Here is a 70,419-nt window from a genome sequence, read left to right on the forward strand (position 1 = left end):
CATGCAATGAGGTAGGGAAGGATGTTTCTACAATAGACTTCATCAATGGCATGACATACACAAGTGATCTCTTGATTTTTCACAAGCTACTGTCCCTCACTGGCGCGCATCTTCGCCACTCATTTCAAGGATATTATGCGTCCTTATCTGATAGGTTTTTTAGACAGACACCTCACTTCTGGTCCCTGTGACCCTGTATTGTCTGTCATCTGAAGGAAGCAGGGCAAGATGTTTGAAAAAAAGAACAGCAGCATATGCATCTGCTGGGGGATGAGTTACGTGAATGGCAAGACAAACCCATGTGATTTCTTGATTTGAAACAAGCTAGTGTCCCTCATTGCTGCCAATGTTAACCACTCATTTCAAGTAGCAGATGATCTTCCACACACCCTTTCTTCATCTATATATACATACACAAATCAATCACCAGGAACTCAACTCCTCTCATTCATCAAACATCAAAGCTTTCTCTCTTTCCCAGATCCTTTCGAGTCTTTTTATTGTTTATCCACTTGGGAATATAGAAGCCATGGGTTTCCGGCTGCCTGGAATTGTTAGCCCCAAGAGAAGTCTTACCCGATCTTCATCTAATGCAAACAAGACTGCTTCAAAGCCCTTAGATATCCCAAAAGGCTATTTTGCAGTCTATGTCGGAGAGAGCCAGAAGAAGCGATTTGTGATTCCAATATCATACTTGAACCAACCTTCATTCATGGATTTGCTGAGTCAAGCTGAAGAAGAATTTGGATACGATCATCCCATGGGCGGTATCACAATCCCTTGCAGTGAAGTCACCTTCCTTGATCTCACTTCCAGCTTGAGTGTGTGACTGAAAGATGAGATGAAAATAGGATCCAACTTGATATTCAAAAAGCAACCGAATTTCGGACATGCTGCGGGGGCATGATTCATCATCAACTGAATCGGCATACCTCTTTTGCTGAGGGGGAGCTTCTGTGACTTTAAAGCTGCAATGGAGCTGAACTGAAAGATACAAAAGTAAAGAAGCAGACAAATGGCAGTATTGTATGAATCTTGTACAACAATTTCTGTAAAAATCTCAGTTCCAAGTTTGAACCGAAAGTATCAAATTTTGGCTTAACGTATAATGTATACAGCCTCTTACAGCCTATAGTATCAAATTATGGCTTAACGTATACCTGCATAAAGGGATTTACTTTTTAACATCCAAATCATCCAAAATTAACAATGCGGAATACTTCCTCCTTAACATATATCTGCATAAAAGGGTTTTACTTTTTAGGCTGATTGCCTGCGCAGCATTCAAGACCGAACTTGTGTGCATTACAGTGGCATCCCATGTAATATGCAAAACCCAAAAAAGAGGACTACTTGCAGGTTTTACAATATGAAGAGGAAGAGTATAAATGCAACAAGTTGAGCTAACCTTTAAACCCAGGAATATGTGGGCATGTATAAAGCAGCAAGAACAAATAGTCATGTTGTTCAAGAATTACACAAAATGTAAAGGAATATATATTGAGAGTTCAAGTAAGCATAAGAAAGAGAAGAGGTTGTCAGACGCATTTCATCAAACAGGTGGGGAGCAACAGTTTCAGTTTGTCATTTGCATTCATATATAGCAAAGGACTGAATCACTGATTGTTCAAGGTCACAAAAACCAATCACTGATAATTCAAAGTCACAAAAAGCGAATAGAATCGAAGAAAAACGAAGACCCAGAAAGCAAAAGGCAGGCTACCTGGAATCAAAAGACCCAAAAAAATTTGGACCATTTCTCGATTTATGCGTGTCATCCTTGCGCAGGGGCCATGCTAATCTTCTCTGTATCGTTCCAATTTTATCGGATGTCCCCGAAGGGACGAGCTATCCTGCAAGGTTTTCTCATATGAACAGTCTTGCTTTGCCTCTGTTCATCGATGTGGGATGCATGACACAATAGTTTCAACTTTCAAAAGATAGTACGTGCGCCTCACGTGTCCCGCCTCACGAGTAAAGGTTTAAAACAAACAAATTTTGGCGGCTTATGGCACCTATCTATGTTATTATTTTTTTAATAATCTTTATACGAACTTGAAGATCATGTTACAAGGTTTTATTTCCTGGTATCAGATGTATTGGCAGCATACTTTTATGAATTAAAATTGTGGTTGAATTGAGACAGTTAAAAGGGATTTACATAGATGATAATATCATTTTAGAACAAACTGAAAATACTAATAGTCAATTTAGAGCTCCTATACTTTGACCCAATCTTTGGAGTGGCGCCTCTCATGTCTTGCAGTTGCTTCTTATATACACTAGTATCCTAACATACTAGTTTTCAGTACAATTTTTGCAATCAAAAATAAAAAAAAGTTCTGTGTGCGCGCTTTCTTATATCATCATTTTCTTTTAATATCATTGTGAATAACTAATTTTTCTAGTCTCCAATTGTGGTCAATTAATCAAAATTTCTAAATTGACCGAACCAATTGTATGCATTGTTCTTTTAGCTTGTTGAGCCTAGAGACCATACAAGCACCAAAGCTGCACAATATTTCTCAAGCACCACCAAGTTTTGTTTGTAAAATGTAGAATAATCAATGATGATATATTTCCATAGCACATTAGTAATAGAAAACATTGAGCAATTTTCCAACGTTACTGTAAAAACTATCTCTTCACTTAATAACATGTTGATGAAGGTGCCTAAGGCACCGATTTTGTTTAGAAGCAGCTTTAATTTCTTCTTCTTCTTCTCTTAGCAGGATACATAAATTGGCACCACCGGATAATCACAGTAAACGGCCATGCCATTTACCTCCCTCACTTATCAATTTCGATAAATTGCACAATATGTTTACCAATTTCTTCCATTTTATTTCCTGAATGTCAGTTTCAAGTAATTTATCTAAATTTTCAGTTAAGATTACGGTACGTGATAAAACATGATTTTTGACGTATTTTCATATGCCCATTAAATATTGGGATCTTGACCAAAAGCCCCAAAATGAGCCAAAGTTATCCCACTTACCCCAGCAACAGATTTTTATTCCCACATACACAATTTAATAGAAAATGACCATTTTGCCCTCAGCCCAATTAAACAATTACAACCATTGCCACTCAACACCAATCTCTCACACATCCCGATCTCTCTCTCCTCTCTCTATGCCCCTCCCTCTCTCCCTACTGACCTCCGGCTCCCGCGCACGACCCAGGCTCTCTCTCCCCTCCGGCGCTGGACCCAGGCCGTCTCCCTTTCCTCCAGACTCGGGCCGCCCACCACGGCTTCGTCACCGGAGGAATCGACCTCGACGACTCTGTCCAGATTGGAGTCGACCTCGACGACTGGCTGGTCCTAGTCCAGCACCACTTCACCGTCGATCATAGTAACGACCACAACGCCGAATTCAAAGTCGACAATTTCTCCGTCGACGACGACGGCGGTTCCACTCCCAAGTCCTCCTCTGCCGTGGCGATTCGTCGAACACCTCGAGCTACAGGTCCACCAGTAGCATCCGGAAACTCGATCTCATCCCACTCCAAAGCGGTGACTGACCTCGGTGGATCGGCTGGTCCAGGTGACGTAGAAGAGGTGAGTGAGTGAGTGACGTCGGTCAACGACGAGAGCTTGGCCTTGGAGTCCTAGGCGTTGGAAACGTCGCACTGGATGTACTCAACGGAGGAGAAGAAGAGGAGCGAAGGAGGAAGATAAGGAGTGGAGAGAGTGAGGGGCTGAGAAAGGCCGGTAGATGAGATGAGGGGAATAGTAGGTGTTTTGAATCTTTTGATTTCTGAGCAGCCATCTTTTTTTTCTCCTTTTCTTTTTATTTTTCCTTAATTATCTATTGTATGGACTTGCAACAACTAGTATTAGAGAATCTTTGAAGATTGGAGCCTACTCATACTGCATATAGTCCATACCTTGACTTGTTTTTTTATGATTGAGCTGCAACCCTCTTGCTTTTTTTATTTTTTTACTTTTTTGGTAAAATAGGGGGCAGAAGGTCGAAAAGGAAAGAAAAAAAAAGGAAAACACAAGTTTTATTGAGGGACAATAGACGTCTATTGGGGGGCAATAGACGTCTATTGCGGGGCAATAGATATTTTAAATTAATGTAATCTCCTCTTTTTTTTCTTTAATTAAAGTTATATTTGTGTAATTTTAGAAAAATTAGTTCTCATTTCGGTAATCGAAACGTCTATTGGGGGGCAATAGACGTCTATTGGGAGGCAATAGACGTTTTAAAATTGATATAATTTCTTCGTTTTTTTCTTTAATCAAAGTTTTATCTGTCAAATTTTAGGAAGATTAGTTCCTATTTCGGCTACCGAAAGTTCTATTGGGGGGCAATAGACGTCTATTGGGGGGCAATACATGGCTGATAGTCGTCTATTGGGGGGCAATAGACGTCTATTAGGGGGCAATAGACTATCGGGGCAATAGACGTCTATTGGGGGGCAATAGGAGGCAATAGAGGTCTATTGGGGGGCAATAGATGTCTATTGGGGGCCAAAAAACCTTTCCGGTGAGATTTTCAACAAATTCCGATGACCGGAATCCGGTGATCGGAATCCGGCGAAAGTTGGCCGGAATCTGGCGGCCGGTGACCGGTGTAATAACCTAGTTTTTTTTAATCAAACAATTTGGTGGCAAACACCGGTTCCGTGATTTAAGGTTAGTGGACAATTGCATAATTTGAAGGCTGGTGCTTTAACATGATTATGCATGAGTGGAAGAACGAATCAATTAATCTAAGAAACGAATTTTCTCTCTCACGGCCGAACCAAACCCAAAACAGAGCAAGTTTCACTAGCCAATCTCTTCCACCTCAGGCCACCTCACGACGTCGGACCACCTCCCTTAGCTTCACCTTGACCTTGCGCAGCTGCCAGTGGCAGCCTTGCACCGTAAGACGGCCAGCAGCGGCAGCGGAGGAGTCGGTTCCTGTTTGAACTCGTTTTGGTTCAATCTCAATATCTTGAGCTACAGGCTACCATTTCTCTTGATTCTTGTCTCATTGGATTCGCCTCAACCTTCTTATCAAAACCCAAGAAGGGCCGGACTCGAGTTGATCTTTTTCACGTTCGTCGGAGCTCAACCTTTCAAGATTGAAAATTTAACTATTGATTCGGATATTTCGAGTTACAGGCCACTATTCTTTATGATTCTTGGCTTGATGAACTCGGCTTGAAGTTCAGAACAATTCTCCAGAAGGTATTGAAGCGATTTGTTGAAGTTTTTATGTGGATCGGAGCTCCTGCCGGATTCTGGAATTTTTCCGACCACCGAAGCTTTCGATCGATATATCTCGAGCTCCAGACCATATTTTTCTGTGATTCTTGAACTAGTGCGTTCGCCTTGAGTTTCTTAACAACTCTCCAGAAGGGATCGAAGCCTGAAATTGAATTTTTGACGTCGAAATCGAGCCTTGCCGGATTCTGCAAATTTTGCCGGATTCTGGAAATTTTCCGGCCACCTCGACTGTTTTAGGTAATTTCGACCACTTCCGGTCATTTTCAGCTTACATGGTAGTTATGAAAGTTGTTAAGCATGATGAGAGGAAGAAGAGCAGCCCGGCCCCGACACCATTGGCGGTGGTCGGCGGCGGCTCTGTCACTAACTCCGGCGGCCCTTTTCCGGCTACCTCCGGGGGTCAAAAATATAGTTTCTGTGCATTTTTAGATTCTATATTTCAATACGATCATTTCGATATATTATACGCAATTTTCGGATATCGTATGATTTAGTTATGAATTTTTAAGTTTCGATCGATTTCGATCGTTAGATTTGTGATCTGTGAAATTAGGACCGTCAGATGGACTTATAGTTTTGATATGTTGATCTTATGACTGTCCCAGTGGCTTTGTGTGGTCATGGGCAAAGATCCGACCGTTGGATCTTCGTATAAATGCAAAACAGTGATTAGGGAGGCGATTCGTGAGAATCCGTCCGTCGGATTTTCGTATAAATTTGTGAAGATGTTAGTAAGGACGATTCAGGAAGATCTGACCATTGGATCTTCGTGATGATTTTTGGAGGGTGATCCTAAGGGCGATCCGTGAGGATCCGACCGTTGGATCATCATTTAATTTCGATCCGACCGTTGGATTGTCGTTTGAGTATGTTTTTGAGCTATTGGCTAAGATAAGGTCATGTGTGATTAGGTGATTGACGGTCTCCCTTGGGTGAACGATTTCGGTGTGTGTTGTGTTGAATTGATGACGCAGCGGGAATATCGAGGTGAGTAAATCGCACATGGTTCATTCACGAACCGAAATTCGGTGATTTTATTTAATTGGGAAATTGTGGAAATTGTTTTATGAAAATAAATATTTGTTTTAAATTATATGGACTTGATCGACTACGGTCCATAGGTAAGTAAAATGTATTTAAACTATAAAAATGAATTTCCTGATTTTAATGCATGTGAACTATAGTTGGTATTAGTGGTCATTCTTGTGTGGGTGACTACGTATATATATATTTACGTGGAATATATATTGGATGTGTGGTATTTGGTGAAGTGTGGAATTGATGCGATTGATTTACAATTCGAGCATTACTCTCTAGAAGATATAATTTATCTTATAGGTTGAGTTGAGTGTGATAAAGAGTAATTGAGTAAAGTGCTATAGTTGAGTCGTTGAGATGAGTTAAATGAGGAGTCGAGTGATTTGAGGCAAATATTTTCGTAAGGGTGAACCTTGGCCAAGGTGACACTCTACGATTCAGTTAGAGCTCTAGTCTGTCTGCCTTTGTACTGCTTGGGGGATAACCTTGAGTTATCGTATGCCCTTGAGTACACTATACTGCTAGGGGGATAACCTTGAGTTATCGTATGCCCTTGAGTACATCATACTGCTTGGGGGATAAACGAGTTATCATATGCCCTTGGGTATGACATACTGAATGGGGTGATTAATATAATTAATCATAAGCCTGTAAGTATGATATACTGAATGGGGTGATTAATATAATTAATCATAAGCCTGTAAGTATAATATACTGCATGGGATGATTTATATAAATAAATCATAAGCCTGTGAGTATATATTGAGTAAGAAGTTGTTTGTTTTTGAGTAGTCATTGTGAGATGTGAGTTTATTGATGCTTGAAGTGACGTTGTACACTTCAATTATGATGCAAAGAAAATACTTGAGTTGAATTTATGCTTGAGTTGATTTGGTTACTTTAAATCGTGCAATCCTTTCATTTACTCATACGAGCTTTGCAAAAAGCTTACCGGGTTTTGTGTTGTTGCAATTCCCGGTACACTATTCAAACGGTGTAGCGGGTAATCCTACAGGACAGGAGAATCAGGAAGGTGATCGAGCTGTGTAGAGTAGCTGCTTGTGATACTCTGATTTTATGTTGTGAGGTTCGTTATGCTCGTTTAGAGCTTTACAATTTTACTTTGTAAGAGGGAGTTGTAATAATTAACTCGAGGTTTTCGAGATTTGAATATTGAGAAGCGTGAAGAGTGGTTGTTTGTGAGAAAAAAATTTAGGACATTTATTCTATTAAGTTGTATAATTCATGCTTCGGATTTGAATTTATTTATTCAAAATCCGGGGCGTGACAACCGGAATCCGGCGACCGGTGACCGGATTCCGGCGACCGGTGACGGGCTCCGGCGAAGTCTCCTATGGTTTCTCTCTCTTCTATTTTCTCTCTCTCTGTAAGTAAATAAGGGGTGAGGGGTAAAATGGTATTAAAAAAAATTAAAAACAAAAAAAAAATCTTAATGGGGTATTAGGGAAGACTCCCTTAGAGTGTATTGGGTAAGAGGGAATTAAAAAAACTCAATGGGGTTAGTGGGAAAAAAATCCCTAGAAATGGGGTAAATGGACAAAAACCCTTAAATATTCTAGAAACATGTACGTCCAATAAGTAACAGATTTGTGGTGGATAATACAAAGATAGTAGAACGAGCCTAGGGTGTGAGGTGAGTCTCAGACAGAAAGTTTGGATGAAATTGTTGAAAATTAAAAGCAAAATCAACGACATGAGGTAAATTGATAAAAATTAAAAAGTTGCGGTACAATTTATCAATAGAAAAGTGTGTGTGCGTATTGTTTTGTGCGTGTGTGTGTTGTTGGGGGGGGGGGGGCGTTGTTTGGAGTTGTAAATTAATCGAAACTTTTAATCTAATTATTTAACAACTAATTTAGTAATTAGTAATTCACCTTTGTCTTTTAACAACTTCAATTCGTGATCACTTCCTAATTTAGGAGTCAATTTTCTTTGAGAAATTTAACTGTGTTTCCTCTTCCTAGTTGGATTACATTATCGCTCCTAGTTTCAACTTACTTTGCTACATACCATCAATATGAATATGGCATGAAATATTGACATCGAGAAGTTTACTGTATTGCTTGTTGTCTCATCAATTCAAAAAGCAGGAGATCTAGATGGCTTTTACTAAGCAAATTGCTTGCCAGTCAACTGGAAAAAATTAAAGGCTCCAGGGAAGCATCTGGCTACCAAGTTGGCTCGAAAGTCTGACCCAACCACCACAGAGGTGTTAAGAAGCCTCAAAGAATTCGCCCTGGTACTGTTGCTCTTCGTCAAATCCTTAAGCACCAGAAGAGTAGAGAGTTCCAGATACGTAAACGGCAATTCAAGAGACTTGTTCGCGAATATTGCCCACCGCAACTTCTTTCCAGAGCAAAGCGTTGTTGGCATTGCAGGAGGCTGCGGAGGCTTATCTAGCTTGTGAGTCTCTGTGAGGACACAAATCTATCAGCCATTATAAGTGGTATTAAATTGCACGTATTGGTACTTGTTGTAGTGAATAATGGTCTAATAGCCACAACTCCAGGAAAGATGTATAGGATTTTGATTCAGTTAATGGCATTGGCGTAACTATATTCCCATTGATTATGAAAACTGATTGTTTCGTAATGAGTTGCAATATTGCATGCCCCCTGTTAGTTGAAATTAACGTATAAAAGCATTTTCCTTACTTCTAATCCTTCGAAATGCAAATAAACGAAATCATTAATTAAAAACTCCTATAAAGCCAGAAATCATGCGCGACTCAACCAACCAAATAACCACACACACACACACACACAAAAGGGACAACCATCAACTCTTCTCTATTAACCCTAGAAGCGAAACAATTCAATTTCTAAAAATAAAATAAAATAAGAAAAAACCCTAGAAGCAAAAGCGATCGAATCTTCTTCCTCAAAAGCTCTCTGCTTCACTCAAATGCCCATTGGTTCTCCTTCCGAATCTCCTCTTCTTCCTCAGGAGTGAAGTCATTCTTGATGTTGAAAGTTTTGCGAATCTCCTCCGGAGTCTTTCCCTTGATCATGTCCGCCGCTTGCTGGCAAGCCAAGTCCAGCAGCCCTTTTATATTCAGATAGTTGGCTGCCAATATGAGATCAAAGAGTACGTTCTGGTCGACGTCGATGTACTCACGGTCCCAAGTCTTGAGCTCGGCGGTCCGCTCCTCTACGTGCTTCTTGCAATACTCAATAACCTTGGCTAGAATGACACCTGTCACATTCGGCAGAGGGACGCCATTGTCGACGCAGTCATCCTCCACCATGTGCTTAATTGTTTGCGATTCAAGGGCCACCACCTCTTCAATATCAAAAGCCTCTCCATCGGAGCTCTGCAGGGTTATAATCTTCTTCTTCGATGATGTGGTTGCAGCAGGGTTTTCGGTGTTTGATGACATGGTTTCTGCAGGGTTGTCAATTTTTGACGACATGGTTTCAGAGAGTTTTGGGAGATTTGGGTTTCAGAGTATGCGGCAACTTGCTTTGAAGAACTCGAGAGGAACTGTAACACCCTCTCTATCGTGTATTTTTATAATGAAGCGAGGAGGAAGTTGAGGCGTCCAAGAAAAGGAGATCGAATTTTGGTTTTTTTTTTTTTTTAATTAATAAACATGAGGATAATTAGAAGGACAAAAGTATAGCTAGGATTCAAGTGGGTCTCAATGAGAAGAAGTATCTTATGTCATGTAAGAAAAATATAGGGGAAATGATCATTTACCCAATTTCAGCTTAAAAATTGTCCACTTGCACAACGAAGAGTTTAAAAACCTCATTTACCCAAAACACTCTAAGGGATTATTTCCCATTTACCCAATTAATTCTTTTTTTATTCTTTTTATTTATTTTTGGGACTTTTTTGCCCTCTCCTTCTTTCTCACTTATAGAGAGAAGTCATCCTCCACCTTGCTAAGCTCCGATGACCAGTGGTAGCCGCGGACTCCGGTGACCGGACTCCGGCGACCGGTGACCGGATTCCGGCAACCGATCACTGGAATCCGGAAACTGGTCGCCGAAATCTCGAATCCGGCTACCGGACTGGTGACCGGATTCCGGCGTCTGAATTTATTGCCCCCTAATAATGCCCAGTAACTATATTATTGCCCCCCAGTAATCATATTATTGCCCCCCAATACTCATATTATTGCTTTCCAATAATCATATTATTGCTTTCCAATAATCATATTATTGCCTCCAATAATCATATTATTGTCGTCCAGTGAATTGTATAAACTCCCCAAACCAAAATTAATACCCTACAGACACAATTGATCAATTTATATGCATATTATTGCCCCCCAGTAATATGAGTATTGTCCCCCAGTAATCATATTATTGTCTCCCAATAAACATATTATTGCCCCCAATGCTCATATTATTACCCTCTAATAATCATATTATTGCCCTCAAGTGAATTTCGTAAACTCTCAAAAACCAAAATGAATACAATATAGACACAATTGATCAATGAAACCAATATGTTCAGTTGTGCATATTTTTTCCTCCCCCATTCTCGGAGCTCTTCCCATCGAATCAGAAACAAAAAAAACCATCGAAATCAGGAAAAAAAAAAAAACCATCGAAATCAGGAAAAAAGAAAAAAAAAAAATACTCCGGCCACCCATGCTTCCCTTCTGGACACCCACGCTCCTCCAGCCCGATTCCGGAACGATTCCGGCCGGATCGCCTTCGTCTTCTCCACGTCATGCACCCCATGCCTTCTTCTTCTTCTTCTTCCTCATGCTCCTCTTCTCTCTTCACTATCCAATCCGTCACAAAATTAAAAGGAAATGGATGGGCTCGAAATGGTGCTCCTCGTCGGACATGGCTGGGCTCCGATCTTTGAGAGAAAGAAAGAGAAATGGAATTTATCAAAGGATGAGAGACGAGCAGCGTCAGAGGAAGGGATTGCAGCGGTTTGATTCGCTGATGTCCTGAGTTGTAGATCTGAGTCAAGGAGTGGGCAAATCGGTCGTGGGATTCTTCGAGGCAGTTGCAGTCGCAGAGAGCGTGGATGACGCTGCTGAGGTTGAGCGGGTCGGGGCGGTAGCCACAGAGGCGGAGGTGGTAGAGGAGGTGGAGGGCTTGGTCGACATTGCGGTGGCAGGTGCAGAAGAAGAAGAAGATTGAGAGGTGATCGGTGGTGGGAGAAGGAAACGTAGGTGGGAGGGCTGGCGAGATCCAGTTGAGAGAGTGAGTCTGAGAGAGAGAGATGAATGGAATTTATTAAGTAAAACGAGGGTAATACTGTCAAACACTGTTGATTTGGGTAAATGAGGTTAAAAAACTCTTGCTGGAGTAAGTGGCAATTTTTAGCCTAAAATCGGGTAAGTGATCACGGCCCCAAAAATATAAATTTTATTTTTAATTCCACGTAATATATATTGTCACATCATAATAATGAATTTAATTAGGTGACAGAAAAAAATCTAGTGAATAATTTATTATTAGATTCACTCTTAACTCTTTTTTATTATGTTTTTTTTCATCGTTTATTAAAAGACTTTAATATTACTTCAATTATCAAATTATATGAATTGAAATTACAATTTTAATATATTGCCTTTCCAATTTTGTGGATCTAATTTAATTTTTGACTTTTTTAATTAGGGTTTTTGCCATTTTGTTTCAGTCGTCTGAATGCCCCAAAAGAGTTCAACACAGTTTGGGCTTATATAAGCAATTGTAAAGACACGACGTAAATCTACCATTTCCGATCAAGTGGCTTATACTTCCTTGAAACACGAAATGTAAATATTTTAAGATTTCACAAAGTGAACCACATGAAATCGCTCAAGTTGTGCCTCTTTGGAGAGATGCTGGCATGCTGAACACCATTTAGACATCATATAAATCTATGCAAACATTGGATTTACCATCCAAAGCTAAAAAGAAAATATCATTATAACAAAAGACCAAGACCATATCCAGCAGGAATGACATATTATCGAAAGCCATTATGTACAATCCCTGGAATTTTTTGTTTGCCCCATATCTATTTAAAAAGTCCTAGAAGAGTTTTTCTGCAACAATAATTTAATTTTAAAATCAAGTTTGAGCATTAGGCTATGACCATGGGCTCTGTCTTGACCTTCTTTGCACCCCCTTTTTTCTTCTCCGCAGTCTTTTTCTTATCCTTCCTCTCCCGCTTCTTTAGAGCAGTCATGTGAGCCTTAAGGACAGTTGCATAAGAAGCTTGAAATCGCTGATGTTCCTTTGCTCCAACCTTTCCAATCAAATTCCGAATAAGATTGTTAGTCAACTACTTTAACTTATAGTCCCAAGATCAATTATACAAAAGAACGACTAGAATTAAAAATAAATAGCAGTGGCAAACCACATTTGACACCTACTTTGGCTAGTAATCTCAGGTTTTACTATCTCATACCGATCCAGCAGGACAACAACACAAGGGCATGAATTAAACTCAGAGCCGTACCCAACATTAGCAACTAAGAACAATTTCACTACCCAACTAGACCAAAACCACTAAACTTCAAGCGAATACAAGCCTGATACTTAGCAGTCTTTTGCGTACATCACACAACCAATACCAGAATGGATGGCACACAAACAAAAAATAAAAGGACCTATAACCCTATTTCAAAGCATGGCTGGGTCCATGTTTCATGACAAAAAAAAAGCACAACAGTATCCTAAACACATGAAGAGACAGAAATACATACCGAAGTAGAAATTGTCTTGTTCCCATATGTTGCACGGATAAGGCATCTGTAGTCAATTGCTTGACCAGCAGTTTTCATTTTATTCCTCTGTACCTTGGACTTCAAAGATGCTGAAATAACAAGATCAAAAAGCAATTAGCCATTGGAATAATACTACCCAAATACTATCAAACTAAAGATCATCTGAACACTGAAAGGAGGAAACCCATTCGAACACTATGCACATACATCTTTTGAAGGTAACCCAAACAGACCCCTTCTCAGTGCTTTTCTCAAACATGCTGGTAAGTTCATTAAGGAACGGATCTGGCTGTAAAAGAACCTGAAACCAGAGAAAGGAATGTTATTTCATCCATCAACTATAACGAAACAAAAACATATAAACTAGCACTATTAATCCGTTACATCTTAAAATTGCAAGAACACACTATAACTCTGATTTCCCCCATCAACTTCATTATACTTGTCACCATCGAATCATATGCGGTCTCAGTGATCCATGCTAAATGTCATTAATTCACACCAGATACAAAGTCACTGAATCTTGAAACCCAACCACAACAACAAAAACAAATACCAATATACTGAAAACAGAATCGCATGACCGGCACGAAAACACCAACAAAGTTCAAAATTTCTAAATCGCCTAAACAATACACCCATACTCCAATCCCCCGATGCTTAGATAAGAGATATACAGGCCTCTTATCAATGGGTATCTTATCAATGCGCATACAAGATTACCGGGATGAAAACCTAGGTTAAGTATTCCGATCGCAAATTATCACATTCATTATACAATCAGATTCAGATTCAGATGTTAGATTGAAAGATTTGCACTATTCAAGCCTTCCATTCTCCCAATTTTATCACTAAACCTAAACAAACAAACCCTAAATTCCCAATTATGCAAAGAATCAGATACAGCAAGACGAATTCAAAAGATTAAAGTGAAGCCCAACGCTAACGAGTGTAAGAGAAAGAGACAGAGAGCGTACCATGGCTACGTTTGCGTCGAAGAAAGAAGACTGAGACGGTGATTGATCGAAGACTAGGGGAAGCAGAAACGCAGACTTGGGTTTGATAGAGAGAAGAGAGCACAATGGGAGAGAAGGAGCAGGGTTTATATAGGAAGAGGGATTTCCTTCGGGATTACTAGTCGGTTTATTTCGGGGTTTTCCTAATTTGTTTAGGTTTTTTTCTTTTTTTAATCGAGATCATATGGCATTCTTAAAAACTTACTAGGCTCGTAAGCTAATATGTTCTCGAGGGGACATGTCAAAATGCTTCCTTTCCCTGATCACCAATAATAAATTGAGATTTAAACTCCAATCAGTGTCAGCGATATTCGAACCTGAATAGGTGCGTAGTGGTTTTGTTTAGGGTTAATTTCATAGCTGGAGGGTCTTATTTAATTACAAGATGGGTTTGCCCTTTAACTTGGGTCTATGGTGACTAACTTGTGATTAACGAATTTTTATTTAGGCTGCACTTGATTTGGTTTTGGTTAGAGTTCAAACAGTTTGTGTACTCAAATTTAAGTAAAACTGTAAATAGACTTGAACCGAACCGAACCGAATTGGCCTAATTATAGTAAGGTAATATGGCTCCGTGAGTTTCTCAGTTTGTGGGTCTACGTATAACTTTTTTTTTTTTTTTTTGATGCAGAAATAACAACACGAAACCTCTCAGAACGCCCCTGCCCAGCTGATTCAAATAACGCTGGGGACACAAACAGGGGAAGGCAGAAAAACCAAACAGAAGAACTGGGCATTGTGAGCCAAATCAGCAAGCCTATCTGCCACAAAATTAGCTTCTCGATAGATGTGTCGAAACGGAATGAAATTGAGCAACAAGCCTGTTGATATCTTGAACTTGAGCCTTAATCCTCCATGGGATAGCAGTCCTCAAGTGAATGCAATCCAAGAGAAGTTTAGAATCACCTTCCACAATGACATTTTGATACTTATGTAACTTTTGAGGTAATTTATTATGTAATTTTTAAATATTCAATCCCATATGTATAAGGATTGCATGCTACTACACCAATTCTTGCTCGGAAGCTTAATTTATGCCTCCAAGTAATCGCAAATTTCTCATTCAATATATGTTACTTTGGTTCGGTTAACTGTGATTTCCAATGGAAAACCATACTACACTGATTACGAAACAATGTGATTCATATAAAAGGAAATAAGAACGAAACAATAACTTTCGTTTTTTGTTTCAGTCGATGTGAACAATCTTTTGCAGACAAACAATCTTTTGAACAATTTTTCTATTAACCTTCATATCCTGTGCTCACTGATATTGTCAATTTCTTAAATACTCGATGATGAAATTAAATTTTCATATAGGTTGTCAAATAACGTCCTAGTTCGCTAGCGCAAGTTAACACATCAACATGTATTTGAAGCAAGGCAAACCCCAGCTTCAGCTGCCGTTTTATTTGAAACCAAACTTTACACTCATCATCACCATACATTTTTATTTCCCAATAAAAAGAATAAATATAAACTTTACAATACTGATGAGCAACTATAATTCCGGATACATGTGATCCGAATCCAGCGACTCTGCTGCATAAACTTATGATCATGTAACAGTGAGGTTTGATCTATATGGATGGAAGGATTTGGATGATCGAGTTGTGGCTTTCAGTAATATGGCAGCTGTGTTTTACTATCCTGGTGTGTGTTGTTTGCAACCCTTCGGTCCATAATGCTGAGAGCTTCGCCTCACGGTCTCTTTGCATAAGTAGCAAAAGTGGTGTTGGCATGCCCAGCAAGATATATGATTGTTATTGTTAAACTGATGGACAAAAAGCAAAAATATATCAGCCATATGGACACAATTGCAAATATCTTCAAAAAAGAGAAGGATGCTTACCATACTAGTCAATAAAAAAGAAGAGAAAACCAATAAATTCCCATTATCTGTCCTGAGACATGCCCAGTCTTAACTCACCTTTGCATTAAACTGACCACAACTGGGACATAATTGTCCGTGTACAGCTACCTGCTGGGCAACCAGTTCAGCGACCTGTTGAGCATGTATCTGACCCAAATTCTGGCGAAAATTCATCTGTGCCTGCCAGTTCTGAATTGTTTCTTGGGGGAACAGTTCACATTGCCCATCCCTTCAATTAATACAAGCTAATTAGTTCTACACCATACAGATACAAATAAAGCATGGGAAGTTAGGAAGAGGCTCAAATAATTGAATCAATGCAGAAACCTGAAATGATCATATCCAGTTATTCCGCTTCCACAGTTGTAGCAGAAGTACTGCCCACAATTTTCACACACCATCTTGTTGCAACCTTCAACTCGGGATATTGCCATGTTGCAAGCCGGGCATTGCTTTGCATCGCTAAGTATTTCTCTCACACTGAGGATCTCATTGATCATTTCTTTTTCTCTCCGCTTTTGCTCATCGCCTGACTGACTGAAGTTTTGACGTTCCTGCAGAGCAAATTGGTGTGTTTTTTATTTTAAGTATGAGAGCAAAAACATGAAGTGTCCAATAGACAAGAGAAAAACTGGGGAAAAAAAAAACAATAAATATTAACTTTTAATAACACCATTTTACATCTAGAGAACTGAGAAAATTCCTAGCAAAATCAACGGAGGTTGATGTGCTCACTGCGTACCACTAAACATTTACATTAAAAAATAGTGTGTGTATTACATTTCAAGTGAAACTGAGTTTTAGTGGTGCAAACAGCTTCACGTTGTAAAGTTAAGACAGAGAAAGTATATAGAATCTAAGAAATCTGAATGACGCTAGTTTGGCCTGGCAGAAAATATCGAAGGTGAGAGACAGTTTGAGATTGCATATATGCATTCTTTTGGAATTTTGCTACCACTAGACAAATACAGTGAGGGAATATTGTTAGGTATGATGTGATTAGGAGAGAAAGATGGAACCATATGGAGGTATAAACCGTTGGCGAATGAAATTAACAATTCTATCAAAACACGAGCCCACAATCATGATTGCATTTATCAGGTACTAAAATGGGTTACAGATACTGGAATATAAACTGCTTCGAACCTTGTTAGAACTACACTTCCAAGAGTTACATGGTATAACCATACATGATTTTATCCTTTTGCTAGCTATGGAAATTAGAATGTATATGAGGGAGTTGTTATAAAGTAGAGTTATTGACTATAATTAATGTGACTGATCTACATGCCTTATCAAAATAGAGAAATACTTTTTCTTTGGTTATTATTTCTCAAGAAAGTTATATGCAGTGGTGTCGGTAAATGGAAAGAGACACTACAAAAGGCAGAAGAAGAAAAAAAGAAAAAAAAGAGGGCTTCTAAATAAACTAAAGAAAGCTAGCTTTGCTGCAATCATCTTTCACATTGGGATTTTTTGCAACAGGATGTCATCTCTGCCTAACGAAAGTTGAATTAAGTAAAAATCCTATTTTGATGAAATGATAGGCATGTTTAAGATGAAATGATTTGAAGTGAAAAGAATAACTTCACCTGGAGGATACGGAGCTTCATTTCTGGTGTCATACATTGAACACCCACATGGCGCCGCTCCAAGCAAAGTGTACAGAAGCTAAAGAAGCACTTTGAGCATTGCGCATGATCATCTTCATCTTCTATGCAGGGTGTTTTACATCTTGGACAAGACACAATATCAGACATTGACTGGAGTGTTTTTTCTAACATCAAGGACTCCCAACGTTCAAACTCTTCATCGCCAAGCAATCGTTTTAGCAAACCTGGCGGGATCATACCCTGACATTTTGCATCAGGACAGTTCAATTTGGTGATGGTACCTTCCTTGACATGCATGTCAGAATAAGTCTTCATGCATTTCCAACAGAAGAAATGCTTGCAAGGCAGCCTGACAAACTCAGCGCCTAAAATGATAAATCAAGTAGAGGAAATTAAGATACAGATTTTTAATTGAGGATAACTTCTCATAGTACATGGATTAAAAGTTACACACAGAGGTATGGATGTATAGAAAGCATATAGAAAAAAAAAAGGTACACGTCTCAAAAAAGGATAGTTTCTGTTTTCGTAAAACCAACTGAAGAAGAGAATTTCCACAATGAAGATAAAAGGGAGCAACAGGGAGGTAGGATATCATATTACATTTCAAAAAACAATATGTGAGTTTTCTTCCAAAGAGATGCAATTTCTTTCGTCTGAGCATGTATATAACTGTAAACACCACACCTTTCACAAGGTAAGAGAGAAAATAATAAATAAAACCAAGTAGGACACAATAGTTAATGAAAAAAAACTTCCTATTTCATAGTACATTGAGTCAAAAGTATATACATGATTCGTGAGTCTAGTCATTCCAGTCAAATTTTATTCGGTTACCAATGTTCCCAAGAGCTCAAGCAGCTCAAGCTGTTGGAAAAAAGAGAAAACAAGTGGACCTCATCAATCTCTAGAGGGCCCAAGATGTGGAATACAACTTAATTGAGATATTATAGCGGCAAATATTAGAAAGAAGTGGAATGACTGTGATATCAAACTGGGTTGTGATACCATGTTCAATTTTATTGCTTTACTGCTCTAAAGGCTTAAACTATCAGAGGTTGGTCAACAATAGTTTTACATTCTAATAATGATAATGCTATGTGCTAGCCCATATAAAAATAAACCGTTCCGAAGTAGTTACTCGAATGTATGGTAAGCTTTTCCGTTAATATAGACTATATTGCTAAGCTGAACTAGACATAATTGAGTTCTTAGGATGTCATCCTACATCACCCTCGTGCTCACAATAATCTATGCATTACTCAAATTAATCAACAGTGAACAAGCTGAGACTGAAGAACTTCCAAACATAACATGCCAACCACCAAAATGCATATAAACCATTAGAGTGTACTAGATAGTCCATACTCTTGGCAGCACCTTGCTTTGCCCCTTTTTGTAAATTTCTGTCAGATGTTGCTATTGTTTGTATGAGTACTTTCAAAAGTAGCAGACAAGGTGTTTCTCAAAGATACAATGACTCGCATGATTCATGAACTTATTGACCTAATGAGCTTACTGCCGATACTATTTGACTGAAACCCCCTGACAGTCTCTTGCCTTCTGTACAAATATTATCCAACTTCAGTTTTGCCAAAAAGAATTATGGTCCCCTAAGCATATCAAAAGACAGTCTAGTGCAGAGTGTATTCAGTATAGTAACTCAGAAGAAAAACTAGTCTAACTAAACCAAGTGGATAAAAGAAAATAAAATAAAATAAAAAGTTAAAATTAAGACAGGATAAGGCAGATCACTGGTGTTTAAAATGATAAATTCAAAAGAAACAGGGTCAAGAAAAGGTTGACATTACCTGCATACTCAGTAAAACAGATGCAGCATTCCTGCAAACTATTGCGGAAGTTCTCATGGAGTCTATCATTATTGTAACTTCGAAGAAAAGGAATATCTGCATCCGGGGATACACTTCCTGTGAGTGCACGTCTATCTCCAGCATCTCTAATACCATAAGGACCAAGCATTATTTCCTTATTAAACCCAAGATGAGAAAGAGAAGAACTTTGTAGCCATTCCACCCATTGGTATATAACCTCCTGTCCTTGTTGGTCCATCCATAATGAGTCCAGCATGGAACACAAATTGGAAATTTTAACAGAATCCAACCATTGAACAGATAGTGTGAAATAAGGTGGTTGGTGGCTTGGGTATGATTTGGGTAACGCACATGTCAACATAATTGGTGGAAGATGCTGGACTGTGAAGGAGTATGAGAAGTCATCAGAACTACTACTTGTGGACTTAAGGTCACTAGATGAATTCAACTTAGTAGAAACAGCAATTTCACCAGGAGCTTCATTGTGTATATGAATCTGCATTGACACAGGTCGATATTTACATTTATCCTTTCACTCATTAATGGTTAAAAGAAGCTCTAAGCCCTGCTATTTCCAAACCTGAAAACATCGAAGGCCTCGTTGTCTTTCAAGGATGAAAACGTTGTCTCCGAAAATGGACTCCATAGCAAGCAACTGTCAAAAACTTAATGGATGAGAAACGGTTGGAAAGCAGAGGACTTCACTAAAAGACAAAAGAGCATGTTGATGATGCTCCTACCTCTGATCACCATAGTCAAAGGTTTACAAATATAAAACAGAGTCCCATTCCTTTCCTATCTATTTGTCCCCCCTCCCTAAATAATTTCATTCCTCTCATACAAGAAACTACAACCTATCAATATAGTCACTTCTGCTAATCCCTCACTTATCCCCCCATTCATAAAGTAAACTGCTTGCAAGAATTAACAACAGCCATATCATGGGTTCTCGAGTAGAGAAAAAAACAACTTTGTCATTATAAATAGACAAGATTAGATTTGCAACGATTATAGCAGCTCTCCACTCCCAAGATTGTTTAGAATTCAAGCCACACCAGTTGAAATATAAAAACTATCATATCAACTCAAGCTAGCATCACAACACCTTTCTTTCTGTAACTTACCGCATGTCACTTATCAGCTATGCAATGAATCTATCATGTCAAAAAGATCGTTTCTTTCTTCTGAATATACTAATTCCTAAAGCAATACCTTTCCATGTTACAGTTAAACATTAGTAAGTCTACAACCTAAAATCCAAAAGAAACAGCATAATAATTAAGCTTTTAAAGCATGTATATAACAGCCTCTACTTTTTATAAACTTGAAGTTGATTGAATGAATATTACCTCATCCTCCTGAGCTTGATCATTGATCCTCAGCTGCTCTTCTGACAACTCCGGCTCTTCGACACCGCGCTGCAGCTCTTCCAATCTTGTCACAGCATCATCATCCTCCCCTTTCCCACACTCAGACACCTCAGCAGCATTCTCTACACTAGCCACAACTCTCTTTTCTTCATGTTTTTCTTCTTCTTGTTTCGCTTGCTGCCCACTTTCTCCTTCACCAATACTCAGAGACCCCACCTCATCATTCAAAGAACCCACTTGCTGTTGCTCATTCGAAGAAGAAGAACCCAGTTGGCCATTCGAAGAAGAAGAAGAACCCAACTCAGATTTCTTGACAAACCGAGGTTTGAATACATGGGCACCTCGATTCCTGGATGCCGACCTCGGATTTCTGTGGTTTCTGGGTGTGGAAGTGGTGGTGGGTTCATGAGTCTGAGGCTGACAAGTCAAAGGTGACTGAAGATCGTTGAGTTTTAATGCATCGTCGATTTGGAGAGAAGGGTGGTGTTGTTCCCGTACTCCTCCTCCTCCTCCTCTTCCTCCGCGTCCTCTTCTGGTCTTTCTCACCGGAGACTCGTCCGCCTGGTTATTACGTCCGTCGTTCATGCTGCTACAGACGCAACAAACAGCACACCACGCAGACCAAACCGAAGGTTAAGGTTATAAATACACATTAACTTTTGTCTTATTTGTTTGTTTTGACTTTACGCACTATTACAAGTCAGCATGTATATTGAGGCCACAGATCTTAATAAATCTCATTAAGGCCCTATCATTGTCCAATACGAGTCTCTGAGTCTCTAGAAGGTCGCATACGAGTCTATGACCTATCAAGCATATAATCAAACAATATATATATATATATATATATATATATATATTTTGGTTTGAAATAGACTCTTCTGCCATCCTTATTGGGTTGCACATGTCGATTTGCATCCTCTTGACTCTCTTGTTGCCTGCTGTTTAAGAGTCATGTCAGCGTTTAACAATGTTATGATATTGATGAAGTTTCAAAGACCTAGAAGATCTCGGTTCGTTTGTTAGTCTTTTCTTGTTTTTAGACCTTCTAACCTCATCATGAACTTGCTATATCAAAATTTCAAAAAATGACACTGAACTCACTGTGTTTAAACGGATCTAGATTTAGGTCAATCCGCTTAAATCTGAACCATTAGATTGTGTGAATTCCGATTCTGCTACGCAGTTGTGAAGGTGAATACACCAGGTAACCGACACTTTGCATTCAGTTACATTGGATTACTAGCATTTTTATCGGCCTACATTTAGCTATCTTCACAAAACTTGCCTGTCAAACCTAGCATTTACTTTACCCCCCATAATATATATATATATATATATATATATATATATATATATATATATATATATATATATATACAAACAACTATGATTTATATTTAACAATAGCAACAGCAACCGCTGTTTCAATCCTTCTATTATTTTCATGTAATAGTTTAAGCTGCAAGAACGAGGACCTTAATGGTTCCCTGACTGTTAGCAGTTAGCATTGTAGGGCTATCACTCTTCCAACATACAGCACTGATGAAGTAAGACCCTGCATCATCTTCGGTGTCTTCCATATCAGGTGACCCAAATCTGTGCCAAGTCACAGGTTTAGAAATTTCCTGCAAATCATACCCCAAAAGTTTTAGCTAATCACAAGGTAACAAGTGTAGAGTTGACTTAATTTGAATGTCACTAACCTTATGATACACGAACACTTCATTTGTTTCACTGCCACATGCGATGTATTCACTGTTTACCGTAAGACCTACGAAGTTCTTCTCATTTGTGTGACCTTTAAAAGTACGAACCTTTGACCATACACAGACAGAAGATTCAACTTAGTTACACCTTAAAATAAATATTAATAGCATAGCAATAACAGTTCCATTTTTTCTACACTTTCTCTTTTGATTTTGACATTGCTAATATATATAGCATGAAGTAACTTGACCCCGCGCTTTCCCTTAAAAAAGGGGGAAAAAATTTGCTGATAGAAAGTGTAATATCTATACTAACATAACATGAACATATTACTTACTGGAATATTATCCTTCACATTCCATAACCGCAACGTGCTATCAGTAGATGCAGACGCAAGCTCATAGTTTGACAAGAATTTCACATAGGAAACTGCTTTCCTGTGCCCAGTAAACACATGCAGTGGTTGACTCACATTTCTTAAATCATAATAGTGAATGTGATGATCTGCCGAACCAACCTGAAAAGGGCAGAGGAGCAAAAGATTGAGGCTTCATCATTTGACGGAAAACATTATATAACGGAAAATTAGTATTCATATTTCAAAATAATCATCTTCTAGACTTCTATGCATGGGTCAAGATTGCATAATTTCCATCCCAAGCTCACTAATGGTCATGCTGACATTGTTGTAAAGGAACCCCTTTTGATTTTTGAAAAATTAAAAATATAAGAACAAAGTACTGTGACTTTAAACTCTGGTGACAAATGTCAACAGAAATGTCCATGAACAAAACTAAACAGTCCATAGTAATGCGCACACACACATGACTATATATTGGCATGTTAATCTGGTGTATCGACCCATAAGAAAAAATTTCTCAGGCATAATGAATAATATCTTCTGTATTAACTGATGAAAGCAACAGTGCCACTCAAATCATCGAGTGCTAGACTATGTTCAAATAGGTCCAAATGAAGACTGACTCCATAACTTTTCTCCAATACTGGGAACAAAAGGACAATACCGCAATGCAGTTGCTAGATCCAGGATTATACTTCACGCAACATATGTTTGCTTTCATGTCAATGTTAAGAACACTAGCTTCCTGCCTTGTGCACCAAACCTTTACCTGCTTATTGTACAGAGAATAGAGTACAGCATAGTTAGTTTATAATGATCCATTCCTTGAAAGTCATAAAGCTAAAAAGAGAAGGAACCATGAGGTATCGAAACAATCCACTCAAACAGATCGGCAGTTGGTAAACTGTGATCACAAGGGCTAATAAAACCTCAAAAGTATATAAGAACACATATAATATTGCTCCCCAGTTCATTAATCTTATCAAAACAGGAAACTTTTTGTATTGCTCTTGCTAAAATATGCCAATTGAACTATTGCTCCTGTGCACGTAACACAGCAAATTATCCTCTAGACATGGATACAGTTCATTTACCAGATACAAGCATCCCACCAGACAGTTTGTTAGCCTAAAACAGGCTATTAAATAAGCACACAAAATAACTGTTACAATGTTTAATCATATCACTTATTCACAATAAGAATCAGTGCTAATTGCAAGTAGTTGATTGTCGCATCTTACCCTTTAGGTTTTTCTCATAACTACCCAATTACTCATCTATAAATAAACTGTGCACAACTTGAAACTGAATGTATACTACATTTTAGATCGCCTAAGGGTAAATGCAAGAGTGAGCTGAAGAATATCACGATTTTGAAAGTACCTTACAATCATCACTACCGGATACAAGCATCGAGGGTTCTGTGCATGAAAAATCAACACTCCAAGCACGTTTTTCATGCTCTTCATATTCCATGACACTCTGCCAAAAAAAGTTTAGGCATGTTCAACAAAACTAGAAGGTGAGAGAATATTTTATTTGAGGAGAAACCAGATCGTAATAATAAGAATACATAAGTATCACCACCCAATTAAAAACCATGGTGATTTTAATCATTACCTGCCGAGTATCTACGTCCCAGACAGTTACTATTCCCTCATAATCAGTACTAGCTATATGGTTTTTAGTAAACTTGTTCCAGCTCAAGCAACTTAGCTTTGATCGTGTAGGCATCTCAACAACAGCAGTGTGCATATCAGCTGGATCATTCACAACCTGGAAATTAATATCATTAAATCATCATGAACAAATTAATAAATGCCCAAAAAACAGTGGACAACAAACAAGGCCTGTGTTAGATAGATTAACCCAACTATATCAAATCTTGTGTACTCAAAGGCCGCAAAACTTAAGTAGTCAATAAACATGTCCCCACATGCAGCAACAGTACAGCACATAGCTGGATCTACAATCTAGCCATGCCATATTAAGTTCGCGGTTATATGAACCATCTCATAGGTTAATTATTCAGACTGGCAAAGTACATACAGATTTGTGTCAATCCCTGCAATATTTCATGGCTTCAGTGCTTTAAGTTTACTAAACTTAAAAGTACAGAACGGGGAAAAAACTGATCTCATTTCACTAGTACCTTGATGCCACCTCAAGTAATTTTGAAGTACATTTGGATGTGTTCAAGGACATAAAACATATTGCAGGTCCGGTTATAAGGTGAGTATACTAAGTTTTTTTGTTTGTTTTGGTAGGATACAAACAATACAATGGACAACTGGACAAGAAGTCCCCCGGCAAGAACTAGAGAACCGCAGCTATGAGCTACCTAAAGCAAAACAATTTAACAGAGGCTAAAGTTGCTAAACCACAACAATCCAATCATGAGACTGCATGGAAAGAATAACCAATTAAACTCAGAAGATACAAATGCCCACCAAGGGGTTAGTAGGAATGGTCAAACCCCATATAGTGTGTGGTTGAAGTAATAATCCTTAAGCCAAAACACAATTCCAATCATAAGAGATTGCATCAAGATAATAATCCTTTAAACGCAGAAGATACTTGATGCCCACCAACGCATGGTTAGCAGGAATGATCATCAGGCCCATGGTTTACTACCATGTGGTCTGAGCCACTGGGATTCGAATCCCCTCACAGTACCTACATAGCATAATCTCTCTACCCTCTCTTTCAGTAGTACACTACAATGAATGCATCGTACACTATAATGAATGCATCCATTTTCTAATAGAAAACCATTATTATTGAAAGTAAATGTAAAACACCTTCAAATCAAGATCATACCGAGGAAAAGTCAAAAACTTTTATGCACTTTGAAACTCCAGCAGTGGCGAACAACTCATAATCACGGTCAAATTCGATGCTGCAAGATAAGTTGGCAATTCTATGAGGTTCACGACGAAATAAGCAGATAAATGAGCAGATGCTCAAGTCTTAGCATATATAAAAACAACAACAACTGTACAACTGAATGTATGACTGTTAGAGACGGTAACAACAATTTAAGATATATGAGAAAAAGTGAGGCCTATTTGGTACTATTTTCAAGGTCTCTGATGAAAGGAATTCATCAGAATAATTAGTATCACTTGCAATGTTTCTCCAGTATAGAAATCATTTATGATGTATCAAAATATTCAATTCTGAAAAATTATACAGGATATGCAATATAATATGATACCTTGATACTATATTGGCCGAGTGAAATAGATCCTCATGCCTAAGTTCAGCAATGACCCTCATTCGACTGTTTAATAAGAATATAACAAATTAAAATGCAGATGAAACATGGTGATATAGTCAATTCGCATAGTATATTTGAGTGAAGAAATGTGATATCAGATGATCATACCTGTAGCGCGTTAACGTAGTAAGCACTGACTGAAAATCGGCAAGACCTGTACTATAACCTTCTCTGGGTATTACAGTTCTGTCCCGTTCTAGCTGGGAATATGGTTGGTTCATCTGACGTCGCTTTTGCAGGTAACACTCTTGTAGCTCATCGAACTGCAGCCATAGTTGGAATGAGAATAAATCAAGAGAACGATGAAAACAAATGAGGATCTGACTTACCTTCAAACCTTTTTTTTTTTTTTATAACGAAAAGAATTTGAAACAAGTAGGAATAGATACTATCGTAAAACTCAACAAAAGTCCAGACAATAAAAATTCCTAGTTAGGTTTTGGATAGCCCTATCCAAAACCTAGTTACAATAAAAATTCCAATTTGATGCCAAGTTGATAGAAAGGTATCTTTAAGTTTGGTAGAGTAGAGGAGGAAATAAAAGTTTAGGTTTTGGATTAGAGTAGGTTTAACATAGGATTAAAACAGACACTTTGCGCAATGCATATGAAATGACTTTCACTTACCAATGCATGGACCCGCTTTTTCCTGGCAACAGCAAGTCCTGATTGATTCACATACTGGGAGTCTGATGCACTTAAAGCATCATTTCTCTGCAGTCCTCGTCCCTGAATATTCCAAGAGGACGTTCCTCCTCGTACTCTGAGAGCACTGGTGTTGTTGTCTATAGAGGAAGGCCTTGAATTTCTTGCACCATTGACAGAATCATCCCCTCCAAGCATCCGCTGCCTCACAGAGTACCTATCCCTGGCACGGTACAAGTCCATTCTGCGTCTCTCAACTACACTTACGTCCTCTTTGAGAAATTGAAGATGGGACTGTACCTACAATAGGAAAAAAAAATGATATGCAGGGTGATAATTCAGTTCAATCAGAAATATTTATCTTCAGGGCATAACACAGTGAGAAACACGAATAAACCTCATTAAGCTCTTGAACTTTCTGCTTCCTTAGGCAATTCAAGAAGTCAAGCAATATTTGCATATTTCTCTCGGCTTCTTCTTGTTCCATTTTCCTCTTCTTCTCTGCAAGGAGTGCCAATAGGGTGTCTAGCTCCTTGATGGACACTTCACAGCCCTATCAAAGCAAAGTACCACAATCAAAATACAACACACAAACCACAGTTTAGAAATTGGTTACTTGATTCAGACAGTCAGATTCACCTGCTGCAATGCCTGACGAAAATGTTCCACAGGGGATGCGCTTTTTGAAATCTGTTGAGCTGAAGTCTTCTTCAGAAGCTACAATATATGTGGTGAAACAGTAAGCAGCAGTTCCAAGTAATCATATTCATATTTACAGTGGGAAATTGATAGGCTACCTTGTCCAGTAAGAAATTGGGGAATAGTTGGTTTTTGCTGAGAGATTGGGCACAGCAAGGGCAGTCACTCTTGTTGCTAAGGTGGGTGATGATGCACATATAGCAGAAGCTATGGCCGCACGCTGTGAGGAATGCGTCCTTTACAATCTGCATGCAAATTGGACACAGCAAATCCTTGTCCACCTCTGACATTCCTTTCTCCTCCATCAGACGACCCAAGTCACTGCTGCATGGATCCACCGAACCCCCGATGCTTGATAGAATTGGTTCCACTTTCACTGCCGGGACTAGAGCCCCAGTTGAACACTCCTCCATTCTTTGTATGTACCCTCTTTCCGATTGAGCCCAATTGATTTACTAGAAACCAAACCTCATTGATGCACATCCAGATGTAGTCATCTATAATTGAGAGAGAGAGAGAGAGAGAGAGAGAACAAATATATCAGACATTGACAAAAGCAATAATATTTCACTAGAATGAAAATCCAAATCAAAATTAAAAGAGTGTGAGATATGACAACAAAGCCTATTGAGAATGAGACATAACACCAGTAACAGAACACACAAATCAAACATAATTTACATTCAATTAATAACAACTTCTTATATTCAGTACAAGTTCTTGTGGGAATCATTTTCTTATTATCAAGCAACTAAAGGTGTACAGAAAGAGCAAAAAACTACCAAGTGTATAAGATGTGTTGAGGACCAGAAAGGGTGCAAGGAGTTTGCAGTCTTCACTTAATCTATCTACCACGCATCTTTCCCATGCATCTTTTGATGAACAGGGCTTTGGTATTCCATCCCCTGTCATGGACAATGGAACTTCAACAAAAAGGTATTGGTTTTAGCCTTTCAAATATTCTCAATTAAATACTTCTGAGAAGTCGTTTAGCACTACTTAAATTATATTTAAGCTAAGCTTAACGCTGCTCCCTATGCCTATCTTCCCATACAGTTTTGAACCTTTGCTGACTGTTGAAACCACTCCTGCATGTCTTATTTTCTCTAGGAGGTAGTGTTTGTATTAGAATTCAGAGGGTAAAACAGGGAAAACATTCCTACTCTAAAATAAACTAGGTGAAATACAATAAGAGTTGACAAAGGACGACATATATGCAACAGGAAATAAACATAAATATAATAAAAATTTTGTCCAGTTCCATAATGGCTTTGAAACCAGTCATTTCTCATGAGATCCTATCAACTGTGAGAGGAATAAGGGCATATTAGGTGCCCCTTAGACCATAGTCTAAAAGAAAGAGCTCCTCTTTGTGTCTTAATCCAATCATATATTCATATACATTTAAATTTGATTCGGCACCACGAATACAAACTGAACAGTAACACCAACGAACCAGACTTCCAAAGACAAAAGCAAGGGACTAAAACTTGTAAACTACTGTCTACATTAACTCTTAAAAGGTAAGAACACTAGGACTCATGACCATCAGATTCATCTAATTCCAAAAACTAGCAATAAGTCCACAATTCTCCCTCACACCAAGTAAACCATCCCAGTTTGCTAATAAGAACACATTCAAAATACCCAATTCTACAAATGCAAGCATGTGATGTTGCAAAATCAAAATTGGAAAGGATAGGACATAGTAGGAGGAAAAGTACCTCTAGGAATTAGGAGGGCAGCTGTGAGCTGAGCTCCAAGGCCTTGTTGTTTGCTTTAATGGGTTGCTTTCTTCCACAACTGAGAACATAAACACTACTCAAATCAGTCAAATCCTCAGAACCCATTAACAGATATGGAGAGAAAGATGAAAAGATAGTTACTTTTATGGAAAGTCCTGGAATTGTTGACTAGGCAACACCATGGGTGGTCTGAAATTGAGAGAGAAATGAGAAACAGAGCCAAAGAAGGAAGATTGGGAATTGGGTTCTTTCTGTTTTGGTGGGTGTGTGATTGTGGTCTGAAGAAACTGAGATGAGGAGTAGAGGAGGAGGTGGAGGAGGAGCCGAGGAGGGCCACAACCGAATTGAACGACGAGTCGTTGGCGGTTTTGTACTGGATGATGAGCCCCACCTGTTGCTTCACTGGTGGGTGAGGGACAAACCGCCGAATTTGCACAGGGTCTAAAATTGTGGTTGTGATTTTCAGGCTGGCTTTGCTTTCATTTCACTTCGTGCACGTGTGATTGGTGAACAGTGAACACCCACTTTTTTTTTATTATTATTATCTTCTTCTTTTTTAATTTATGTTTAGGGAATTCTATTCATTCCTAAAAAATACCTCCTATGATTTTTGAATAATTTATTCCAACTGCGTCCTCTCTGGACTTCATATTCTGAGACTGTTGGGGCCATGGCATAAACGAAGGGTTTATAACCACCAATTGGAATCTTCCTCACTTGGTTTTAGAGCTTATTGAGAAGTCACGGGCTCTAGAATAATGAAGGCATATCTTGCATGCTTTTTAATTACGATGTGGTGCTCCAAACACAAATTGATTTGTTTAACCAAGAATAAGATTTTCTCCTTGCATGATTTACAACCCGGTTCGTGTTTTTTTGCATGAATAATATAATTTGAGAGTGATGCAGTCATGTATACAAAATTTTTATAGAATTTACAGAAGTGCCTTGAATGAATATGTTGGGAGTTGACAACGGAGGGCAATGACATGGTGCGGAAGGTGATACTACTTGGAAATGATCGGGCTTGTAAGAGAATCAAGAGGTACGATGTGGAAGTGGAGGGTGAGTGATGTAGATCGAGGTGTAAGAAGAGAAGGGAGGTCAAAAAAGGGCAAAATTGGATGTTTCATGTGAAATATTGATAGAAGAGATCTAAATACCATTTTTGGACGTATGAAGAGAAGCACTATTTAAAAATAATAATAAATATAAAAAAAAACTTATATTATCATTTAGGAAAAATATCACAAATGATCACTGAGTTATAACTCATTCAACACTTAACTCACTGTATTTTCAACAATATCATTTATATTCGTCTTTCACTTAACTCATTGTCGTTAATACTACCATTAAAAGCCCTTTAAATTGAGGGTATATTTGTCTAAACACTAAAAAAATGCATTTCTAACTTGAATTTTTTTTTCTAAAGACAAATGACAAATATTTTTTTCAAATTATATTTCAATTTAAAAAATCCTTTTTTATTAGAAATTTCAGAAATACAAAAAATTTTAAAAAATATCTAATAAATTTAGAATTTTTTTTAAGTTGAAAATGTATTTTTAAGTGTTTTGACAAATATACCCTCAATTTTAACGGCCTATAACGGAAAATTTAACGACAGTGAGTTAGGTGTAAGATAATGTTAAATGTGAGTGAGTTAAGTGATATTTTTGAAATGTCAGTGAATTAAGTATTGAATAGGTCAAAACTCAGTGACTATTAGTGATTTTTTGCCTATCATGTAAGCCATCATATGTTTTTATCCCTCATAAAACCACCAAATATGAGAAATATCAATATTTATGTAAATATCACCGCATTTTTATTTTTCATTATTTGTGAAAATGCTACTGCATCCAAACAACTATTGTTATCAATTAAAAAGTTACTACCAACAAACAAAAGAGCTACTATCAATGAACCGGAAAGTTATTGTCAATTAATTGAAAATCTACTGTCATTCTTCAAAAAAAATACTATCAGTTAGGTGACAATAACTTTTTAAATATGGTAGTGACTTTTCTAACGAATGACGATAAATTTTCTGAAAATTGACATTAGCTTTTCGGTTCGTCAATAGTGACTTTTTGGTTATTCGACAATTACTTTTTTTCTTCGTTTGAAGTAGTTTTTTGTTCATTGACAGTAGCTTTTCAATTAATGATAGTAGCTGTTTTGAGTTTAGGGTTAATTTGATTTTACCTTCTTGACATTTACACATTAAATCCGTTATGTCCTCGCATTTCTAGTTTCATCACAGTTCGTGAATTGGGTTGCTGTTGATGATAGCTTTTTATATCTAGGATGAATGGAAAAAAGGTGGTTCTAGTTAGACCTCCACATTTACTATTTGGACCTCCTCTTCAATATTTTTCCCTTAATCTTCTAGTTTTGTCCCTTTATATTTTATTTGATTCTTGTCGACCTCCACACCACTTCTTTGGGTTCTGGCTATATCCTACAATTACATTTGCTGCCTTAGCTACATCCTTATAGCCTATTGATTAATCGTTTGGAGGAAGGACATATAGTACTATATTCCAAGAATCCAAGCTTAGATATTTAATTCATGCTTTGGGTATGAAGTTCAACGGGAGTATGACTTTTCCGAAACTCAATTACAATGGATTAATGACTAATTGTCTAAATGAAGGGAATTCCTTGAATTTGATGGTGGCAGAGAAAAGAGAAAAACTTGGATTAGATCACACACCTTAATAAGAAGGTTGGTTCTTAGGGCTGAAACTTTCAGGAAGGGTGCAAATGCAAGGGGTGAGTTATCAGTCACACACACACACACACACACACACACACACACACACACATATATATATACATATCCTATCCAGAGCGGAGCTCCGCTTTGAAATTAACGTGTGAAGTTCGAGTTTTGGGTCACTTTTCGGTCGCATATCCACATCTCGACCGTTCAGTTTTTAGGTACTAGTGTATAGATCCTCTCTGCAAATTTTCAGCCAAATTGATGATTGTTAAGGTATCTAACTCGCTTAAACCAATGGACGGACTGAATCTGTCAACCTGAACTGTACTAGCTTTAAGGCAATTATCAATGCCTTAACGATCATCATTTTGGCTGAAAATTTGCAGAGACGATCTATACACTAGTACCTAAAAACTGAATAATCAAGATGTGAATGTGCGACCGAAAAGTGATCCAAAACTCGAACTTCACACATAAATTTTCAAAGTGGAGCTCCACTCTGGATAGGATCTGTATATATATATATATATATCAAATTACTAATCAATAATTAAATTCTAACAACTGGGTCTTGATTATGAATATATGACAATAGACATACCAATAATTTGATAGCTAATAAGAAACGCTGGTGAGAGAAAGAGTGAGGGAGAAGAAGTTGCAGACGGAATTGGTTGTGGTTTTTCTATATTTTTTTGTTATTTAATTTTCTATAGGGGTAAATTAGGAATTAAATTATTACAAAAATTAGTGAAGGTCCATATAGCAAATTTGGAGATCTGAATAGAACCACAAAAAAAAAAAAAAAAAACACTTCTGATGTTTTAGGTAGGGGTCATCATTTAGCCCGTGGGCCTCGTGGGCCGATGGAGGCCCGCAGGGCCAAAAGCCCGGCCCGGTGGGTAGAGGGCCGGGCTTGGTTTAGGGGTTTGAAACCCGGCCGGCCTATAGGCCCGGCCCGCCAAAAGCCCGTTAAGCCCTGCCCGTAAAAGCCCGTTAGGCCCGGCCCGTAAAAGCCCGCAAACAAAAAATATTATATAATTATATAAATAACACAGAAACTCTTGTGCAGAATACCCAAATTCGCTGAATTACTGGGAACTGCTCGGATAGAATTAGGATCTGTAACCTATATGCACGGAAAGCCCCATGTGTCTAGTTTTTGAGGAATTTTACGGTTTGTGATTCCGACTTTTCTAGAAGGAGTTATGGCAATTTAAGTGAAGGCAGTTCAGCTTGAACGAGAATCTGCAATACAGAAACTGTTGTGCAGAACACCTAACTTTGCTGAATTACTGGGAACTTCTTGGATGTAATTAAGAGTTGTACCCTATATGCACGGAAATCCCCATGTGTCTAGTTTCTGGGGAATTTTACGGTTTGTGATTCTGACTTTTCTAGAACGAGTTATAGCAATTTAAGTGAAGGCAGTTCAGCTTGAACGAGAATCTGCAATACAGAAACTGTTGTGCAGAACACCTAACTTTGCTGAATTACTGGGAACTTCTTGGATGTAATTAAGAGCTGTACCCTATATGCACGGAAAGCCCCATGTGTCTAGTTTCTGGGGAATTTTACGGTTTGTGATTCTGACTTTTCTAGAACGAGTTATAGCAATTTAAGTGAAGGCAGTTCAGCTTGAACGAGAATCTGCAATACAGAAACTGTTGTGCAGACCACCTAACTTTGCTGAATTACTGGGAACTGATTAGATGTAATTAAGAGCAGTACCCTATATTCACGGAAAGCCCCATGTGTCTAGTTTCTGAAAAATTTTACGGTTTGCGATTCCGACTTTTCTAGAAGGATTTATAGCAATTTAAGTGAAGACAGTTCTGCTATGACTTTTCTATAAGTCATACAACTTTAAAGAGGCAAATTGGTATAGGCCAATGTATTTGTAATTAAAATTGAAATTTTTATCTTATGTCCACGCACATCCATCGATGAAATATTTACAAACGTGATGTAAAAAAATAAGCAAGTTTTGCGGTCATCACGTCATCGGTCAATTAAGAAAACATACAAGTGACTACGGTTGACCAATCCGATCGGGTTTGAAACTATGGTGAAATTGACTAAATTTTTAACCACACTCATAATTTATTGTAATAATCACATCCAACGGCCGGTTTTCCCATTTTCTTTGAATTGATAGAGGTTGCTCTTTGGATTGTGTAATATATAAATATAGGTTTATAAGAGTAACTAGGTTTGACCTAGTTGATCGAATTCAAAACGAGAACCAAATTGGCTGGATTTTTTACAACCACCATAAAATATTACAATCTCTCTATCAAACTGTTGGTTTTTCCAAATTCATTTTCCACTTCATGGTTGCTTTAGAATGAACCTCAACAATTTAAATGTAATGTATAAGTCATACAACTTTAAAGTGGCAAATTGGTATAGGCCAATGTATTTGTAATTAAAATTGAATTTTTTATCTTATGTCCACGCACATCCATCGATGAAATATTTACAAACGTGATGTAAAAAAATAAGCAAGTTTTGCGGTCATCACGACATCGGTCAATCAAGAAAACATGCAAGTGACTACAGTTAACCAATCCGATCGGGTTTGAAACTATGGTGAAATTGACTAAATTCTTAACCACACTCATAATTTATTGTAATAATCACATCCAACGGTCAGTTTTCCCATTTTCTTTGAATTGGTAGAGGTTGCTCTTTGGAGTGTATGATATATAAATATAGGTTTGTAAGAGTAACTAAGTTTGACCTAGTTGATCGAATTTGAAATGAGAACCAAATTGGCTGGAATTTTTACAACCATCATAAAATATTACAATCTCTCAATCAAACGGTTGGTTTTTCCAAATTCATTTTCCACTTCATGGTTGCTTTAGAATGAACCTCAACAATTTAAATGCAATGTACAAGTCATACAACTTTAACAGGCAAATTGGTATAGGCAATGTATTTGTAATTAAAATTGAAATTTGTATCTTATATCTACGCACATCCATCGATGAAATATTTACAAACGTGATGTAAAAAAATAAGCAAGTTTTGCGGTCATCACGCCATCGGTCAACCAAGAAAACATGCAAGTGACTACAGTTGACCAATCTGATCAGGTTCGAAACTATGGTGAAATTGCCTAAATTTTTAACCACACTCATAATTTATTGTAATAATCACATCCAACGGCCGGTTTTCCCATTTTCTTTGAATTGATAGAGGTTGCTCTTTGGAGTGTGTGATATATAAATATAGGTTTATAAGAGTAACTAGGTTTGACCTAGTTGATCGAATTCGAAAGGAAAACCAAATTGGCTAGATTTTTCACAACCACCATAAAATATTACAATCTCTCCATCAAACGGTTGGTTTTTCCAAATTCATTTCCACTTCATGTTTGCTTTAGAATGAACCTCAACAATTTAAATGCAATGTACAAGTCATACAAATTTAAGAGGCAAATTGGTATAGGCCAATGTATTTGTAATTAAAATTGAATTTTTTATCTTATGTCCACGCACATCCATCGATGAAATATTTACAAACGTGATGTAAAAAAATAAGCAAGTTTTGCTGTCATCACGCCATCAGTCAACCAAGAAAACATGCAAGTGACTACGGTTGACCAATCCGATCGGGTTCGAAACTACGGTGAAATTGACTAAATTTTTAACCACATGTATAATTTATTGTAATAATCACATCCAACGGTCGGTTTTCTCAATTTCTTTGAATTGCTATATGTTGCTCTTTGGAGTGTATGATGTATAAATATAGATTTATAAAAAAATAAAAAATTAGTGTCTTTAAAAATTTATTTATCAATAAATTAGTATCTATATATAAATATAGATTTTTTTTGGTACAATATAGAATCATAGATCTGTTATCTTTGGTTGTATTTGATCATTATCCAATGAATTTCCAAAGCTTGATTAAAAAAAAAAAAAATTGTGTCTTTAAATATTTATTTATAAATAAAGCCCGCAAGGCCCGGCCCTAAAAAGCCCGCAAGGCCAAGCCCGGCCAGGCCCGAAAAAGCCCGCAATGCCTGCTTTGTATGGACGGGCTTGGATCCTTCGATTTTTAATAAAGCCCGGCCCGCCATTATTTAAAAATATAACAAGGCCCGGCCCGGCCCGGCCCAAGCCCGCTATGAATGGGCCGGGCCAGGCCCGTTGACGACCCCTAGTTTTAGGGAATCAGAAACTGAGAGAAATTCGCTGTGTATTCTCATTGATAATAGGGGCCTCTTTATATAGAGGATTACATTGCATAGAATCTCAATCATACAAGGAAAGTAATCGTACATTGAATAGGAATCTATATGCTTCTAATTTAACCCTATTACCACTTGGTCAATTAACCTAGAGTTTGGGCCAAACACAAATTAGGGTTTACTTGAACACTCCCCCTTGTGTTGCCCAAACGCGGTGATTCTCTCGTTGCCTCGTTAAAAACCTTGCCAAGTAACAAAAACCCAGTGGGACAAAAATAACCTCGGTCGAAGGGGAAAAAGAGCACAACACACCCTTCACGTTTCGAGACGAACATGTAGACATCTCCCCCTGATGTTTGTGCCTCCCCCTGATGATTATGATCATGGGAGTTCAGATAATTTCCGCAAGCCAATTCTTGCCACATGTTTCTCGAACGTGGATTTAGGCAATGACTTAGTGAACAAGTCTGCCACATTGTCCTCAGATCGAACCTGGTTCACTTTGATCTTGAGGAGCTTCTGTTGTTGCTGATTGTAGAAGAATTTGGACGATATATGCTTGGTGTTGTCGCCTTTGATGTAGCCTTGCTTCATTTGTTCAATGCAAGCAGCATTATCCTCATAAATGATCATTGGCTCATCTGTGGTAGACTTCAGACCACAATTGCTTCGAACATGCGTAATTATGGATCGAAGCCATATACATTCATGAACTGCTTCGTGAAGAGCAATAATCTCTGCATGATTCGAAGAGGTAGCGACTAAGGTCTGCTTTGTAGACCTCCAAGATATTGCAGTCTTTCCCATGGTGAAAACATAGCCAGTTTGGGAGCGACCTTTGTGTGGGTCAGAGAGGTACCCAGCATGAGCAAAACCTTTCAAAACACTTGTATCGTTTTGGGATGGGGAGAGGGAACGCAGTCCACCATGTGTGGCGTCCCTGGCACTTGATGGATCCGAATCCATCTTCTCTCTGTAGGGATAGAACAAGCCCATATCAATCGTACCACTTAGGTATCGAAAGATATCTTTAACACCAGTCCAATGGCGTCGTGTTGGCGCAGAGCTATATCTAGCTAGCAGGTTCACAACGAATGAGATATCCGGTCTTGTGCATTGTGCTAAGTACAACAATGCGCCTATTGCACTTAGGTAGGGCACTTCTGCCTCTAGCACTTCTTCATCGTCATCTTTTGGACGAAATGGATCCTTCTTTGGATCAAGACTACGGACGACCATTGGGGTGCTTGAAGGCTTAATTTTGTCAATGTTGAAGCGCCTAAGCATCTTTTGGGTATAAGCTAATTGATGAATCAGGATACCATCTCTACGGTGCTCAAGTTCTAAACCGAGGCAAAACCGTGTTTTCCCAAGATCTTTCATCTCAAACTCGGATTTCAAGTGTTCAGCGGTTTCCCTTAACTCTTTAAGGGTGCCAATTATGTTCATGTCATCGACATAAACTGCTACTATTGCAAATCCGGAACTTGTCCTTTTTATGAACACACATGGGCATAGTTCATTGTTGACATATCCCTTTCCAATCAAGTAGTCACTTAGACGATTATACCACATCCGTCCGGATTGTTTCAATCCATATAGTGAGTGTTTCAATCTAATCGCAAACGCGCTCCGTAGTTTAGAGCCACTTAATTTGGGTAACTAAATTCAATCTGGAATTTTCATGTATATCTCTGTATCTAGATCCCCATATAGATACGCAGCAACCACATCCATAAGCTGCATGTTCAGTTTTTCGGAAACTACCAAACTGACAAGGTAGCGGAACGTTATGACGTCCATTACGGGAGAATAGGTCTCCTCGTAGTCGATTCCATGGCGTTGTGAGAAGCCTTGCGCCACAAGGCGAGCTTTGTACCTTACAATCTCGTTTTTCTCATTACGCTTTCTAACGAATACCCATTTGTGACCAATTGGTTTGGTGTTGGGCGGTATTGGTACAACATTGCCAAATACCTTTCTTTTCGCTAGAGAATCAAGTTCTGCCTGGATCACATCTTTCCATTTTGGCCAATCAGCTCTACGTTGGCATTCATCAACGGAGCGTGGTTCGATGTCATCGGTCTCAATAATCTCACGCGCCACTGAATACGCGAATACATCATCAATGATGATGGAGTTTTTTTCGCACGTCCCATGTACACTAGTGTAATTTATAGAGATCTCTACGTTCTCAAGGATAGGTTCTGACATTGAGGCGTCCCCCAATGATGTCTCTTGGACATAACCATAATCCAGAACATTCTCATGGGACGGATTTTGAGTATCGATGATAAAAGGATTTGTTTGTGCCTCATTCGCTCTCTTTCTAGGGCGAGTATCCTTCGAACCAATCGGTCTACCGCGCTTCCTTGCGGGACATGCAGCCATAGATGCCACATCATTGCCATGTTGGGCAATTGCGCCATCTCCTTGCGTCACAGGAGTGGCGTGATGTCCAGTATTTGGGACATCGATCCTTGCAGACACGTTTGCAGCAGGTATGTGTGATCTCGTCACTTTGGCAACATCAGAAAACACATCAGGCAGGGTGTCTACTACGTTCTGGAGCTCGATTATTCTTCGCACTTCAAGTTTGGACTGTGCGGTACGGGGATCGAGATGAGACATAGTGGGGACAGACCACGACAATTCCTGTCGTTCCTGTTGAACATCTGTGTTCTTATCTCCCTCTAACGATGGGAAGACTATCTCATGAAAGTGACAATCTGCAAATCTAGCGGTAAAGAGATCGCCTGTCAAGGGTTCAAGATAGCGGACGATGGTTGGAGATTCATATCCAACATAAATGCCCATTCGTCTTTGTGGACCCATCTTAGTACGCTGTGGCGGCGTAATAGGCACATAAATGGCACACCCAAAAATGCGTAAGTGCGAGATATCAGGCTCGTACCCAGTCACTAGCTGTAACGCAGAGTAAGATTGGGTTGCAGTGGGTTGTAGACGAATTAGTGTCGCTGTATGCAATATATCATATCCCCAAGCAGAAACAGGGAGATTGGTGCGCATAACCAATGTCCGTGCTATCATCTGTAGTCGTTTGATAGCGGCTTCTGCGAGACCATTTTGGGTATGAACATGGGGAACTGGATGCTCTACATCAATCCCCAATGACATGCAATAGTCATCGAACGTTTTCGATGTAAACTCCCCAGCATTATCAAGTCGAATTGACTTAATAGGATGGTCAGGGTAGTGAGCCCGTAGACGGATTATTTGGGCGAGGAGTTTAGCATAAGCAGCATTTCGAGTGGACAACAGCGCGACATGTGACCAGCGTGTCGACGCATTAACCAATACCATAAAGTATTTAAAAGGTCCGCATGATGGTTGAATTGGTCCACAGATATCCCCTTGGATTCTCTGTAAGAAAGGAATGAGTATTTTGGGATCCTTTGCGTAGGACGGTCTCGGTCCTAATTTCCCGAATGAACAGGTTTTGCAGAAAGAGCGAGGGGCCTTAGAAGCAACCAATGAGGATTTTGGTTGGGCCTGAGCATCTGTAGCGCTATTAGAAGCAAAATGTGTGACTACATCTCCCATCATGGCGTTGGAGCCATGGGAATTTATGGCGTCATGGCCATTGGGAGGAACAACCATGGGGTCATGCTCATGGTTGGCGCCATTGATGGTGTCATCACATGGGACTTGGGCGGCCCTATGGCGTCCCAAGACGGCTGAAGCGCCATATGCTGCAATTGTTGCGGTCTTGCTAAGTCCAAGAATCAATTTTCGATTCTTGCTTCTTCTCACTCTGAATAAAGGATGTCCGTGTGAAGTCTTTAGTATACGGAGCATCATATCATGACCAGGGTGCCCTAGTCGGTCATGCCAAAGCCAATATGTGTCAGAATCCAAGAGATCTTCTCTTATGATATTATTGGATTTTCAATAGGTCGAATTGTAGTGACATAAAGTCCACTAGATTGACACATAAGCTTCTCTAAGATGCGCTTTCGTCCGCAATCATTAGAGGTAATGCAAAGGAAATCTTTTCAGTTCTCATTATGCGTTTCCACATGGAATCCGTTGGCTCTTATATCTTTGAAGCTCAATAAGGTTCGATTTGCCTTAGGAGCGTAGAGAGCTTCAGTGACTTTAATCAAGGTGCCATTTGGCAATAGGAATTGGGCCATTCCATGTCCTTGAACTAAACCTGATGGCCCAGCCATCGTAGTCACAGATGAATATGTAGGCAACATCTCCAAGAATAATTGCCTATGTCATAGAATGGTGTGCGTAGTCGCACTATCCACAAGACATTGAAGTTCATCCATTCCTAAAAAAAAAGCTCGTAATTAAAAAAAGGAGTCATAAAGAAAAGAACTCAACTTTTATTAATAAGCCAAACGGAATTACATCATCGTTTCTTTAACCAAAGAAAATCTAATCCAATAAACTAGCTAATGCAAAACAATGGTAGTCGTCTAACTCCTTTCGATAATTCCAATGCAAATGTGACTAGGTGAGTGGAGAGATGTCGGTGGATCAAGGCTCGCTTAAGTACCACTTATCTCAAAACCTTCCTAGACATCACACTTACATTGAGTACGCCTACTTTGAAGAAAGACTAATATCATTGGCATCTACTACAAAAATAATATGGCAATTGCCTACATCTCTTGGAAAATAATAAGACTTAATCAAAATCGCCAGTTTCTGGGTCTTGATCCTTGTAGTCTTCCACCCTTAGATCAAGATCGCCATCTTGATCTTCTTGTTCCATGTAATTTGCCTCTCTTGCTTCACGATACGTCTTGTATGCATTTGCAACGTTCTGGGATGCAGTACACTTCTTTGCCCAATGTCCACTTGATCCACATCGAAGACAAACATCTTTATGGTCAAACTCCCTTGATCGAGGTGCATTTGACGCACGATTTGGACGGCTATTGTTCTTGGTGGCGTCACCACCATGGCCGGAGGCTCCGCCTCTCTCTCTCTTCACACGTTGACCTCCACGGTTCCGTGCACGCCTCTCTTGGCGATTTCCTTCCTCTTTAGGGCGAGAATATGGACCAGAACGTTTAGAATTGTCCCTACTCTTAGGGTTTCGCTCCTTGCATCCTCCCTTGGGGGCGCGACTATAGTTAGACTCCGGAATAGACTTGGTTCCCACGGGTCTAGCGTTATAGTTCTTCACAAGAATGTTGTCGTGCTTTTCAGCTACGTTCATGGCGCCAATGAGCTCATGAAATCTTGTGATACGTCCTGCATTCACATCAATCCGATAATTCTTTGAAATCATCAGAGCAGAAACGGGGAAGGTAGAGAGAGTCTTCTCGATCAACATCGTATCAGTTATGGCTTGGCCACAAAACTCCATTAGAGACTTGATACGAAGAGCTTCCGAGTTATAATCAAGCACAAACTTGAAATTACAAAAGCGGAGGCTATGCCATCACACTTCTAAATCAGGAAGCAGGGAGTCACGAACGTTGCCAAATCGCTGCTCAAGTTCTACCCATAACTTTCTTGGGTCTTCCTCATTGAGGTATTCACTTTGGAGCGCGTCATTCATGTGCCTTGTCATGAGAATGATGACTTTAGCTTGATTTGCTTCAAAAGCAGTAGCTTGCTCAATGGAGAGCACGTTCTGACTAGGCTCTTGGATGGTTTCCAGAAGTCCATCAGCCTTAAGATGTTGGCGCACATCTCGGACCCACCTATGGTATCTTGCACCAGTTGTCTCCAGTGGAACAAAGTTCAACTTGTTCAGGTAACTCATCCTGAAAAACAACACAAGATTAGGGTTAGTTTCAGAGCGAAAAAGGCTACCACGAAAAACTATTGAATTTCTGAGCGTAGTCGCTTCCAAGAAATTAGGGATTTTCTGAGCGTAGTCGCTTCCAAGAAAATCCGATTCCAAGAGGGGTTTTGGATTAGATCAAAACGACGATGTATGTGGTTGATCGTTTTCTTCTCAACAAACTAGTTTGGAGGACTCTACAAGCTCCAAGCTTGGAGTGAGCACGAACCCCCACAGTTCGGCTATTGGTCTCCCCTATGAAGAAGAAAGGGGGGTAGAAGAAGGGATGTTGGAAGTCCTCGAGAAAAGAAGAAGAAATTGAAAAACTTGAAAAAGGGGAACTTTTAGAAAAATTTACCTTGAAAAGTGGCAGGAAATTCTTGACCGGAAAAGTTACTGTAGATGGCCGGAAAAAGGTTGATCGGAGTTGACCGATCTGCTGACGTGGCAGATCAGATGCTGACATGGCAGGCTGACTGGATGCTGACGTGGCTCGGGTTCTGGGCTGACGTCAGTGGGCTTTGGGCCTGGTTCTTTGCTTTTTGGGCCGAGGTCAGCTTCTTTGCTTCTCGGTCGATGGGGCTTGGCTTCTGACTCTGGGCCGAGATTTGGTTCTTCTGGGCTGGACTGACAGAGGCAGAGAGGATCTCCAAGGATGATGATCAGGCGACGGTTCAGGGTAGGGGAGCTTCTGATGAGCGGTTCAGGGGATTCCGGGCCGGTTCCAGGGATGGGTTTTCCGGTTCCGGGGATCTGGGGGCAAGGAGCTTCTGATGGTGGAGTATGGTTGTCAGAGGCTGGGCAAAAAGCTTTGAGTCGGGCAGGAAGACTTTCGTCACTTCTGGAGGCCGGTTCGGGGTTTTTCCGGCCGGTTCTGGAGGTGGCGCCGCCGGTTCTGGGCTCCTGGGGTTGAGATCTTCAAGTTGGGCGGCGGTGATATCTGGGATTTGAAGGCTACAAAATTATGGTTTCAGGGTTAGGGCTTCGTGCTGATAACGTGTTTTAGGGAATCAGAAACTGAGAGAAATTCGCTGTGTATTCTCATTGATAATAGGGGCCTCTTTATATAGAGGATTACAATGCATTGAATCTCAATCATACAAGGAAAGTAATCGTACATTGAATAGGAATCTAGATCCTTCTAATTTAACTCTATTACCACTAGGTCAAGTAACCTAGAGTTTGGGCCAAACACAAATTAGGGTTTACTTGAACATCTGAGTAATTTTCTATACTATATATCATTCTGAATTCAAATTGTTTGTGCATTGAAATCGATAGTTGTAGTTTATCACAGAGTTAGAATTGAAATTTACCATTCAATCTACCCATCTTACATTTTGTTTTTGTTGAAGAAAAGGAACTTTTACTGATGAACTAATTCAACAAGTTACAATCATGTGCCAGTATGTCAAGGATACCACTAGGAGCTTGATTAAACCAAGCTTCTTTCTAGCAGACTCGAAAGCAATATTAATTAATGAGTCTGTGAGCTACTTCATTGCAGTTCCTAGAGGCATATTTGATCTGGACACCCTGCAAACAACTCATTACAACCTGTATATCGTCAATTACACTGCCTAATTCCGAAAGCTCAGAGCCCCTGTGTGTAATATCATGAACTACATCAAGGCAGTCAGTTTCAATAGTAACCTGTGTCAATTGCATCTGTTGAGTAAGTCAAGCCGCTCCCATGTGGCTAGTAGCTCCACATGCTCGGCAGAACTAACATGTTGGATAAAATGAGCAAATGCAACTATAAACTGACCTTGAAAGTTATATGAACAACACCACCGATTCCTCCCTGTGTCAGTGTCGGCAAAAGGGCTCCATCAACATTGATTTTTTCTCAATTGTTACCTTCCAGCTGCCATATTTTCTTTGGTTACTGCACTTGCAAAACAGTAGGGGAACGAGCCTTTTGAAACTCGTCAACTCAAGCCATAGAACTGAATAAAAGAGCAGATGCAAGTTGTGATGTATTCTTCCGCAATTTGCTATTCCAATTTTTCCATAATGACCAAATAATCATCAGAAGTTTCTCAAATAAATCTGCCTTAAGATGTATGGCCTTCTCCAACATACATTCTTTGAAATTTAAATTAGGTAGCAAAGAACTATATATGAAGATGGAAAGGAGGAGCAGATAACAATTCCATGGCAATAGGACACTTAACAGAAAAGATGGGCATTGTTTTCAATTCTATACGTGCATGGCAAGCATCCAATCTCTCCTTCATAGCCTTTGGTTAGTAGGCGTTCTCATAGGCAGTAGATTATTAGAAGCAGGCCACACGCATATTTGAACCTTTACGGGTACGTACCTTGGCTTTCCAAAGCCTCACCCCCTATTCTCTAAGAGCAAGTTCACCCGATTGGTCACCAGGTCACCCACTATTCACTGCTTTTTAGTGTTAATTTCTACCCTCTAGGTCACGGGCACGGTTTTCATGGTGATCTGGGTCATCAGGTCACTTTGCAGGTCACGATAGTGACCCAGAAAGTGACTCCGGGTGACCCAGGGCACGAAATACACTGTGCCCGTGACCCAGAGTGTGAAATTAACACTAAAAAGTAATGAATAATGGGTGACTTGGTGACCCAACGGGTGAACTTGCTCTAAAAGGGTCTCCATTGATGTAGTAGCTAGAGCATTACCAAGAACACGTTCCCTAGCCACCCAACATGCAGTTTTCACTGTGAATGAACCTCTTTTTTCTGAACTCTAATAAAGCTTATTATGTGTGACGCGTCTGCTTGATGGGATAGCAAGAACATGTTCAGCTACAACGTTAATAACTAAACAGTTAATATGTAAGTAAATAACATAGGTATAATGTATCACCCTGCGGCCCTGCCAGTTGATAACTAAACAGTTGGAAAAGAAAAAGGAAAAACAGTAAATATATATGCCCTACCAAGTAAACCCTACTAGTCACTAGTGGGATTCTAATCATTCTATTCATTATAAGGGTGACAAGCATATGCCACCAAATGTCATAATTTGATAGCGATGGAAATGTTATTTGCACTCTGAAAATATGGCTTCCCGTGCTTCTAAAGTGGGAGTTGCTTTTGGAGTACGTACATCACCTTCCTTGAAAATACATTAGCATTCTAGATGCTAGAGTAATCATATATGTTTTCTGGAGACAGACTATAGTACCCCCCAGTATGGGATACCTTTTTATTTTTATTTTTTTAAATATATAACAAGTTAATATGATGGTAACCTGATGAATAGGTCATCAGGTTACCCATTCAAATTTTGACACATGGCAATTTAAAAAAATTAAAATTACATTTTTAAGCACACATTTGTCATCAATTTGTAATATTGTCCATATACTTGTAAATATTGTCCTAAATTGAGTAATTACTAAAAGGTTTACTCCAATTATAGAATGGAGAACTATATTACGTGAATGAGAACACATGCTCTATTTGGTATAAATATGAAGATTTACCACTTGTACAACACATTTGTTGTCAATTTTGTAAAATGGTTCATAAATTGGTAGATGTTGTCTTAGAACTTGTAATTACTACAAACAGAACATTTTTTACAACATTTTTCATCATTTGTCCTTATATTAGTAATAATCGTTGTTAGTGATGTAATTATTTTTTCAATGAGGAACATTACACAAGTTATCACCCAATTACACAATAGAGAACTTTATTACGTGAATGAGGACACATGTTCTATTTAGTATGAAATATGAAGATTTACCACCCGGACAACACATTCGTATTCAATTTTGTAAAATGGTTCATAAACCTGTAAATGTGGTCGTAGACCTTGTAATTACCACAAACAGAACAATTTTTACGATATTTTTCATCATCTGTCCTTATATTCATAATAATCGTTGTCAGTGATGTAATTATTTTCTTTATGGGGAACATCACACAAGTTACTACCCAATTACACAATCAAGAACTCTATTACGTGAATGAGAACACATGTTCTATTTAGTATGAAATATGAAGATTTACCACACGGACAACACATTCGTATTCAATTTTGTAAAATGGTTCATAAACCTGTAAATGTGGTCGTAGACCTTGTAATTACCACAAACAGAACAATTTTTACGATATTTTTCATCATCTGTCCTTATATTCATAATAATCGTTGTCAGTGATGTAATTATTTTCTTCATGGGGAACATTACACAAGTTACTACCCAATTACACAATCAAGAACTCTATTACGTGAATGAGGACACATGTTCTATTTAGTATGAAATATGAAGATTTACCACCTGGACAACACATTCGTATTCAATTTTGTAAAATGGTTCATAAACCTGTAAATGTAGTCGTAGACCTTGTAGTTACCACAAAGATGACATTTTTTACAACATTTTTCATCATTTGTCCTTGTATATCGTAATAAGCAAGTCAGAGAGATAATTATTTTCTCAATGACGAACATTACACAAGGTACCACCCAATTACACAATCAAGATCTCTATTACGTGAGTTAGGACACATGCTCTATTTTTTCTTTCCATTATTAATATTTTCCCAACAACAAATTGCAGGACAAGAAAGTGTTCCCACAAGAGAGGAAAGATGATCAGAAGAGTGTGGATGCTTCGTTGATAAAGTCCATTGACGCTGTCCCAGACTTGAAGACATACTTAGCTGCAAGATTCTCTCTGAGGTCTGGCATGTCTTTTAGACAGTCAGCTCTTTTCTTACTTAGGATACTTGTTCCCGTTCTTGTTTGTTTCTTTACTATGATTGTATGTTCTGTTCACATTGAGATCCGAGATTTTGTACTGATCGGCATTGCCTTGCAAGGGATGTTATGATTTTCATTTTGAAAAAAAAAAAAAAAAAAAACTTAGGAAGAAACATTTTAGATGAAGTTGTGAGGAGGAATGACGAAATGAAACTTAGAGATTTGCACTCATGATTTAGGTAGAATGTTCCGATTTGGGTTTTATCCTAAAGTTGATTGTGAAAAGAAACAAACATTTGACAATCTCATAAAGATTCTGTTAAAACAAATTGTTCATGTTTTGATTTATTTTCGAGAGTTTTTATTCTTTGCACCACGAGGGCGACCACGACCCCTTGCTTGTAGTGTTGAGGTTTTTCTCTGCACGACTTTTGAACAGCTCTTGCCATGATGTTGATCAACACTATTTCCAGTAGCTTCATCAATTGCTTCTATTGTCTTGATCTTGTTCTTGGCACCATCATTTTTGTTTTCATTATCTAAAGCCTCATTAATTTTCACCCATGCTTGGTTCTTTGGGTGCTTCAACATCCAAAGGGCAAGTTGCACACGACGATTTACGGAATCTAACTGCATTTAGTAAACAACAAAGTTATACAATAGGGGAAAAAAAACATCATATATTGCAATTAAAGTTGAATCATCTTACCTCATCTTTCAATGGATTATCATAGTTTATTATGTATCTGAGCATGAAAATGCCACAATCGAAGTTGTTTTGTTGAATGTGAATGTCATCTACATTGAAAACTGTGAATGAACATAACGACCATCCTTTCTTGAAACAGCTTTGGATTTCAGTGTCAAATATATTTCTCTAGTCTTTCCCCCTCTGCAGAACAAACCCATTTGCGGATAGTGACTCTCCCAGTCCTTGCACTTGTTCTCTTGTCATCCTTTCTAACATCAAAACCCATTGCTTTCGCATAAGCATAGTAAAAAGTCTCTGCTGCCTCAACAGTTACAAACTTCACGCCTATAATGTCTTCTGGAGCCAACTTATCGTATCTAATACCATTATATTCCAACTGATTGATGCCACTTTCAGACTCTTGCAAATTAGTGTCTGAAATCTCAGGTTGAGGTTCATCTAATGCATCCTGACTTGACATCTGAAACATATAACATGAAAATGAATATTGACAGAGACGTTTAAAATCCTCAAGGAACCAAGTGTCAGTTTTTTGTGTTCATATTACATCAAGTTGAATGAGTCCACATTTAGTCCAGAGATTTTCTTAGAAAGACACCATTAGAATCCGAATATTTAACTCTTGATAGGAAATTGCATAGACCATAAACATGACTATATATAGGATAAAATTTATCTGATGCTACCAGCAGCTATTGTCTTTTATAGAATGAGCTATAAATACGAATCCATATGGCAACTACAGGCAAGAATTAGACAATGATGACTATATTAAACGGATTCAAAATGATACAAATCTATCCAATATAAAAGGTGCAGCAAGAGACTGAGGTGCTATAAAGAAGTTTGAAGTGGCTTATTGTCACATATGGAAAGAAACTACTTCAATGCCGGCAACAATTGCCGTCCCCTGAAATAAACCTAGGTAAGTAATGACAAACTTTCAGTGATTTCAATCATCCCACCCATCTTATCCCCAATTATAATAAAGAAATGAGATATAACATGAGCATTCCTTGGACAATATGTGGTTGGTTTTATTAATTAAGGATCAATGAGGTCTGCAAGTTAATAGTTTTATTATGAACCAAAAGCTTTTCAGCACTACTCCAATCAGATGGAGATTACAGAAGCCATAGAACAACAAATATCAAGTATCTAAATGAGCCGTTTACATATATTGCGAAAATTGGATGATAATGATACGTGCTCACAAGTTGCTAATGAAACTGAATGCCTACTCACAACGGTAATATTATTAAAGACCACAGAATTCATAAGATACAAACAGAATGAAAACTATGAGCAACCTAATGAATCCAGATTACGTCCGGAGTCTACTTAACCACAAAGCATAATGATGCATAATAGTTACTCTATGCAGATGCATCGCATAAGTGGATATGGATTGGTATTAATTGCACTAGTCGCTGTTCTTCTGGCAATGGTGCTTTGTAGCATGTGCTACCTACTACGAAGAAAACTTAACAGAACAATCTGACCTTAACAGAACAATCTGACCTTAAGTCCTTTCGAGAACAATCTGACCAAGCCAACAACAGAAACAAGAACACCCAAATATCCAGAATTCCAGCTTCACCAAATTTCCAACTTTGCAACATTACGCCTTTACCAAATTCCCAGTTGATATCAGTAAGACAGAAATAAATTGAACAATACCAATTCAAAATTTCAATTTTCAATTTTCCAATTCAACCTCAGTTCAATAATTCCCATAATCCCAGATTCTCAATTTATCAGAACAAGAACATTGGAAGAAGTAAAAAACAAGAACTTACGTGGAGAACCCGTGGGCTGGAAGACTGGAGGAGCAGTGGAGTGGAGGAGCGCCGCGCACCGAGGCCCGACGCCGGAGGCACGGTGATGAACTGAGACCGACGGCAAATTGAGGCTATGAGGGTGAGACTGAGATTGAGAGAGCGAACTGAGAGAGCTTACGTGGAGAACCCGTGGGCTGGAAGACTGGAGGAGCAGTGGAGTGGAGGAGCGCCGCGCACCGAGGCCCGACGCCGGAGGCACGGTGATGAACTGAGACCGACGGCGAAGTGAGGAGAGAGCGAACTGAGAGAGCGAACCGTACGTTTGGGGTTTTTTTTTTTTTTTTTTAACAGGTTACCTTACCTGCTGAATAGGTTAATTATTTGTTGAATATCCATGACCATTAGATATATTACTGATCCAATGGTCACAAATATTCACAAAACCCCAGTATGGGATACCCCCCAGTACTGTAGAATTTTCCATGTTTTCTGTTTTCAATTCATCATCGAGTAGGTGGCACTAGCATAATTTTGAATAAAAATCCATCAAGTTTTAGTTGCGAGTTTCTTCAATTTGGGCATGTCACTCAGCAAACATGTCAAAATTTAATATCCGAAAACCACTATCTAGTTTTCAATATATAATGAATGTGATCCAATTTTAATTTTTTTTTCCTCAAGAAAACTAAGCAAAGTACTGTTATACACGGTAAAAATATTGAGCAAGTAAGACATCATTATACGTAATACTATAACTATTGACTTAGACACATAATAGAGTAAACTAATTAGATATCAATACAAATTTCTGCTACATCATCCATATCATTTTTTGTAGAATCAGAGCCATTTATCGATCATGTTGAGAATATATACATCCCACATAGGAAAAATGGGACATTGCCTATGAGTTTATAAGGGTTTGGGCCATTCCATCCATTGCCAATTGGTTTTGGATGTGAACCTCAGATTACTTTATCATGGTATCAGAGCAGACTACCCACGTGTGCATGCCTAACGGCCACACGGGCTCCACGTCACCCAAAAGTTGTCTACGTGTATGGCTTGAAAATTCGCCACACGTGCGGGGGCGTGTTGAGAATATATACATCCCACATGGGAAAAACGAGACATTGCCTATGACTTTATAAGAGTTTGGGCAACTCCATCAATTGCCAATTGGTTTTGGATCTGATGATTGTATAATTGCTCTATTCCTTATTCACTTCCACTCTCCTGAGCTAACTTTCCTTCCTGTACATATTGAAAACTTGAGTCATGAGTTACGTAGTGACCCGTTTTTCTTCTGGTTTGATAGTTAAGTAGTGACCCATAAATTCAGACAAAACAAGTTAACCATGGTTCAGAAATTAAGTGGTCCAAAAAAGAAGAAAAAAACAAATGAAGTTGGTGCGGACTGTTCTATGTTCATCATAGCACCGTTCAAATCACTGACCCAAAATAGTGAAATACAGTGAAAGAGAGAGAGAGTGAGTGAGTGAGCATCCAATTCTTTGTATAAAGACATCCCATTTGTTTTGTTGTTGGGACTTAAACAGAAAATAGTGCACACACAACCTCACCTTGAAAAAAATATTTGTAAAGAATTAAAGTAAAAGGAGGAATCTTTTTTCCAAATGCCACTGTCACTCGGCACTCGCATAGTAGAATCTTTGGTGGCTCAGCTTGCATCGTCGGTCATATATGACATCTGGGGTGAGTCTTTCAATCTTTTTTCTCTACTGAAATGATTTTTTTTTTTGACGAGACTACTGAAATGATTGTTTAAAGCTTCTTTTTCACGGTCAGTTATTCCCTGCTTCCTGTTGCATGCCACTCTTTGCTACTTTTACTGCTCTTCACACTTTCCACTTGTGTGATGCTCTGCATCTTTTGATATTCACTTCCATTTGTATTTTTCTGTGAAATGGAAGATGAGTTGAATATGCATTCTGATTTCTTAAGCTACTTTGATGGATTTTTCAGTGTAGATTGATTATTCTCAAGATTCTGGGTTTTCTGGGTTGCTCTATGACTGGAGTCTGGAGGTAACTATTTGCATGTTAGATGTAATTTTTTTTTTTCGTTTCAGATTTAGTTTCTGGGTAAATCCAAAATCTGTTGTTTGATTCTTGATGTTACTGCTGTTTGTTCAAATCAGTGTTTGGAGTGTAAGATCTTAGTAGTTGTCTTTTGTAACTCGTCAACTGTTGTTTCTTTTGTTGAGAGAAGAGCTAAAGGATTGTCTGAGTGAAGTTTCAATCTAAAAATTGTTCTGCTTTTTATGTGAGTTTAGACTTTTAGAACAAAACCTTTGTCAGTAAAGTTTGTGTTGAGATTTCAAGTATTCTTGCATTTATGTGTTGTGGTTATAATTAGACATGGCATTTCTTTGTAGAAGTTGTTGACTGGGAGGAATCAACAAAGTTCTCTTTCAACTCCAAAGTAAACCAAGAGTTTGTGATTCGTCCTCCCAATGGTTTCGAGATCTTATTCCAACTTACTTGACCTTACTTCTGGTGAATCCCTAACTTTTGGCCGTGAGAAGAAGAGGTTCCCGCGAGTTGCTACTGTTGCGGGAGTATTGTCTGAGCTAGATGATGATACCAGTAACAACAGTGTTGGCTCTGATGCTCCTTCGTCCATTTCTCAAGACCGGATGATCATAGTAGGGAATCAGCTTCCACTTCGGGCGCATAGAAGCGATGATGGGGAATGGTGCTTTAGCTGGGATGAGGATTCACTACTCTTGCAACTCAAAGATGGCCTTGGAGAAGATGTAGAAGTTATCTATATTGGTTGTCTAAAAGAAGAAATTGACCCGAGTGAGCAAGAGGATGTAGCCCAAACTTTGCTTGATACTTTTAAATGTGTCCCTGCATTTATCCCTCCAAACCTTTTCAGTAAATTTTATCATGGCTTCTGTAAGCAGCATTTGTGGCCTTTGTTTCACTACATGCTTCCTCTATCACCAGATCTCGGTGGCAGGTTTGATCGATCGCTGTGGCAAGCTTATGTTTCTGTGAACAAGATATTTGCAGATAAAGTGATGGAAGTTATTAGCCCGGATGAAGATTTTGTGTGGGTTCATGACTACCATTTGATGATTTTGCCAACATTCTTGAGGAAGAGGTTTAATAGGTTGAAGCTGGGATTCTTTCTCCATAGTCCATTCCCTTCGTCTGAGATATACAGAACACTTCCAGTAAGGGATGAGCTTCTAAGAGCACTTCTAAATTCTGATCTCATTGGCTTCCATACTTTTGATTATGCTAGGCACTTCCTTTCTTGTTGTAGTAGAATGCTTGGCCTCTCATATCAATCGAAGAGGGGATACATTGGGCTCGAGTATTATGGCCGCACAGTAAGCATTAAGATTCTTCCTGTTGGGATACATATAGGCCAGCTTCAATCTGTGTTGAATCTGCCAGAGACTGAATCTAAGGTTGCTGAGCTGCAAGATCAATTTAGGGGGAAAACTGTTTTGCTTGGGGTTGATGACATGGACATCTTTAAGGGAATTAGCTTGAAACTTTTGGCTATGGAGCAATTGCTTATACAACATCCTGATAAGAGGGGTAAAGTTGTTCTTATTCAAATTGCTAACCCGGCAAGGGGCCGGGGGAAAGATGTCCTGGAGGTCCAGTTAGAAACTGATGCCACAGTGAAGAGGATCAATGAGACATTTGGGAAGCAAGGATATAGTCCAGTGGTCTTGATCGATACCCCACTTCAGTTTTTTGAGCGAATTGCTTATTATGTTATTGCAGAGTGTTGTCTTGTTACAGCAGTGAGGGACGGGATGAATCTTATACCCTATGAGTACATAATATGCCGCCAAGGAAATGAGAAGCTGAATGAGACTTTAGGACTAAACCCAACAACCCCAAAGAAAAGCATGCTTGTGGTTTCTGAGTTTATTGGGTGTTCTCCATCACTAAGCGGAGCAATTCGAGTTAACCCATGGAACATTGATGCTGTAGTTGAAGCTATGGATTCTGCTCTTATGATCCCAGAAGGAGAAAAACAGTTGCGGCATGAGAAGCATTATAGGTATGTCAGTACACATGATGTTGCATATTGGGCACGTAGTTTCTTACAGGATCTTGAAAGGGCATGTAAGGATCACATGAGGAGGAGATGCTGGGGAATTGGTTTTGGTTTAGGGTTCAGGGTAATTGCTTTGGATCCAAATTTCAGAAAGCTTTCAGTTGAGCATATTGTTTCAGCTTACAAGAGGACGAAATGTCGAGCAATTCTCTTGGATTATGATGGTGCTATGATGCTGCCGGGTTCAATTATTACCACACCTAATTCAGAGGCTATTGGAATCTTGAACAATTTATGCAATGACCCGAGGAATGTTGTATTTCTTGTTAGTGGGAAAGACAGGAAGACTTTAACTGAATGGTTCTCTTCTTGTGGGAAGCTTGGGATTGCAGCAGAGCATGGCTTTTTTGTGAGGTATGTGCCTTTTTGTTATTGTGGGTTTTGTTATTATTATTATAACCCATCAATTAAACACATTTTTAGTTTTTGGCAGGGTTTGATAAAGAGCATAAATAAACAAAATAAGATATTTCATTTGTCGATGTAGCATACATTTCTGATCTTTTTGTTTATCTTCTGGGTGTTTTGGACTCTTTGCTAATTGCTGATGCTGTTCCACTCACTAATGCATGTGATCTTGATTTGTGGTGTCTCTTTCTTTCTTTGTTTTTTATTTTTTGTAGTATTTTATTTTTATTTTTTTTATCAATAGTAATTAACTGACACAATGAAGGGAAAGAAGAGTGGCATAAACTAGAGACTTTATGCTCTCCATCTCTTTTAATTATTACTAAAACAGGAGTATGACTTGTTTTCCCAGTATGTAAACCCTGGAACTTCCTCCTTCTGAGATGAATTACTATTAGGTATAAGCTTTAAAGCATTTAAGATTGAAGTAGTGTTGGATCTGGCTCACTTTAGTTTCAGTAGTGATGGTCTAAGCTTATTCTTTGTAGTAGTATTGAATTCTGACAGCTTGTGTCGGCAGTTAGAGATGGATTTATATATAGTAAACAAGAGTCATACATAACATAGAAGGGTGAAAAGGAGCAGTGAAATTAGGATAGTTATGAAATGTGGATAGTTCTCTGGAACTGGAATATATAGTCTCTTTCTGGGAGAACTCATTCTATGTGATATCTACACAGCCCTTAGAATGAAAACATGAAAAGTCCTAATAGATGTTGTACTGGATAAAACTAGAATCCATATGGTACAAAACCAAGACTCTGTAGCCAAATCATACTCATCAAGTCACCATGCTAAGTTTGTTTGTTTGGGTTGCTATATTCTCTCTCCCAATCAAAGACATTTGCTGCCTTGAATGCTCAAAATGTTCATTGTGTCAATAAAATGCATTGTTACTGCTCCCAAGTCCTAGTACTAAATGGTAGTCCTTGTTGCTTTGGTTAAGTTTAGTCAAGAGCAACCTCATATCAGCTTCTGGTTTAAGGTTGTTTGGGAATTTTTGCTGTCAATATATCTAGAGATGAGTACTGTTTCATTAGGCTTAACACAGAGGATAGACCCAATCACCTTAATTTTGATAACTTTTCTCTAATGTGATAATTTTATTTTATCATTAATAAATTAAGGGAATGAAGAATGAGGTAGAGCTGCATTTTCTATAAATTAAAGTCATTATCAGCTCCGCTACTGTAATGCAATATCTAGTTCTTAGAGTGGGATATATATCTGAAAATTCCTTTCTTTGGTGGGATGGCTTCTTTGCGTTGACTGTTGAGTTCTATTATTTTTTTCAGGACAAATCATAATGCTGATTGGGAAACGTGCTTCTCTGTTCCTGATTTTGATTGGAAACAGATTGCTGAACCAGTAATGCAGTTATACACTGAAACAACTGATGGTTCTAATATAGAGGCTAAAGAAAGTGCTCTTGTTTGGAATTACCAGTATGCAGATCCAGATTTTGGCTTCTGTCAGGCTAAGGAGCTTCTGGATCACCTGGAAAGTGTTCTTGCCAATGAGCCAGTTTCTGTCAAAAGTGGCCAGCACATTGTAGAAGTTAAACCTCAGGTTAGTGGCTCTTTTTCTCCTGTCAATTTACATGGTCGTTGCCATTCATTTCTAAGATGTGGTCTTCATTAGTGTTTAGCATGATACAATTAAGTAAACTCTTCTTTGAGTGTGTGTGTGTGTGTAAGGCTCTATTGAAGACCTCTAAAATGAGGACTTCATGACGACTAGTGAATTGAGAGGCATACTCCCTTTATTTAAGATTTGTTTGTTGTCTGGTCCATAGGGTGTCAACAAGGGCCTTGTGGCAGAACGCCTCCTCTTAACAATGAAACAGAAGGCAATGCTCCCAGACTTTGTTCTCTGCATTGGGGATGACAGGTCCGATGAAGACATGTTTGAAGTGATAATGAGTGCAAGGGACTCTCTCTCTCCAGTCTCTGAAGTGTTTGCTTGCACTGTTGGTCGGAAGCCCAGCAAGGCCAAGTACTTCTTGGAAGACACAACTGAGATTGTGAGAATGTTACAGGTCCTTGCCAATGCTTCAGAGCAGGCGGCTAGAAGTACCCCACAACCTTCTCAGCGAGTGGTTACTGTAGAAAGCAAATAGATTATTCATTGTCTCTCCCTCTCTGCAAAACCTCCGACAAGCATGGGTTTCTTTCTTAAAGATATTCAGATGCTGGTCAATTTGGAGTTTTGGTTGGGTTGAGATCGATGGTTTGAAAGTATTAATCTTTCTTGTCCATCAGATACAAAAATATGTTATTGTGCCAAGTTGTTGCAAAGCTTATGTTAGTGAGATTGTGAGAGCTAGTAGCTAAATTGTTAACTGTTAACAGTCTTGCTGGTGTTTACAGGGTGTGTATATGATTTTTTTTATGTGTTATTTGGTGCTATTTTGATCAAGTCCCACATGTACCAGCTTCTTTGTCAGTTGAGTGTTCCAAGTAGTTCTTGATTTCATAATCCGTTTCTCTGAAAAGATGACCCGATTTTATCTGTTCCAACACTATGCATGTCTTCGATAATCCATGTCTGCCGACAATTAAAATGTGAAACAAGTTACCATATAAAAATCGGCGACTTTTGTAAGATGAAAAATTGAATGGACGTGGGGTGCTTGAACAATGATCTTGAATAACTTGGATCATGAGAGACGAATATTTTAATCTACTACATTGAAATTTTTGACTGTCGGAGGTAACTTCAGTGGATATGTTGGTGCGGAAAAATTTGGTAGCAGATATCCTCATCTACGTTTGTAGACCCCCATATTTTTTCTTGTTTATTTTATTTTGTAGTATAACGTATGAGATTACGTATTCGTAAGGTACAAAAGCATTCGCGCTTAGGTTAAGACTTTAAAGGATTAAGAATTTAGAGAAAATACTGAGGCTTAGGACAAGCCCGGAAAATTTTCCCGAAAGGATTCGGTGAAGTGTTGGAGAAATAAGGAAAGCTGTGGCGGCAACTAGCGGGAGAAGACTTCTATTTTGTTTTTTTGGACAAAGGTTTTTGGATCGGGGAGCCAGTCACCAACCCATAAACAATATGAACTACTCGTGGCCCATAGGAACCCAACTAACATATGGATCCAGCGCCAATTACCACGTGAGAGCAGTCAGATCTCGTTGACCCAAGATTTTCTACCTTAAAAGCCAGCAGATCATCCGACAGTCAGGCCTCGTGATGACCCAAACTCTCTTAAAGTTGACACTCTTACAAGCGTCACATGGGTTCTGAAGTGTACTAAGCAACCTACAATGAGAGATTTGTGAATGTTGGGGCTCGAACTTGGGTGAGGATTCCACTCAAATAAGTGCCTTGCCATTCCTGCCAACCCTCATTGACACGGGAGAAGATTTATGCTCTTCCCCTAGGGGTTGCCTTTTTTGAACCGAAAATTGAAAAACCACAGTGAGTTAATCCGCATTGACAAAAATTAATCGAAGTCGAACCGAATCGAGGCTTGTGGTGCAGCTTTCAGTAGTGCTTATGATAAACCGACACAAAACGAATTGAACCAATATAAAATAACTAGTTAAAATTTTATATGATAGGAGATTAATTCCTATCGAAAAGTAATTTCTATTATAGGTTCTCAAGCTCTAAATCATTGTTACTCTAACTAGACTTTAATTTCTTTGTGTTTAATTTCCTATTGTTACTTTTAATTTCTTTAAGTTGTAACTTAATTATAATTGTATTTACTTGTTTGTTTTCATATATCTTATAGATTTAAATTATAGAATAAGGTATAATATATTCAATTTTACCGTCTTGTTGGTCTTTCTATATTGTTTATGTTAGTTACTAATTATATAAAGTTATAATTGGAAAAGTAAATTTTTTGTTATTAAAGATAAGGATTAAATCATTAAAGTCAGCGCGGTTAAAATTAGTCGAAATCGAGCCGAATTGAACTAAACTGATATATCGGTTAATCGGTACGATTCATTTATTGAATTTTCAATGCAGTTTTAGTTAGTACCGAAAAACTAAACCGATCGAACTGAGTCCACCCATACTTCCCCAATTGTAAATTTATCCAAACCGAAAATGCAAGAAACTCACTTCTTTCCCACTACAAATAGCAAACAATTTTCCTCCAAAACTCCAATCCCGAGAACTTCATACTTCCCAACCTTCTACACCAAAACCTCTTTTCAGATATTCAAATCCTTGAAACCCTAAATCTGATCACCTCCATGTCGGAATTGTGTGGCTTAATACAAACCAAAATATGAAAATAACAAAGTCTCACATCTGAAAAGAGACACAATAACAAAATGACTCGATAATAGTTGTGTTTAGTTGGTAGTGGGTTAGCAGTATTTTCCCCTCTGGCATTGGTTGTTTGATGGTAGGTTTGAATGGCGGGAGAGCTTGCGGGGGGTTGGTGGTCCTTTGCAGTTCAGATTTCGTGTATGGGAGATTTAACGATATTTGTATCTTTCCAGTGGCATGAGCTACTGAAGGTCTTGTGACGGCTGCTTGAGGAAGAGAAGTGGGCCGTGCCAGCCTTTTCTTTGTTTCTGTTTTTTATTAGAGTTTTAGTTTTGGTCCAAAACCAGTAAGTCTCTACTTTCTCAATCTAGGGTCGGGTCAATTTGCAGTGCTAGTGTTATGGTGTCAGTGTCGTTACTACTTAATTACTTGGGATGAATTGACTGACCCCTGCACCACCAACATCAACCCTTGCCCTAAAGAGAAAACCTTGATTCTGGGCTTACTATGAAAGGTTGTTATATACTTTTGGGCTTAAGGTACTAATATCAATCCTTATCTTTAGAAAATACTTCGTCTTTGGCTCAGTCCTTATTTTCGGAGGTAATAACAAAGGTGAACCAAATTATCATACTTGTGTCCCAATTGAAGATCCTAGATTTTGTTTAACAGTTTGGGATGCGGATATCCGAGTTCAATCAGTTTTCGACCCAGATCAAACACTCTTTGGCTGTCGTAACAAGGATGTGAGTATATGGTACTTGTTCGCCGGTTATAGAATTATTAGGGCTCTGAGTTCGATGGTTTTATATGTAAAGTTTCAGGTGCTGGTACTGTTTCTATTGAGCTTAAATACTGATAGCTGGAATTATTTTAAGTATCTTTTATACCGTACTCCTAAAAGGAAAAAGTTTATATACAATTTTGATATTTAATATATGACAATATCCCTAACTGATAAAAATAGTAGGGACAATTTTTTTTTTTTTTTTTCAGAGTAAATAATAAAAAAACTTTCTCTTCCTCTGACCTAGAATGCCACTTGCTCAATCTTGCGTAGAGGTATTGCCTGTCCGACAGCGCGTCGTCGTCGGATGGGCTAGTGGGGACTGAATGGCCGCTAGTAAGTGGTCCAGTCGGAGAAAAGGTTGCGGGGGGATGACAGCGCTTTCTAGATCATTTGGAGATATTGATGGGGAAGGGCAGTGGTGGTACGTTGGAGGGCGGGCAGGTAGGATCGGTCTCGTTCTATCCTAGAGCGGAGCACGGACGGCCTAGTGGTTGGTTCGAGTTGAGGTCACAGGATCGAAGGTCTCTTGGTGGTGATGACCGAGTTGCGGGCTTCATGTATATATTTGATTCATGTTTTCTATTGTGATTTCATGTTCTTATTGTATTAAAGTAACTTTGTACACGACATCTTTTAATGCGAAGAATTTGCATGTAGTTCAAAAATGATAGTCTTTTTTCATAACATCAACCAAAATGGCCTTTTCCCCATGCAAAATGTCCAAACCACTATCCATTTATGGCTTTTATTGCAAGATTTGGCAACATTTTTATGCAATATCATAATTTTCATTCATTACCATAAAGTTCCATGCCATTTATTTCATCTTGCTGTGACTTTTGACGGTTAGAAGGGTTTGCATAAGATCCTTTTTAAACTCGTATTCCTTCCATCAGAATTTGGCTATGAGTTAAAGTTCTCGTCAATAAAGAGATAATTTAAACATTTTTTTTCGTACTTTCTGACCTAGCAGAGCGCTCTGCTAGGGTTTGTGGTGTGGCGGCTCTACTTTGTCGTCGTGACCTATACCTACTCCATTCATGGAGAAAATTTCAGGCTTCGGCCTCTTCCTTTGTGTCTTCGTTGTCTTCGGAGGCAGTGCGTCTGTTGTGAGGAATTTGGGCGCTGCTGGGGCTGTGTCGGTGGGCCAACATACTGTTGCCACGGGATCGGAGGTTGGCGGCGCCTTCTGGGAGGAGTGGGATCCGGGTAGAAGCCACGGTGCTCTATGTGGGTTGCCTCGTCCCAGCAGTGCTGCTGTCGCGGTGGTGAATCGGTGGGTGCGAAAGAGGGTTTTCCTCTGGACGGATTGCATGTCGCTGTCGGTGTCGTGCCCCACTTGTGGATCTATGCTTGGTGGTGTTGGCGACCGTTTCTGGGTGCCCGACGTTCTTCGTTGCCATGGTGGTGAGGCAGAAGACGGCCCATCGATTGGCGGCTTGATTTGGACTGGGTGTGTCACCGGCGACAGGGTCGTATGCCCAGATGTAGTGGGTTCTGGGAGACGGTTTAGTGGATTATGGGCTCAAGTTGTTTTGGACTTGGGCCGGAGAAGCACTGGGTGGATAGGAGCAACACATTTTGGGCCTCCACAGTTTTGGATCCGAATTTGGGATCCAGGTAGGTTTTGCAAATGGTTTCGGATCTGGGATCCGGGTGGACGATGGGCTTGGACTGCAACCCATTATCTTTTGTGGGCTGTTTGCTTTTTACGATGGAATGGGGCTCCTGTGCTTTATTGGTATTGGATCCAGGACCCTATTCTATGGTATTTGTTCGTGAAAGATCGTCTGCCAACATGGCCATGTTCTGACAACCTTGGCCGGCTTCGATCTTTAGATGGGAGAGTGCCTTCATTCCGACGCCAAGTTGATTTTTGTCAATTTGTGCGTTGGAGTTCGATGGGTAGTCAAACCACCGACTACTCAATTCACTACACGGCTACAATCCGTAGTGTAAAATCAGCGCTGCGTCTCGACGTTGCTGCTCTTGCATTTTTAAGTTTTTTTTATTTCTTATGTAATTTTCTTTTCGTACAGTTTTAATTCCTTATTGATGTCTTTTTTTGACATCGTTTCGTTGTAATCTTTATTTTCAATAAATGGTTGACCTCCTTCGATTAAAAAAAAAAAATAGTTTCATGCCATAATTTTGCATCATTTCATAAACGTTGACAGTGTTCTGTAAATGAGAAGTAGTTTGGATAGTTCACGTGGCAAAAAAGTCATTTTTGTTGATGTTATGAAAGACACCATTTCGTTCACCAACTATACATGTATTATGTCCATTTTAGATTCTGTTTAATATAAACGATTTTAAAAGGTAAGATATAGATAGATATATGTTGTGTGGTTTAAACTGTCTTCTCTCATAAATCTTATGTTCATTAGTTCATCTTCTCTGTACCTTTCTTATTGGGTGATCCTATTCACTGGTTCCAAACTTCCAACAGGGTGGCATTTTTAGGGGCACAAAAACAGAGCATATATATTTTTTTGAAAAAACTCAATAAAGTGACTAAACAAAGCGCCTATTGTACTCAAGTAAGGCACTCCTGCCTCTAGCACATCTTCGTCATCATCCTTTGGATGAAGAGGATCATTTTCAGGATCAAGACTACGAACGATCATGGGGATGCTTGAAGGCTTGACCTTGTCAAAATGCCTAAGCATATATCAACATGATGCTCAAGTTCCAAACTGAGATATAATCGTGTTCTCCCAAAAATCCTTCATCTCAAACTCGGATTTCAAGTGTTCAGCGGTTTCCCTTAACTCTTTAAAGGCTTCCAATGAATATCATGTCCAACATATCCGAAACTTGTTATGGAAACGCGCGGGCATATCCCTTCCCAATCAAGTAGTCACTTTAGTGAGCGTTTCAACCTCTTTGTAAACGCGCTCCGTGGTCTAGAGCCACTTGACTTAAGTTAGATATATATCTTCCATTTAGGCCATATTTCTCTACATTGGCATTCATTCATCAACGGAGCGTGGTTCGATATCATCAGACTCAACAAACTCATGCGCAACGAAATGCGTGACTACATCATCAATTATGATGGAGTTTCTATCCCACGTCTCATGTACACTAGTGTAATTTTCATAGAGCTCTATATTCTCAGGAATAGGTTTTGACGTTGAGGCGTCCCCCAACGATAACCATCACCCGAAAGATACTCATAAGACGGATTTTGAGTCTTGATGATCAAAGGATTGGAATGTGCCAAAGTATCATTCGAACCCACGGGCCTCCCACGCATCCTAGCTGGGGCCATGGCCTATAACGCCAGAGTGCCACTCTCTTTGACATTGGCGCCATGCCTACCTCAGCGTAGGGTGGCGCTACGTTCTCTCGTAGGGACGTACTTCCTTGCAGGCATATTTGCAGCAGATGTGTGATCTCGTCACTTTAGTAGGGATCAAGATGAGACATAGTGGGGACAGACCACGACAATTCCTGTCGTTCCTGCTGAACATCAGTGTTCTTATCTCCCCCTAACGACGGGAAGATTGTCTCATCAAAGTGACATCCGCTAATTTAGCGGTAAGGAGATCGCCATGCAAGGGCATTAAATGGCGGACGATTATTGGAATCTCAAATCCAACGTAGTTGCCCATTCGTCTGTAAGGACCCATCATAGGGTGCTGTGGCGGCGCAATTGGCATATAAATGGCACACTCAAAGATGCGTAAGTACTATACTTGTACCCAGTCACTAGCTGCAATGCAGAGGTAGATCGAGTGGCGGTGGGTCGTAGACGAATTAGCATAGCTGCATGCGATATTGCATCACCCCAAGCGGGTATAAGGAAATTGGTGCGCATTACCAATGTCCGGACTACCATCGTAGTCGTTTCCGCGAGACCAATTGGGTGTGTTTATGGGAATATAATGTCCAACATTAGTCCCAATGCAATAACCATCGAAAGTCTTCGATGTAAACTCTCTAGCATTGTCAAGTCCAATTGACGGAATAGGATGATCCGGGGAGTGAGCTCGTTGTTGTATGATATGTGCTAGGAGTGTAGCATAAACAACATTTACAAGTGGACAATGGCACAACACGTGACCAGCGTGTTTGCGTGTCAACCAACATCATGAGATATTTAAACGTCCGCAAGTTGGTTGAACTAGTCCACAGAATCCCTACGGATTCTATGTAAGAACATAATGAGTATTTTTATATCCTTTAGGACGGTCTCAGTCCTAATTTCCCTAAGGAACGGGCTTTGTAAAACGAGCGAGAGGCTTTAGAAGCAACCAATGAGGATTTTGGTTAGGCATGAGCGTCTGAAACGCTATTTGAAGCAAGTTGGTGATTGCAGCATCACTTAGGGCGCCATCACCATGATGGACGCCATCCATGGCGTCATGGATAGGGACTGCGCCAGCCCTAGGCTGGTGGTGGACGGAGGCGGTGCCCTAGGCAGCTGCGTCGGTCACACTTAGTCCAGAAATCAACTTTTGATTCATGCTTCGTTTCGCTCGACAGAAATGATGTCCATGTGAAGTCTTTAGTAGACGGATCATCATATCATGACTAGGATGATCTATCATGTCGTGACAAAGCCAATATGTGTCTAAATCCAAGAGATCTTCTCTCACAACTTTATTGAATTTTATAGCTCGAATAGTGACATAGAGTCCACTAGAGAGACACATAAACTTCTCTAAGATGTGCCTTTGTTCTCAATCATTAGAGGTATTGCAAAGGAACTCATTTCCGTTCTCTACATGCGTTTTCGCATGGAATCCGTTGGCTATTCATAGGTGCGATTGGCCATAGGAGCGTAGAGAGTTTTTGCGACAGTAATCAAGGTGCCTTTTGGCAAGGGGAACTTGGGCTATTTCATGTCCTTGAATTAATACTGATGACCCAGCCATCGTAGTCACAAAGTAATATGCTCAAAATCAAAATTGAGTCATAATGAAAAGAACTCGAAATTTTATTCATAAGCCAACGGAATACATCATTGTCTCTTAACCATTCGGAGAATCTAATCCAAATGCTAGCTAATGCAAAACAAAGGTAGTCGTTTGACTTCTTTCGGTAACTCCAAAATAAATATGACCAGGTGAGTAGAGAGATGTCGGTGGAGCAAAGCTCGCTTAAGTACCACTTATCTCAAAACCTTCCTAGACATCACACTCATTTTGGATGAGCCTATGTGAAGAAAAACTAAACCAATGACATTTACTACAAAGTATATGGCAATTGCCTATTACATCTCTTGGAAAAATAAAGACTTAAACAGAATTGACGATCTATTGATCCCAGCCAGATTTGTAGTCTTCAACCCTTCACTCTAGATCATCTTCTTGATATTCTTGTTCCACATAGTGAGCTTCTCTTGCTTCACAATATGCTTTGTAGGCGGTGACAATTTCTTCACGAGCTCTACAAATATGTGCCCAATGACCGGATACTCCACATCGAGAACATACATCTCTTTGTTCAGACTCCATTGTTTGAGGCGCTTTGAAAGCGTCATTTAGATGGCTCTTAGTGTTGGTGGCGCCACCAACATGGCCAGAGGCGTTGCCTCCCTCTCTCTTTCCACGTTTACCTCTTCGATTTCGTGTTCGCCTATTTAGGTGGTTACCTTCCCAAGTAGAGCGATTATATGGACCAAAACGTCCAAAAGTATCCCTAAGATTAGGGTTCCGCTCTTGGCGCCCTCTCTTAGGGGCGCGACTATAATTGGATTTCGGAATATGCTTATTTCCACGGATTTCGAATTATAGTTATTCACAAGGATGTTGTCATGCTTTTCAGGGACATTCATAGCTCCAATGAGCTCATGAAACCTTGTGATCCGTCCTGCAGTAACATCGATTCGATAGTTCTTAGCAACCATCAATGCAGAGACGGGGAAGGTAGAGAGAGTCTTCTCAATCAACATCGCATCTGTGATCTCTTTACCATAGAATTCCATTAAGGATTTAATGCGAAGTGCTTCCGAGTTGTAGTCAAGAACTGACTTGAAATCACAGAAGCGGAGGCTATGCCATCTCACTTCTAGGTCAGGAAGCAGGGAGTCATGGACGTTTGCCAAATCTTTCTTCGAGTGAAACCCACAGCTTTCTGGGGTCTTCTTCATTCATACACTCGTACTGGAGTGAATCATCCATATGACGAGTCATTAGGATGATGGCTTTCGCCTTATTTGCCTCTAAGGCTGCTCTATTTGCTTCCAAAGCTTAAGCTTGCTCAACAGTTAGCAGGTCCTGGCTAGGCTAGAGAATCGTATCCAGGATTCCATCAGCCTTGAGATGCTGGCGGATATCACAGGATCACGAACCCACCTGTGATATTCAGAGCCAGTTGTTCCCAATGGAGCAAAGTCCAATTTGTTCAGGTTACTCATCCTGAAAGAGAACAAGAAATTAGGGTTAGTTTCGAAGCGTAAAAGGCTACCACGAAAACATATAAAATTTCTAAGCGTAGTCGCTCCCAAGAAATTATGAATTTCTTAGCATAATCGCTTTCAAGAAATCCAGAATATGTGTCTGGCCCAAACTCGAGATTACTTGCTCTAGTTGAAATAGGGTTTATATTAGAGATATTCTCGGAGAATCTTAGGAGATATCTAATTAATGTACGATTATGTTTCCATGTACAACTCTATCTCTATGCTTGTAATCCTCTATATAAAGAAGCCCCTATTATCAATGAAAGTACAACTCAATTCTCACCCAATTCAGTTTTCCTTAAACACGTTATCAGCACGACGTCCTAACCCTGAAACAAATAGCCAAACCCTAAATCCGAATACAAAACCTTGAAACCCTTTCGGCCCCCGCCACATATCTTGAAACCCTCCTTCCCAGGAGTCCAGAACAGGCGGCGCCACCCCAAGAACCGGCCGGAAACCTTCCGAACCGGCCACCGGAATCTCCAAACAATCCGCAGCAAATATTCCACCGGTTCACCAACTTCCGGACCTCCAATTGCTACCAAACTTTTCCAGAAGTAGCCCTTCCACCCCAAGATCTTGGAACCGGAAGAAAAATTTCAAAAACCTGTGTAAAACTTGCTGAACCGGCCGACTCAAAGTATGGCAGAAAATCCGGCAGAAGGAAAAGAAAGAAAAAAAAAAGAAAAAAAAAGGAGAGGAAAGATAGGCCCAAGCTGCAGCTCAGCCCTAGCCGTAGCCCAGAAGCCAGAAGGATAGGCCCAAGCCGCAACCCAAGCCCAAGCCGCAGCTCAGGAGCCTAAGTCACTGCCACGTCAGCCAGACACGTTTACAAGCCTGTCAGCAGAGGCACTGCCACGTTAGCAACCGAACGTCTGCCACGTCAGCACGGACCCAGCGCCACGTCAGCACCAGTCAACACCTGTTGACCCTTTCCGGCGACTATTCTGGCCGCCGCTGGCGACTTTTCCGACCATTTTCCGGCCAAATTTCCGGCAACCTATTTCAAGGTATTTTTTACTAAACGTTCCCGTTTTTTAGAGTTTTTTAATTCAATTTCTCATCTTTTTTAGGGACTTGCAAACTCCCTTCTTCTACCTCCCTTTCTTCATCATAGGGGAGACCTAATTATGCCGAACTGTGGGGGTTCGTGCTCACTCCAAGCTTGGAGCTTGTTGAGATCTCCAAACTTAGAGTTTGTAGAGAATTTATGATCGACCACTTACGTCATTGTTTTAATCTAATCTAATACCTTTTGGAATTGAATTTCTTGGAAGCGATTACGCTCAGAAATTCCTAATTTCTTGGAAGCGACTACGCTCAGAAATTTTATATGTTTTCGTGGTAGCTTTTTCCGCTCCGAAACTAACCCTTTTTCTTGTTCTCTTTCAGGATGAGTAACTTGAACAAATTGGACTTTGCTCCATTGGGAACAACTGGCTCTGAATATCACAGGTGGGTTTGTGATGTCCGCCAGCATCTCAAGGCCGTTGGAATCCTCGATACGATTCTCGAGCCTAGCCAGGACCTGCTAACTGTTGAGCAAGCTTAAGCTTTGGAAGCAAATAGAGCAGCCTTAGAGGCAAATAAGGCGAAAGCCATCATCCTAATGACTCGTCATATGGATGATTCGCTCCAGTACGAGTGTATGAATGAAGAAGACCCCAGAAAGCTGTGGGTTTCACTCGAAGAAAGATTTGGCAAATGTCCATGACTCCCTGCTTCCTGACCTAGAAGTGAGATGGTATAGCCTCCGCTTCTGTGATTTCAAGTCAGTTCTTGACTACAACTCGGAAGCACTTCGCATTAAATCCTTAATGGAATTATGTGGTAAAGAGATCACAGATGCGATGTTGATTGAGAAGACTCTCTCTACCTTCCCCGTCTCTGCATTGATGGTTGCTAAGAACTATCGAATCGATGTTACTGCAAGACGGATCACAAGGTTTCATGAGCTCATTGGAGCTATGAATGTCCCTGAAAAGCATGACAACATCATTGTGAATAACTATAATTTGAAATCCGTGGAAATAAGCATATTCCGGAATCCAATTATAGTCGCGCCCCTAAGAGAGGGCACCAAGAGCGGAACCCTAATCTTAGGGATACTTCTGGACGTTTTGGTCCATATAATCGCTCTACTTGGGAAGGTAACAACCTAAATAGGCGAACACAGAACCAAAGAGGTAAACGTGGAAAGAGAGAGGAAGGCAACGCCTCTGGCCATGTTGGTGGCGCCACCAACACTAAGAGCCATCTAAATGACGCTTTCAAAGCGCCTCAATCAATGGAGTCTGAGCAAAGAGATGTATGTTCTCGATGTGGAGTATTCGGTCATTGGGCACATATTTGTAGAGCTCGTGAAGAAATTGTCACCGCCTACAAAGCATATTGTGAAGCAAGAGAAGCTCACTCTGTGGAACAAGAATATCAAGAAGATGATCTAGAGTGAAGGGTTGAAGACTACAAATCTGGCTGGGATCAATAGATCGCCAATTCTGTTTAAGTCTTTATTTTTCCAAGGGATGTAATAGGCAATTGCCATATACTTTGTAGTAAATGTCATTGGTTTAGTTTTTCTTCACATAGGCTCATCCAAAATGAGTGTGATGTCTAGGAAGGTTTTGAGATAAGTGGTACTTAAGCAAGCTTTGCTCCACCGACATCTCTCTACTCACCTGGTCATATTTATTTTGGAGTTACCGAAAGAAGTCAAACGACTACCTTTGTTTTGCATTAGCTAGCATTTGGATTAGATTCTCCTAATGGTTAAGAGACAATGATGTATTCCGTTGGCTTATGAATAAAATTTCGAGTTCTTTTCATTATGACTCAATTTTGATTTTGAGCATATTACTTTGTAACTACGATGGCTGGGTCATCAGTATTAATTCAAGGACATGAAATAGCCCAAGTTCCCCTTGCCAAAAGGTACCTTGATTACTGTCACAAAAACTCTCTACGCTCCTAGGGCCAATCGCACCTATGAATAGCCAACGGATTCCATGCGAAAACGCATGTAGAGAACGGAAATGAGTTCCTTTGCAATACCTCTAATGATTGAGAACAAAGGCGCATCTTAGAGAAGTTTATGTGTCTCTCTAGTGGACTCTATGTCACTATTCGAGCTATAAAATCCAATAAAGTTATGAGAGAAGATCTCTTGGATTTAGACACATATTGGCTTTGTCATGACATGATAGATCATCCTTGACATGATATGATGATCCGTCTACTAAAGACTTCACATGGACTAAGTGTGACCGACGCAGCTGCCTAGGGCACCGCCTCCGTCCACCACCAGCCTAGGGCTGGCGCAGTCCCTATCCATGACGCCATGGATGGCGTCCATCATGGTGATGGCGCCCTAGGTGATGCTGCAATCACCAACTTGCTTCAAATAGCGTTTCAGACGCTCATGCCTAACCAAAATCCTCATTGGTTGCTTCTAAAGCCTCTCGCTCGTTTTACAAAGCCCGTTCCTTAGGGAAATTAGGACTGAGACCGTCCTATGCGAAGGATATGAAAATACTCATTATGTTCTTACATAGAATCCGTAGGGATTCTGTGGACTAGTTCAACCAACTTGCGGACGTTTAAATATCTCATGATGTTGGTTGACACGCAAACACGCTGGTCACGTGTTGTGCCATTGTCCACTTGTAAATACTGTTTATGCTACACTCCTAGCACATATCATACAACAACGGGCTCACTCCCCGGATCATCATATTCCGTCAATTGGACTTGACAATGCTAGAGAGTTTACATCGAAGACTTTCGATGGTTATTGTATTGGGACTAATGTTGGACATTATATTCCCATAAACACACCCAATTGGTCTCGCGGAAACGACTACCATGGTAGTCCGGACATTGATAATGGGCACTAATTTCCTTATATCCGCTTGGGGTGATGCAATATCGCATGCAGCTATGCTAATTCGTCTACGACCCACCGCCACTCAACCTACCTCTGCGTTACAGCTAGTGACTGGGTACAAGTATCGTACTTACGCATATTTGAGTGTGCCTTTATGTGCCAATTGCGCCGCCACATCACTCATAATGGGACCTTACAGACGAATGGGCAACTCAGTTGGATTTGAGACTCTAACAATCGTCCGCCACTTCATGCCCTTGCTAGGCGATCTCCTTACCGCTAGATTTGCGGATGTCACTTTGATGAGACAGTCTTCCCATCGTTAGGGGGAGATAAGAACACAGATGTTCAGTAGGAACGACAGGAATTGTCGTGGTCTGTCCCCACTATGTCTCATCCCGATCCCTACTAAAGTGACGAGATCACACAAATATGTTGCAAACATGCCTGCAAGGAAAGACGTCGCTACGAGAGGACGTAGCGCCACCCTACACGGAGGTAGGCATGGCGCCAATGCCAAAGAGAGTGGCACTCTAGCGTTATAGGTCATGGCCCCAGCTAGGATGCGTGGGAGGCCCGTGAGTTCGAATGATACTTTGGTACATTCCAATCATTTGATCATCAAGACTCAAAATCCGTCTCATGAGTATCTTCCGGGTTATGGTTATCATTGGGGGACGCCTCAACGTCAGAACCTATTCCTAAGAATATAGAGCTCTATGAAACTTACACTAGTGTACATGAGACGTGGGATAGAAACTCCATCATAATTGATGATGTAGTTGCGCATTTCGTTGAGCATGAGTTTGTTGAGTCAGATGATATCGAACAACGCTCCGTTGATGAATGAATGCCAACGTAGAGAGATTTGGCCTAAATGGAAAGATGCGATCCAGGTTAAGATGGATTCTCTAACGAAGAGGAAGGTTTTTTGAGCCAATGATGCCAACACCTCCTAACATAAAACCTATTGACTAATGGGTCTTCTTTAGAAAGCGTAATGAGAAAAAGAGATGGGAATCTCGCCTTGTGGCGCAAGGCTTCTTGCAAAACGCCCTGGAATCGACTACGATGAGACATATTCTCTCGTAATGGATGTCATTACACTGTACTACCTTGTCAGTTTGGTAGTTTCCGAATAACTGAACATGTAGCTTACAAATGTGGTCACTACGTATCTATATGAGGATCAAGATACAGAATATACATGAAGGTTCATGGTGAACTTCGTCTACCCCAGTCAAGTGGCTCTAGACCACGGAGCGCGTTTACAATAAGATTGAAACGCTCACTAAAGTGACTACTTGATTGGGAGGGAATATGCCCGCGCGTTTTCATAACAAGTTCTGGATTCTATCGCGGTTCATGTTGGACATGATCTGCATTGGAAGCCCTTAAAGAGTTAAGGGAAACCGCTAAACATTTGAAATCCGAGTTTGAGATGAAGGATTTTGGGAGAACACGATTATGTCTCGGTTTGGAACTTGAGCATCGTGTCGATAGATGCTTAGGCATTCTGATAAGGTCAAGCCTTCAAGCACCCCCATGATCGTCCGTAGTCTTAATCCT

At 39.5% G+C, this 70,419-nt stretch overlaps 7 protein-coding genes and 1 non-coding gene across 11 annotated transcripts; 1 reads left to right on the plus strand and 7 right to left on the minus strand.

Annotated features, from left to right (window-relative positions):
- Window positions 1-1,742: 1,742 nt before the first annotated feature.
- Window positions 1,743-1,845, minus strand: LOC133707614 (U6 spliceosomal RNA). The gene has a single exon (XR_009845226.1). It is a non-coding gene; the product is annotated as a U6 spliceosomal RNA (small nuclear RNA).
- A 7,226-nt stretch (window positions 1,846-9,071) lies between these two features.
- LOC133706703 (SKP1-like protein 1A) lies at window positions 9,072-9,763 on the minus strand. Its single transcript, XM_062132247.1, has one exon. The coding sequence runs from the start codon at window positions 9,693-9,695 to the stop codon at window positions 9,180-9,182; it is 516 nt and encodes a 171-aa protein (XP_061988231.1). The 5' UTR covers window positions 9,696-9,763; the 3' UTR covers window positions 9,072-9,179.
- A 2,369-nt stretch (window positions 9,764-12,132) lies between these two features.
- On the minus strand, window positions 12,133-14,103 carry LOC133744066 (signal recognition particle 14 kDa protein). Its single transcript, XM_062172197.1, has 4 exons — window positions 13,946-14,103; window positions 13,176-13,269; window positions 12,948-13,057; window positions 12,133-12,487 (listed from the first exon to the last, which is right to left on the minus strand). The coding sequence occupies exons 1-4, from the start codon at window positions 13,946-13,948 to the stop codon at window positions 12,323-12,325; spliced, it is 372 nt and encodes a 123-aa protein (XP_062028181.1). The 5' UTR covers window positions 13,949-14,103; the 3' UTR covers window positions 12,133-12,322.
- Window positions 14,104-15,354: 1,251 nt separating this feature from the next.
- Window positions 15,355-21,317, minus strand: LOC133706877 (uncharacterized). Its single transcript, XM_062132425.1, has 7 exons — window positions 20,652-21,317; window positions 19,883-19,957; window positions 19,282-19,798; window positions 17,450-17,835; window positions 16,185-16,411; window positions 15,915-16,086; window positions 15,355-15,758 (listed from the first exon to the last, which is right to left on the minus strand). The coding sequence occupies exons 1-7, from the start codon at window positions 21,255-21,257 to the stop codon at window positions 15,630-15,632; spliced, it is 2,112 nt and encodes a 703-aa protein (XP_061988409.1). The 5' UTR covers window positions 21,258-21,317; the 3' UTR covers window positions 15,355-15,629.
- Window positions 21,318-21,778: 461 nt separating this feature from the next.
- LOC133706878 (E3 ubiquitin-protein ligase COP1) lies at window positions 21,779-29,539 on the minus strand. Its single transcript, XM_062132426.1, has 17 exons — window positions 29,253-29,539; window positions 29,091-29,169; window positions 28,149-28,271; window positions 27,465-27,863; window positions 27,307-27,384; window positions 27,065-27,220; window positions 26,650-26,967; window positions 26,132-26,286; window positions 25,961-26,026; window positions 25,564-25,642; window positions 24,364-24,519; window positions 24,127-24,225; window positions 23,408-23,512; window positions 22,720-22,899; window positions 22,379-22,489; window positions 22,036-22,300; window positions 21,779-21,993 (listed from the first exon to the last, which is right to left on the minus strand). The coding sequence occupies exons 4-16, from the start codon at window positions 27,777-27,779 to the stop codon at window positions 22,130-22,132; spliced, it is 1,989 nt and encodes a 662-aa protein (XP_061988410.1). The 5' UTR covers window positions 27,780-27,863; window positions 28,149-28,271; window positions 29,091-29,169; window positions 29,253-29,539; the 3' UTR covers window positions 21,779-21,993; window positions 22,036-22,129.
- A 17,181-nt stretch (window positions 29,540-46,720) lies between these two features.
- On the minus strand, window positions 46,721-47,372 carry LOC133706849 (uncharacterized). The gene is made up of 2 exons (XM_062132402.1): window positions 47,219-47,372; window positions 46,721-47,139 (listed from the first exon to the last, which is right to left on the minus strand). Exons 1-2 carry the CDS (start codon window positions 47,261-47,263, stop codon window positions 46,855-46,857), a joined length of 330 nt encoding a protein of 109 aa, XP_061988386.1. The 5' UTR covers window positions 47,264-47,372; the 3' UTR covers window positions 46,721-46,854.
- On the minus strand, window positions 47,370-49,006 carry LOC133706848 (uncharacterized). The gene is made up of 2 exons (XM_062132401.1): window positions 48,724-49,006; window positions 47,370-47,681 (listed from the first exon to the last, which is right to left on the minus strand). Exons 1-2 carry the CDS (start codon window positions 48,841-48,843, stop codon window positions 47,373-47,375), a joined length of 429 nt encoding a protein of 142 aa, XP_061988385.1. The 5' UTR covers window positions 48,844-49,006; the 3' UTR covers window positions 47,370-47,372.
- A 1,564-nt stretch (window positions 49,007-50,570) lies between these two features.
- Window positions 50,571-55,938, plus strand: LOC133743164 (alpha,alpha-trehalose-phosphate synthase [UDP-forming] 5). Of its 4 annotated transcripts, none has more exons than XM_062170993.1 (5): window positions 50,578-50,718; window positions 50,989-51,050; window positions 51,401-53,466; window positions 54,816-55,089; window positions 55,316-55,938. In XM_062170993.1, the coding sequence occupies exons 3-5, from the start codon at window positions 51,479-51,481 to the stop codon at window positions 55,637-55,639; spliced, it is 2,586 nt and encodes an 861-aa protein (XP_062026977.1). In that variant the 5' UTR covers window positions 50,578-50,718; window positions 50,989-51,050; window positions 51,401-51,478; the 3' UTR covers window positions 55,640-55,938. The 4 variants fall into 4 exon arrangements, with proteins under 4 accessions (XP_062026979.1, XP_062026977.1, XP_062026978.1 ...); XM_062170994.1 differs by lacking the exon at window positions 50,578-50,718 and adding an exon at window positions 50,774-50,806; XM_062170995.1 differs by lacking the exon at window positions 50,989-51,050 and having other exon boundaries at window positions 50,571-50,718.
- The last annotated feature ends 14,481 nt before the right edge of the window (window positions 55,939-70,419 follow it).

The sequence above is a fragment of the Rosa rugosa genome, chromosome 4 (assembly GCF_958449725.1).
Source record: "Rosa rugosa chromosome 4, drRosRugo1.1, whole genome shotgun sequence".
NCBI lineage: Eukaryota > Viridiplantae > Streptophyta > Magnoliopsida > Rosales > Rosaceae > Rosa > Rosa rugosa.

What these genes read in the sequence shown, in the direction of transcription:
- LOC133706849 (XM_062132402.1), bottom strand. Translation starts at nt 47,263, where the DNA reads ATGCTCAGATACATAATAAACTATGATAATCCATTGAAAGATGAG. An exon ending in ATAATCCATTGAAAGATGAG is followed by an intron (nt 47,140 to 47,218) that starts GTAAGATGATTC and finishes TACTAAATGCAG; the next exon opens with TTAGATTCCGTAAATCGTCG.
- LOC133743164 (XM_062170995.1), top strand. Translation starts at nt 51,479, where the DNA reads ATGGTTTCGAGATCTTATTCCAACTTACTTGACCTTACTTCTGGTGAA. An exon ending in GAGCATGGCTTTTTTGTGAG is followed by an intron (nt 53,467 to 54,815) that starts GTATGTGCCTTT and finishes TATTTTTTTCAG; the next exon opens with GACAAATCATAATGCTGATT. An exon ending in TTGTAGAAGTTAAACCTCAG is followed by an intron (nt 55,090 to 55,315) that starts GTTAGTGGCTCT and finishes TCTGGTCCATAG; the next exon opens with GGTGTCAACAAGGGCCTTGT.
- LOC133706877 (XM_062132425.1), bottom strand. Translation starts at nt 21,257, where the DNA reads ATGAACGACGGACGTAATAACCAGGCGGACGAGTCTCCGGTGAGAAAG. An exon ending in CTGTTTTACTGAGTATGCAG is followed by an intron (nt 17,836 to 19,281) that starts GTAATGTCAACC and finishes TTATCATTTTAG; the next exon opens with GCGCTGAGTTTGTCAGGCTG. An exon ending in ACTGGATATGATCATTTCAG is followed by an intron (nt 16,087 to 16,184) that starts GTTTCTGCATTG and finishes TATTAATTGAAG; the next exon opens with GGATGGGCAATGTGAACTGT.
- LOC133744066 (XM_062172197.1), bottom strand. An exon ending in TTGGGTTACCTTCAAAAGAT is followed by an intron (nt 13,058 to 13,175) that starts GTATGTGCATAG and finishes TTGTTATTTCAG; the next exon opens with CATCTTTGAAGTCCAAGGTA. An exon ending in ACAAGACAATTTCTACTTCG is followed by an intron (nt 12,488 to 12,947) that starts GTATGTATTTCT and finishes TTGATTGGAAAG; the next exon opens with GTTGGAGCAAAGGAACATCA.
- LOC133706703 (XM_062132247.1), bottom strand. Translation starts at nt 9,695, where the DNA reads ATGTCGTCAAAAATTGACAACCCTGCAGAAACCATGTCATCAAACACC.
- LOC133706878 (XM_062132426.1), bottom strand. Translation starts at nt 27,779, where the DNA reads ATGGAGGAGTGTTCAACTGGGGCTCTAGTCCCGGCAGTGAAAGTGGAA. An exon ending in ACTACGTTAACGCGCTACAG is followed by an intron (nt 26,027 to 26,131) that starts GTATGATCATCT and finishes CTTATTAAACAG; the next exon opens with TCGAATGAGGGTCATTGCTG. An exon ending in ATGTGAAGGATAATATTCCA is followed by an intron (nt 22,490 to 22,719) that starts GTAAGTAATATG and finishes GTATGGTCAAAG; the next exon opens with GTTCGTACTTTTAAAGGTCA.
- LOC133706848 (XM_062132401.1), bottom strand. Translation starts at nt 48,843, where the DNA reads ATGTTGCAAAGTTGGAAATTTGGTGAAGCTGGAATTCTGGATATTTGG. An exon ending in GGTCAGATTGTTCTGTTAAG is followed by an intron (nt 47,682 to 48,723) that starts GTCAGATTGTTC and finishes TATATGTTTCAG; the next exon opens with ATGTCAAGTCAGGATGCATT.